The 72,089-nt window shown below is 42.0% G+C and overlaps 3 protein-coding genes and 1 long non-coding RNA gene across 6 annotated transcripts in view; 1 reads left to right on the top strand and 3 right to left on the bottom strand.

Moving 5' to 3' along the window:
• Window positions 1-7,515, bottom strand: part of LOC106579881 (transmembrane protein 50A) — a 9,063-nt gene extending 1,548 nt beyond the window's left edge. The window contains exons 1-4 of one of the 2 annotated variants that reach the window (XM_014160254.2): window positions 7,302-7,515; window positions 6,376-6,486; window positions 6,174-6,286; window positions 5,971-6,038 (exon numbers count right to left, since the gene is read on the bottom strand). In XM_014160254.2, coding sequence (XP_014015729.1) covers window positions 5,971-6,038; window positions 6,174-6,286; window positions 6,376-6,477 — 283 coding nt within the window. In that variant the 5' untranslated portion in view covers window positions 6,478-6,486; window positions 7,302-7,515. Of the gene's footprint in view, window positions 1-5,970; window positions 6,039-6,173; window positions 6,287-6,375; window positions 6,487-7,059 lie in introns of both variants that reach the window. The other variant, XM_014160345.2, reaches the window with a different exon arrangement.
• Window positions 7,516-9,665: 2,150 nt separating this feature from the next.
• Window positions 9,666-12,072, bottom strand: mgst3b (microsomal glutathione S-transferase 3b). The gene is made up of 4 exons (XM_014159960.2): window positions 11,773-12,072; window positions 11,091-11,213; window positions 10,467-10,539; window positions 9,666-10,090 (listed from the first exon to the last, which is right to left on the bottom strand). Exons 1-4 carry the CDS (start codon window positions 11,896-11,898, stop codon window positions 9,990-9,992), a joined length of 423 nt encoding a protein of 140 aa, XP_014015435.1. The 5' UTR covers window positions 11,899-12,072; the 3' UTR covers window positions 9,666-9,989.
• A 15,053-nt stretch (window positions 12,073-27,125) lies between these two features.
• LOC106579711 (uncharacterized) lies at window positions 27,126-27,722 on the top strand. The gene is made up of 2 exons (XR_001322716.2): window positions 27,126-27,410; window positions 27,539-27,722. It is a non-coding gene; the product is annotated as an uncharacterized lncRNA (long non-coding RNA).
• A 6,965-nt stretch (window positions 27,723-34,687) lies between these two features.
• On the bottom strand, window positions 34,688-44,970 carry syf2 (SYF2 homolog, RNA splicing factor (S. cerevisiae)). 2 transcript variants are annotated; one of them, XM_045714191.1, is made up of 7 exons: window positions 44,902-44,940; window positions 44,429-44,524; window positions 44,138-44,263; window positions 42,040-42,157; window positions 39,364-39,454; window positions 37,194-37,292; window positions 34,688-36,266 (listed from the first exon to the last, which is right to left on the bottom strand). In XM_045714191.1, the coding sequence occupies exons 1-7, from the start codon at window positions 44,923-44,925 to the stop codon at window positions 36,101-36,103; spliced, it is 720 nt and encodes a 239-aa protein (XP_045570147.1). In that variant the 5' UTR covers window positions 44,926-44,940; the 3' UTR covers window positions 34,688-36,100.
• Window positions 44,971-72,089: the final 27,119 nt, after the last annotated feature.

Below are 72,089 nucleotides of genomic sequence, written 5' to 3'. Positions count from 1 at the left end.
ATACAGTAGCGAGGCTATAAAAGTAGCGAGGCTACATACAGACACCGATTAGTCAGGCTGATTGAGGTAGTATGTACATGTAGATATGGTTAAAGTGACAATGCATATATGATGAACAGAGAGTAGCAGTAGCGTAAAAGAGGGGTTGGCGGGTTGTGGGTGGGACACAATGCAGATAGCCCGGTTAGCCACTGTGAGCGAGCACTGGTTGGTCGGCCCAATTAAGGTAGTATGTACATGAATGTATAGTTAAAGTGACTATGCACATATGATAAACAGAGATTAACAGCAGCGTAAAAAAAGGGGTTGGAGGGGGGGGCACACATTGCAAATAGTCCAGGTAGCCATTTGATTACCGGTTCAGGAGTCTTATGGCTTGAGGGTAAAAACCTTCAGTTTCCTGAGGGGGAATAGGCTTTGTCGTGCCCTCTTCACAACTGTCTTGGTGTGCTTGGACCATTCTAGTTTGTTGTTGATGTGGACACCAAGGAACTTGAAGCTCTCAACCTGCTCCACTACAGCCCTGTCGATGAGAATGGGGGCGTGCTCTGTCCTCCTTTTCCTGTAGTCCACAATAATCTCCTTAGTCTTGGTTACGTTGAGGGATAGGTTGTTATTCTGGCACCACCCAACCAGGTCTCTGACTTCCTCCCTATAGGCCGTCTCGTCGTTGATCAGGCCTACCACTGTTGTGTCGTCTGCAAACTTAATGATGGTGTTGGAGTCATGCCTGGCCATGCAGTCGTGGGTGAACAGGGACTACAGGAGGGGACTGAGCACGCACCCCTGGGGAGCTCCAGTGTTGAGGATCAGCGTGGCAGATGTGTTGCTACCTACCCTCACCACCTGGGGGCGGCCCGTCAGGAAATCCAGGATCCAGTTGCAGAGGGAGGTGTTTAGTCCCAGGATCCTTAACTTAGTGATGAGCTTTGAGGGTACTATGGTGTTGTCAATGAATAGCATTCTCACGTAAGTGTTCCTTTTGTCCAGGTGGGAAAGGGCAGTGTGGAGTGCAATAGCGATTGCATCATCTGCGGATCTGTTTGGGCGGTATGCAAATTGGAGTGGGTCTAGGGTTTCTGGGATAATGGTGTTGATGTGAGCCACTACAGTATTGGTATTACAGACTCAATCAGGGACATGTTGAAAATGTCAGTGAAGACACCTGCCAGTTGGTCAGCACATGCCCGGAGCACACGTTCTGGTAATCCGTCTGGCCCCGCAGCCTTGTGTATGTTGACCTGTTTAAAGGTCTTACTCACGTCGGCTACGGAGAGCGTGATCACACAGTCGCCTGGAACAGCTGATGCTCTCATGCATGCCTCAGTGTTGCTTGCCTCGAAGCGAGCATAGAAGTGATTTAGCTCATCTGGTAGGCTAGTGTCACTGGGCAGCTCGTGGCTGTGCTTCCCTTTGTAGTCTAGTTTGCAAGCCCTGCCACATAAGACGAGCGTCGGAGCCGGTGTAGTATGATTCAATCTTAGCCCTGTATTGACGCTTTGCCTGTTTGATGGTTCGTCACAAGGCATAGCAGGATTTCTTGTAAGCATCCGGGTTAGAGTCCCGCTCCTTGAAAGAGGCAGCTCTACCCTTTAGCTCAGTGCGAATACTGCCTGTAATCCATGGCTTCTGGTTGGGGTATGTATGTACAGTCACTGTGGGGACGACGTCCTCGATGCACTTAATGATAAAGCCAGTGACTGATGTGGTGTACTCCTCAATACCATCGGAAGAATCCCGGAACATGTTCCAGTCTGTGATAGCAAAACAGTCCTGTTGTTTAGCATCTGCTTCATCTGACCACTTTTTTAAATAGACCGAGTCACTGGTGCTTCCTGCTTTAAATTTTTGCTTGTAAGCAGGAGGATAGAGTTGTGGTCGGATTTACCATATGGAGGGCGAGGGAGAGCTTTGTACGCATCTCTGTGTGGAGTACAGGTGATCTAGAATTATTTTCCTTCTGGTTGCACATTTAACATGTTGATGGAAATTTCCCTGCATTAAAGTCTCCGGCCACTTGGAACGCCGCCTCTGGGTGAGTGGTTTCCTGTTTTCTTATTTCCTTAAACAGCTGACTGAGTGTGGTCTTAGTGCCAGCATCTGTCTGTGGTGGTAAAGAAACAGCCACGAAAAGTATAGCTGAAAACTCGTTAGGCAAGTAGTGTGGCCTGCAATTTATCACAATATACTCTACTTCAGGTGAGCAAAATCTAGAGACTTCCTTAGATTTCATGCACCAGCTGTTGTTTACAAATATGCATAGACCGCCAACCCTCGTCTTACTGGAGTGTGCTGTTCTATCTTGCAGGTGCAGCTTTTATCCCGCTAGCTGAATATCCATGTCGTCATTCAGCCACAATTCCGTGAAACATAGGATATTACAGTTTTGATGTCCTGTTGGTGGATATTCGTGATCGTACCTCGTCTAGTTTATTGTCCAATGATTGCACGTTGGCGAGTAGTATTGACGGAAATGGCAGCTTTCCCACTCGCCTTCTCCGGGTCTTGACCAGGCATCCGGCTCTTTGTCCTCCGTACCTGTGTCGCTTCCTCTTGCAAATAACGTGGATGTTGGCCCTGTGGGGTGTTTGGAGGATGTCTTGTGCGTGAAAAACCCCCACATAATAACACAATTGGTTGGGCGTCCATAAAGCTGATGCCATTTAAACTGTATGTGGGTATGTGTAGATTTTATTATTTATTTTACCTTTATTTAACTAGGCAAGTCAGTTAAGAACAAATTCTTATTTTCAATGACGGCCTAGGAACAGTGAGTTAACTGCCTTGTTCATGGGCAGAATGACAGAATTTTACCTTGTCTGCTCAGGGATTCGATCTTGCAACCTTTCGGTTACTAGTACAACGCTCTAACCACTAGGCTACCTGCCGCCCCAATCTCCCTCTGTGTGTGTGCGTATTGTAAGAGCAAAAAGTCACAGCTTCTGGGCCCCCAAAATCCAATTAAAGGAGAAGTTTACCCAAAATCCAGAAACTTCCAAGTGATTCAATACATTTAAACTAGTTCAGTGGAGTTTGCCCTCTTCCCCTAGTGCTGTAATGAAAAAGCTGCAAAAATGGGTCATGTGACTCGTGACGTTGCTGGAAAATTACATGATTCAGAAATCTGCGAAGTGTAGACAAATTATTTGTTTTATTGAAAGCGTACGGTCGAAGTAGCTTTTTGTCAAAAGTACTACCGGTTGTCAGGAAATGTGTACTTTTCCATCTAAAACATTTGCAAATATTTTATATTATTTTATGTGGCCGACTGCCACAGCAGCGGCGATGGGTAACAACTGTGCATGTGCGCTCTCTGGGAAATACCTGCTACGTAGAAACGTTATGCCCTTATTCACAGATGCACATTGTTACACATTAGTTATACAAAGGAATCAACAACCTACAAACATACTGTATGTCTGATGACGAAATACTCACGAGCGATGAAAACTACTGGAGGGGTGCCGATGGTGTTGTTGAACCGTATTTATTTGAGCCAGAGTATTCGGACAAAGAATTGAGGCAAATTGAGCTTCAGATGGCTGGCGTTGCTCTAGCCTCCAAAGCGTAGCAGTAGCTGGACTACAGCCCCAACCCATCCCCAGGATCAACACAGACTGGTGGTGCAGTTGTGGCAATTACGCTCCAATGCCACGAATGAGGAATGTTACCAGAAAATTTGACTACAATTCTTACAGAAATAGAGGCACATAATGATAAGGAGCAGTTCATTTACATTATGAATCAAATAACATTTTATTGGTCACATACACATATCTTGCTGCCCACAAATTCTGGTGCCCTGGGAACTATTTTCCGTATTCGAAAAAAGAATTGGAGACGCACCTCTGTTCCAGCTTGGCCAAATGGACAGTTATCTAACGAGTTAGTAGCTACTTTACTTTATTGAATGATTGCTTTTCATAAACCTCCATGACGGAGACCGTTAGTTAGTGGGTATACGTTTTCACATTAACCCAAAACACTATATAGTCTATATTCATTTATCCCAATGTTTTGCAATGCAAGGTGACATAATGTCTGTTGTCTCTCAACTCCCCATGTCAAAAATACACAGGGCACATATGCTAACGTGTAGAGCACATAAGCCTACACTACATGACCAAAAGTATGTGGACACCAGCTCGTCAAACATCTCATTCCAAAATCATGGGCATTAATATGGAGTTGGTCCCCCTTTGCTGCTATAACAGCCTCCACTCTTCTGGGAAGGCTTTCCACTAGAAGTTGGAACATTGCTGCGGGGACTTGCTTCCATTCAGGCACAAGAGCATTAGTGAGGTCGGGCACTGATGTTGGGCGATTAGGTCTGGCTAGCAGTCGCCATTCCAATTCATCCCAAAGGTGTTCGATTGGGTTGAGGTCAGGGCTCTGTGCAGACCAATCAAGTTCTTCCACACCGATCTTGACATCCATTTCTGTATGGACCTTGCTTTGTGCACGGGGGTATTGTCATGCTGAAACTGTTGCCACAAAGTTGGAAGCCCAGAATCGTCTACAATGGAACTAAGGGGCCTAGCCCGAATCATGAAAAACAGCCCCAGACCATTATTCCTCCTCCACCAAACTTTACAGTTGGCACTATGCTTTGGGGCAGGTAGCGTTCTCCTGGCATCCACCAAAACCAGATTCGTCCGTCGGACTGCCAGATGGTGAAGCGTGATTCATCAGTCCAGAGAACGCATTTCCACAGCTCCAGAGTCCAATGGCAGCGAGCTTTACACCACTCCAGCTGACAATTGGCATTGCTAATGGTGAACTCAGGCTTGTGTGCGGCTACTCGGTCATGGAAACCTATTTTGTGAAGCTCCTGACAAACAGTTGAAGTTGCTTCTAGAGGCAGTTTGGAACTCCGTAGTCCAAACTGCCTCTACACGCTACGCAGCCCCCGTTTTGTGAGCTTGTGTGGCCTACCACTTCGCGGCTGAGCCATTGTTGCTGCTAGACGTTTTCACTTCACAATAACAGCAATTAAAGTTGACCAGGCAGCTCTAGTAGGGCAGAATTTTTGAAGAACTGACTTGTTGGAAAGGTGGCATCCTATGACGGTGCCACACTGAAAGTCACTGAGCTCTTCAGTAAGGCCATTCTACTGCCAGTGTTTCCTATGGAGATTGAATGGCTGGGTGTCTGCATACACTATATATTCAAAAGTATGCCTACATGATGATGCAATGGTAATAACACAATAAGAACCCCTCAAATGTCAAATCAGGCTAGGCTACATACCTCTGCACGCTTGCTTTGTCGCTTTCTCTTCTCAAACGTTCCTTTGTATTTTGCCACTGCACCAGATCCAGCCCATGGAAATACAGCCACAGCTGTATCTTTCAGTGTCCTTCAGTTTATTGTCCCCATCATTTCAGATTGCATATCCCGTTCATATGCATCGTCGCTGAAGTGCTTGCTAAACACGCAGCGGTGCAATGTGGGCTGCAGGAGTATTTACATCTTATTTACAATTTAAAATTGCTGCTAACCATCCTCTGCATCTTTTATCAGAAAACGTGGCATTTGGTACCTTCTTCTCAGCTCCTTCTCACCCCCCAAAATGTTTTATCCGTGACATCAAGCTCCATATAACGGCATATCGTGAAGCTTCTACGCAGCTGGGTCTAACCCCATAGGGTGCTCATAGGCAGTTGTTACTGCTGAGGCAGTCGGCTACATACAAGAATCGCTAATATTTTAGGTGGAAAAGTACACATTTCCTGACTCAAAACTGATGCTATTTTAGTCAAAAAACAAATAAAACAATAAAACAAAGAATTGTCCACAGAGCGAGGCCAGCATTCAGCAACGTCAGCAACCGAACACATACGTTCAGCTCTGAGCTGCTTGATTTATCTACATCATTCTGCATTTAGGACTACATCTTAAATTCAAGGAATAGAATGCAGTTAGGAAAAGGAATGCATTTAGGATTATTCCATTCTCTCATACACATACCTGTCTGTCCAATGCAACCTTCACTGTAGCTGTCCCCTCTCACTTGGCCATTTGAGACAGCATTGATCCTAGAGAAGTACCAAAGGCAAAAGTTGAAAGAGCTCAATTTATTTTCAAGGAGAATTTCAACAGACTGAATTCCTGAATTAAAATGAGACTGACCACAACCCCGTTGGACACATTCACAATACAGCATGACTTACATGAGAAAGGCCACAGTAGCGATGACACCACAGGCGTGATAGGCGTGATGGAAAGTCGCCTCATCTGGATAGTTCACAGCTGCATCAATGATTATCCACCAACCAGTGAAAAACTGCAGGAATATGGATTAGGATTTAGGAATACGCCTTCTTTCTCCCTTCACAGTGATGTACAGTTGTCAAATGTGATAGTAAAACATACCAGGACTCCAGCAGCTATAGATGCAATGGTGTTTCGCCTCTCTCCCCAGTCCACATTGCACTCGCATTCTCCGCACCGGATGCTGTCCAAAAACCCTGACATGGTTCTGAGCTGTGAAGGGAAAAGGAGCTGGGTTAGAGTACGAGACCCAGGCAGGGATGGAGTTGACTATTACAGCTAGGTAGCTAACTACAGTTCATGTATAATGCCTGCCCAATGAATACATTTACTTATCAAACCCACTACTGGTAAAATGTTGCCCAGATACTAGGTCATGAGATGGCATAAGTGCCAGGTACCTACTCCATGCATACGGAATAGTATACCGCATAGCTTCATGACACATGTGGTGTATCAACACGTAAAATGGACGAGGTAGCTATTTAGCTATATTTATAACAAGAATCCAACAGTTTAGCACTGTGAAACGAATGTTTAGTTGGCAAGCATCTGCTATTTGCTATGCCGACTCGGTTTACCTGAGCTTTCAGTGCTAAGGAGTCACCTATTTAGTGCCCCATAAATGCTTTTTACACCTATATTGTGTAAAATTAGGTCAAGCTGCGTAAACACAAAGCTGTTACGATGCTCTAAAGCGCCTAAACTCTCAAACACAAATAATCTAATCAACAACCACCAGAACAAACGTAGTTTTCTTGAATCAAATTAATTATGATAACTTACACGTGTATCAATCGATAGCTAAATATTGTTTCAAATAAATTGATACTGCTCCATCTCCATGTGTGAGTTTGATCGCAGTCTATTGTTCAAAGCATTGGGTGCACCAGACCTTCCTTGAACGATCCTTCGTGTTGTTCGCAACGCAAGACCCAGTATCCCAAAATACAACAATATCTTAACAGCAATAACAAACAAACATTTGAAATTAAACTGTCACCTAATATTCATAGGTAATAAATTACCTTTTATTTGTTATGTTCGTTATGGACCCACCCAGACGCCGTTTATTACTTTGCTTCCGAGTGAGCTCAATCACACGCCTGCTCAGTTCACTTTCCACGCCTCTTTGATGTTAGAGATGCCAATGTCAGCATCAGTTGCGTATTTTTGTAGATCTGCTCTGCACTGTACCACAGTGTACTGTACTCACCGGTAGGGCAACTCGATCCGTTGAAATACTACAATACGAGCGCTTACTTCAAAAAGCGCACGCCCTAGTGGGCAGAGCTATTATGTTGCACTGGTACACGTTTTAATATTGTCCTTCTCCAAAAGCGTGGACTTGCACATTTATTCTCATCTCAGCGATTTAACAATGGTGTAAAGTAGTCAATGCTTACACATATCCAATGCTTGGATATCCATGAGGAGAGGGTTTGACAATTGGTATGCAGCCATTTATTTCAGGTGGCTTCATCAACAGATGGAATGAGTTCCATTGACTAAAATACAGTAGAATAAAATAACGTATATACATATGAGATTAGTAAAGAAGTATGTAAACATTATTAAAGTAACTAATGTTCCATTATTAAAGTGGCCAGTGATTCCAAGTCTATGTATATAAGGCAGGATTACTTTAAAGTACTACTTAAGTTGTTTTTTGGGGTATCTGTACTTTACTCTACTAGTTATATTTTTTATAACTTTTACTTCACTACATTCCTAAAGAAAATAATGTACTTTTTATTTTCCCTGACACCCAAAGTACTTGTTACATTTTGAATCCTTAGCAGTACAGGAAAATGGTCCAATTCACCCACTTATCAAGAGAATATCCCTGCTCATCCCTACTGCCTCTGATTTGGCGGACTCAATAAACACAAATGCTTCATTTGTAAATTATGTCAGCGTTGGAGTGTGCCCCTGACTATCCGTAAATTAAAAAAAAATATTAAATTGTGCCGTCTGGTTTGCCTAATATAAGGAATTTGAAATTATGTGTAGTTTACATTTTGATACTTAAATATATGTTTGGAATTACATTTACTTTTGATACTTATAAGTATATTTAAAATCAAATACTTTCAGATTTTTACTCAAGTAGTATTTTACTGGGTGACTTTCACTTCAGTCATTTTCTCTTAAGGTATCTTTCCTTTTACTCAAGTATGACAATTGGGTACTTTTTCCACCGCTGACATGCCTATATATGCCCACTGAGGAGTGGCTTATGGAGCGCTCTTTGAAATAAGCGCTCGTGTTGTCATATACCAACGGATCAAGTAATCTCGCCACACCGGCCCGCCAGTTAGGCAGGAAAAGCCAGTTTAAAGACAATGTATGCTTGATCCAAAAATGTGGTCAGAGGCTTCATATGGAGCGCCTTTCATGCTAATTTGTATCCACTAGCTAGCTACTACTAGTAGAGGGACTAATTGAATGGCACTGCATGGTCAATCTGACATCTGCATTGGCCGTGGAGTATTTAGGGTGATACGGCCTCTGCAAAGTCAGGTCATTCATACTTTTTGCGCTTCGCTGAGTTAGTTCTATTGGCACGCTAACTTCATGATAAGTTAAGCATTTTAGCTAACATTACTATTTTTATCTTCCTGTCACACAAATGTCGAATCCTTTCTCTGTGCTGCTGACAGTACTGCAGTTCAACCGGCTTTGTGCTGTGAATATATTTGGGGGAGTGTACTTCCAGGTATGAACAAAAGGAAAACATTTCAATAAAAAATGTGATATATTTTATTTGTTTTCTGTTACTCTATACCCAATTTGGAAACCATAAACAAGAACATTAGTTGAGATCCAATTTTCGTTTTTCAACTAGAAAAATTCTAAAATGATTAATTTCCTAATTTGACCTTGCCGAGATTAAAGGAAATACAAGTTATCCATAAGCACAGGGACTCACATGGATGGGCATTCATAAACTTCCATTGCAAACAGACACTGTAGGCTACAACCAGGACTGGGCCTGCTAACTGACATATACTGTTCAATATCAATTGAGGAGATACCTTACTTAAGTGTTTCAATTGCACTATTTTATAAAAACATTTTGAAAAGAGAATTCATAGAGCTGTGTGAAGTCAGTGATCACAGAGAATCACTATGGGCCAGTGGGTCACAACAGTTTAAGCTACTGTCTGCATCTCACTGGCATATTAAGGGGTGTGGGGGACCATTGGTTGGTAGATTGTTTCATGACCTAGTTTGATGTACAAGTCCACCAATTTACATGAAACAGTCAAGAGACCACAAGTGTCATATTATTTGCCTTCTATATTTCTCTACCCTTCGGAAAATTATATATCAAGTCTAGCACATAAGAATTAATAACATGGTTGAATATGAGATAAATAACTTCTGACAATGTTTCCATTCATCTTTATTAACATAGCGTTGTCAGTACATGGGCATGAAAGGTTACAAATGCCTGATAATCATATAAAAAAAACATCACAATCTTGGTCCTCACAGTATCAGCTAACAAAACTAAATTAAGTTGCAGTAACACATAGGCCTATAATTGTTTACACGCTGGTAAGACGACAGAAATGAAAGACTATCATAATTGAAAATATATTTTTCAGCTACATGATATCATAGTGGCTGTTTGAATAAAAAGGCACAAGCAACTGCAAGAGATATATTTCTTTAGTAAAAAGGGCAAATAGGGGACAGAACTAGCTGGCTCACAAGACTCCAAGCAACTGCAAAGCCACTGCGATGGAAAGAATGATGACTCCAAAATAACCAATGTACCCATAGGCACCCTTCATCCTCTTGGCTGGATCTGGGAGGGGGAATATAATTATTATAGTTTACAGCCATTTATAAAATGCTGAATAAGAGTGCGATTCTTCCAATCATTACCTGCTACCATTTTGCAGAATGTGGGGATATTTCAACACATTTCACAAAATACAGCTGTAGTACTAATTTTCATAATGGTATACAATAATGATGAAATGCAGTTATGGTTGAAATACTAAACAGTTGCTAAAAACATATCTAATCTACAAGGAGTGTATTGGGAGTTTAACCTTTTTCACTCATGCCCTGTGACCCTGTTTGTGAATTATTGAATGGAAACTGGCTCAAAAGTAATAAACAAAGATAAGAGATGTTGATGTCATGATGTGCAATGTCATTACAACAGATGGTCTTACCTCCGGTGTAGTAACCCCAGGCATAGGAGAACCTGCTGGTGACCCAGATGGCTCCCAGCACAGCTGCATAAGTCTTATAAGTGGAGGGATGAGTGATTGGATAACAATAAAAAGGGTAAAACACAGAGTGAGGAAGTAGGAGAGTGTAACAGCCAGTGAACTGTCAAATAGAGAAGACGCTGAATCATTGTCACAACACCAGTGAGGTGTGGCCTATACTAGTATGTGCTGTCGTTGGTTGTGTAAAGAGGACAGAAATGCAGCACATGCTGTCAATGATCATCCAGAGAACATGGTATGCCACTCCCACTTGGCTTACTTATTATCAGAAAATTACACTGGTGATAAACCTTTCTTTAGAAGCGTTTATCTATCAGTATTTACACAGGGATAAGGCCAATAGTGCACTGTGTGTGAGTTGACAAAAGAATGCTGTTCAACTAGGTAGTAGCATGCAGTAATTTGGAAGAGGATTTAGAGGATTTTAAAATGGGTGACTACTAGTTTCTGAATGTGGTTGTGAAAGAGCCACTCAAATGTAAACTGACATTAAATCCAACCCATGTGTGTGGCGGTGTAAGTGATGTAACCTGGTAATGCTGGTTTGTGTAAGCAGATACGTACTGGATAGACAAGAGCTGCAATGGTTTGAAACACAAGCCACTGTGGGTAGACCTCTAATGTGTTCTGGTGGGCCCTCTGGATGCAGTTGAACACCTGCTCCTTGTCACTGTACATGGTAGGGTACTGCCCAGTGGAGGAGAAAAACAATTCTGTGAGAAGTGGCATAGTAATACTCATTTTCTCTGAGCTCCTGTACCAGCAATAGGGATAGTAGTAGCCATCTACTACAACTGCATCATCATCGTTAGGATGGAGTAGGGGTGCATTAGGGCCAAGTTCTTGGAGACAAGATTCAAAATACTTGGCATAATGGAAGAGGGGAAAGACATTAACATATACAACGTCTGCATCATCAGGTGACCTGTATTTCTCATGTACATATTGTTGTTTGCATAACAGACTACTTACTATACATAGCGCAGGTCAAGTTCACTTCAATGTGTTTTGCTTTAGCCCCAAGTACATAACACCTCAAGTACGGTCAAGGCAAGAGGTGACCGACTGACACTGAATGAAGCTCCCAATTTGAGCAGGATTGGAATTCGTTTATATAAACTCGGGTCAGAACAGAAGAAGGCTATGTCCAGACGGATTACAGTGCTAAAATGTACTTATCTGGCATTGCAACACAGTTATTTAATTTCTGCATCATCATCATCATCCAGAAACATCATGTACTTACTTTCACATCGTATTTCTTTCTGGCAGCTCCAACCTTAACACCAAGATAAGTCAACATGATCCAGCTATAAAAGTATGTAAATATGACATATCCGAAGCTTGATGGCAAGAGCTCTAGAATTTCCATTGTAAAAGAACACAGCAAAATAACAACAAATTTTAAATTCGAGAATAACCTCCGACTGTATTCACGGCTTTGATAACAAGCAGGGGAGCGGTTATGTATGCTGTTCTCTCGCGATATTTATTTTCTCGCGCTGTGTTTAGTACGATCCATGTTTTTATATGATCTATTATGGTTCATACTGCTTGTACGGGTTGCTTGCCAGTAAACAGTAAACTCGTCCAAAACAATGTCTACGTTTTAATGCAATTCCGGTGTATTGGAAATAAACTTTGTTTGTAAACCACATAATGTGCACTCTATTTGGGAAAGATTTACTCATCACCCCACCGTCCTAACTGCTGTGGAAAGTGCATAGAATATGCGCAGTTCCTGTGGCAAACAGACCCTCAAGAACAAGCGGAATGTTTTCAAGCGGAAGGGGTTGCAGGGTGGAATTTTCAAGAGCGACACTCGATGACCTAGGCCGACTTCATCATTTTATGACTAGTTGTTTGGTCAAGCAGCAGACTAAACTCCACTCCATCATAGTTTATACACCATTTCAATAATAAAAAAAATAACCCAAGATAGATCACAGCCTGTCGTTTCCAATGGGAGCAAATTAATCAGTGGGCAGAACCAACTTCAATTGGCAAATACCTACTCAATGGTCACTGGCACGCTGGATAAGTGTGCAGTTCATAGATGAATCCCGATTTCAACTGTACCGGGCAGAAGGCGGTGTTAACAGCGTGTCCTATGGTGGCGGTGGGGTTATGGCATGGGCAGGCACAAGCTACAGACAACGAACACAATTGCATTTTATCGATGGCAATTTGAATGCACAGATACCGTGGCGACCCGTCATTCATTTGGGCGGCAGGTAGCCTAACGCTTAGAGCGTTGGGACAGTAACCGAAAGGTCGCTGGTTTGAATACCCGAGCCGAAAAGGTGAAAAACCTGTCAATGTGTCCTTGAGCGAGGCACGTAGCCCTAATTTGCTCCAGGGGCTGACCCTGTAGGTAGGCCGTCATTGTAACTAAGAATTTGTTCTTAACTCACTTGCCTAGTTAAATAGATTCAATAAAATACAATTCAGGGATTTAGCAAACAACTCAAATGTGTCGCCTGTTTTGAAATCAAATATCTACCGTAGCTTTGTCTGGAGTGATCATGTCAACATCATACTTTCAAAATCTTAGCTAGACAAGCAGTCAACATGAATCAAGTCGACAATCTACTGTCAAATCCCTTTCAATCCTTGTCAGATGAAGAACAATTCATGATAAAATGTGTCGGTGCTCATCGGCTAAGTTGGAAATCGCAAATTCAACAATGAGTGGCTTGGAATGAATAAGTATCTAATTAAAAGCATTGCAAAGCAATCACTAGCCTGCTATTCAGTGGAGAAGGTGTGTGGTCCAAGTCAGGGTTTAAGGGTCTCTTTTCCAAGCTTAAAAGGATAAACATTCACATGCAACCCCATGGGCCAGAAAATATTGAATACATTGGCCCTGCTGACAATCTAGCATGACTTCTGCCGCATTCAAAACAAATGGAAACTTGGAAATCTCAGACTTCAGTGAGTTCAAGACAACTTTTGAACGGTCATCCAACTCGGAATTCCAAATCTGGGACTCGGACTTCTTTCTAGAGCTCCGACCTGAAGATCACTGACTTCATGATTCAACCTTGTTTTTTCAGAGTTCCTAGTTGTCTTGAAGCACCATGAATCCAGAGAATGCCAGACTTGGATGACAAAGTTTGATGACACAATTTGCCCACAAGGACCACCGCGCCACCTTCCTGTTCAAGTGAGCCCAGTATAACAAGGTGAGTCCAAAAATGTATTGTATGCTGTTGCATAAATTATGTAATATGCCAGGAGATATGTATACTGTAGCTAAGAAAGTAATACTAAGTGTATGTTGTGTAGTAAGCTGTTAGTAGAGGTCAACCGATTATAATTTTTCAATACCGATACCAATTATTGGAGGACCAAAAAAAGCCGATACCGATTAATCGGACGATTTTTATATATATATTTGTAATAATGACAATTACAACAATACTGAATGAACACTTATTTTAACTTAATATAATACATTAAAATGATTTTGTCTCAAATAAATAATGAAACATGTTCAATTTGGTTTAAATAATACAAAAACACAGTGTTGGATAAGAAAGTAAAAGTGCAACGTGCCATGCAAAAAAAAGCTAACGTTTAAGTTCCTTGCTCAGAACATGAGAACATATGAAAGTTGGTGGTTCCTTTTAACATGAGTTTTCAATATTCCCAGTTAATAAGTTTTACGTTGTAGTTATAGGAATTATAGGACTATTTCTCTCTATACCATTTGTATCTCATATACCTTTGACTATTGGATGTTCTTATAGGCACTATAGTATTGCCAGCCTAATCTCGGGATATAAACTTGAAGTCATAAACAGCGCTGTGCTTCAAGCATTGCGAAGAGCTGCTGGCAAATGCAGGAAAGTGCTGTTTGAATGAATGCTTACGAGTCTGATGCTGCCTACAACTACTGAGTCAGACTGTTCTATCAAATCATAGACTTAATTATAATACGATAAACACACAGAAATACGAGCCTTAGATCATTAATATGGTCAAATATAAATAAATAAAACGTTTATTCTTTCAGTGAAATACGGAACCGTTCCGTATTTTATTGAATGGGTGGCAACCCTAAGTCTAAATATTGCTGTTACATTGCACAACCTTCAATGTTATGTCATAATTATGTAAAATTCTGGCAAATTAGTTCGCGACGAGCAAGGCGGCCCAAACTATTGCATATACCCTGACTCTGCGTGCAATAAACTCAAGAGAAATGACAATTTCCATAGTTAACATTGCCTGCTAACATGAATTTCTTTTAACTAAATATGCAGGTTTAAAAAAATATACTTCTGTGTATTGATTTTAAGAAAGGCATTGATGTTTATGGTTAGGTACATTTGTGCAACGATTGTGCTTTTGTTATATCATCACCCGTTTGGCGAAGTAGGCTGTGATTTGATGATAAATCAACAGGCACCGCATTGATTATATGCAACGCAGGACAAGCTAGTTAACCTAGTAATATCAACCATGTGTAGTTAACTAGTGATTATGTGAAGATTGTTTTTATATAAGATAAGTTTAATGCTAGCTCAAAACTTACCTTGGCTCCTTGCTGCACTCGCGTAACAGATAGTCAGCCTGCCACGCAGTTTCCTCGTGGAATGCAATGTAATCGGCCATAATTGGCATCCAAAAATGCAGATTACCGATTGTTGTGAAAACTTGAAATCGGCCCTAATTAATCATTCATGCCGATTAATCGGTCGACCTCTAGTTAGTAGCCCATGTTCCGCAACCTAATCATTTGGTCACTTTCCCCCCTCATAACTTAGCATACAGTTCTGACTTGGTGGTGCACATGTAGCCTATAGCCTGTTTTAGAGAAAAATGTAATCATCCAATATTGTAAAAGCTTTCATTGTTTGCTTATATGCCCCCTTTATTTATCCTACAGTTCTGACTTGGTGTACAGGGAGAATATTATAAGAACGCTGTACATTTCAAAAGTGATGAACCAATAAATCAAATGTATTTATAAAGCCCTTTTTACATCAGTCAATGCTATACAGAAACCCAGCCTAAAACCCCAAACAGCAAGCAATGCAGATGTAGAAGCACTAATGGTTAGGAAAAATGCCCTAGAAAGGCAAAACCTAGGAAGAAACCTAGAGAGGAACCAGGCTCTGACGGGTGGCCAGTCCTCTTCTGGCTGTGCCGGTTGGAGATTATAACAGCCAAGATGTTAAAATGTTCATAGATTACCAGCAGGGTCAAATACTAATCATCACAGTTGTTGTAGAGGGTGCAACAGGTCAGTACCTCGGGAGTAAATGTCAGTTGGCTTTTCATAGCCGAGCATTCAGAGTTCGAGACAGCAGGTACGGTAGAGAGAGAGCGAGAGAGAGTCGAAAACAGCGGGGCTGGGACAAGGTAGCACGTCCGGTGAACAGGTCAGGGTTCCATAGCTGCAGGCAGAACAGTTGAAACTGGAGCAGCAGCATGACCAGGTGGACTGGGGACAGCAAGGAGTCATCAGGACAGGTAGTCCTGAGGCATGGTCCTAGGGCTCAGGTCCTCCGGGAGGAGAGGAGAGAGAGAGAGAGAGAGAGAGAGAGAATTAGAGGGAGCATACTTAAATTCACACAGGACACGGGATAAGACAGGAGAATTACACCAGATAACAGACTGACCCCAGCCCCCCACACAAACTATTGCAGCATAGATACTGGAGGCTGAGACAGAAGGGGTCGGGAGAAACTGTGGCCCCGTCTGACGATACCCTCGGACAGGACCAACCAGGCAGGATATAACCCCACCCACTTTGCCAAAGCACAGCCCCCACACCACTAGAGGGATATCTGCAAACCACCAACTTACTACCCTGAGACAAAGCTGAGTATAGCCCACAAAAACTTCCCCCACTGCACAAACCAGAGGAGGCGCCAACCCGGACAGGAAGATCACGTCAGTGACTTAATCCACTCAAGTGACGCACCCCTCCTAGGGACAGCATGGAAGAGAACTAGTAAGCCAATTACTCAACCCCCGTAATAGGGTCAGAGGCAGACAATCCCAGTGGAGAAAGGGGAACCGGCCAGGCAGACAGCAAGGGCGGTTCATCGCTCCTGTGCCTTTCCGTTCACCTTCGTACCCCTGGGCCTGACTACACTTAATCATAGGACCTACTGAAGAGATGAGTTCAATAAAGACAAAGGTCGAGACCAGGTCCTTCGCTGTTTTATTTGAAACGACTGTACAACCATCAAGATTGTCAGATCCAACAGAAGATCTTTGTTTCTTGAGACCTAGAACAAGCATCTCTGTTTTGTCTGAATTTAAAATTTAAAAAATTGCTGCCATCCACCTCCTTATGTCTGAAACACAGGCTTCCAGGGAGGGCAATTTTGGGGCTTCACCATGTTGAATCGAAATGTACAGCTGTGTATCGCCCGCATAGCAGTGAAAGTTGTCATTCGGAAACAATGTTATCACCAAGAGGTAAAATTTATAGTAAAAATATATAGTGGTGGTCCTAAAATGGAACCTTGAGGAACACTGAAACTTACAATTGAGTTGTCAGAGGACAAACCATCAACAGACACGAACTGATATCGTTCCGAAATATCTAAATCATGCCAGAACTTTTCCATGTAGACCAATTAGGGATTCCAATCTCTCCAAATGAACGTGGTGATTGGTGATTGATAGTGTCAAAAGCAGCACTAAGGTCTAGGAGCACGAGGACCGATGCAGAGCCTTGGTCTGACGCCATTTAAAGGTCATTGAACAAATAGTTATTGACTACGTCCGTCCTAGCTCGCTCATTAATGTCTTAATCAAAATTACGGATTGTCTCTTATTCGCTCGTCGTCCCCTTATGCCATAGTTTGTACATCTCAATTGTCAGTAGAAACCACATTTGTTTAAGCAAGTCAGCCATATCAGCTATGTTTTTTTAAAAGGCAGTAAATTAGGCTGAATGAACTGTTTCGCTGCCAGACAAGACTCCACTGATAGCCAGGTGTAGCAGTGGTAAGGATTCACTCCATGGTGCTGAAAAGAAAGCTCTGCTGTTGGGGCAGCTTTATGTAGGCCCTAACAGTTTGTCACTGTTATAGTGCAATTAATGTATTGTTTTAGTGCTGTGTAGTGGCTTTGCTGGCATGCATAAAAAAGTTTGCCCCACCAAGATTTACATGCTAAAATCGCCACTGTGTGACGAGATCCTGAGGCCCATTGTTGTGCCATTCATTTGCCATTACCACCTCATGTTTCAACATGATAAAGCACGGCCACATGTCGCAAGGATCTGTACACAATTCCTGGAAGCTGAAAATGTCCCAGTTCATCCATGGCCTGCATACTCACCAGACATGTCACCCACTGAGCATGTTTGGGATGCTCTGGATCTGGGCCATCACCCAAGTTTCATAAAGTTTGGGGCTCAGTCCTGAAGACCAGGGGCAGAGGAGTTTGTGGGTCAGAGGAAAAAAGGGCCTTTTCTAAAATAATTTCCTGAAATTCTACGTCATTTTACCTAACTGGACACATTACAATAATATATTTTTATTCCAAGCAAATGACAAGAATGACAAGCTACTCCGACATTCACATACTGAGATCAACAAAATGAAGGACCCATGTCTTAAATGCAATCAATAGCGTAGGCAAATGAAAAGAGTGGGTACACAGATTTTAGGCCTACAATATGAGGAAATCCATGTCCACCAACTTGCCAGTGGCATTCACCTATTCAGACTTTTTCCCCAATTGTATTTTGAAATATTGCAAAATACCTTCTAGCTGCTGCCTGCTGTTCATTGACATCCACAACTCAACAATCAGCTGTTTTATATTTGTCGTGTGAAATGCCCAATTGCAGGATTCCCGACTGTAGACTAGGCCTATGTGCTCATTATGTGACAAAACACAATCTACAGCATTTAAAAAAGCTATTGATCCTATGTGGCTAAATTATGCTGGTGTAGTATTTTCAATGATTTAATTTATTTATAGAGACAGTAGTAATTATATCATTTGGTAAATGTATTTCAATTTACAGTGGAAGTCGGAAGTTTACATACACTTAGGTTGGAGTCATTAAAACTCGTTTTTCAACCACTCCACAAATTTCTTGTTAAATCAAATCAAATTTATTTATATAGCCCTTCTTACATCAGCTGATATCTCAAAGTGCTGTACAGAAGCCCAGCCTAAAACCCCAAACAGCAAGCAATGCAGGTGTAGAAGCACGGTGGCTAGGAAAAACTCCCTGTTAACAAACTATAGTTTTGGCAAGTCGGTTAGGACATCTACTTTGTGCATGACAAGTAATTTTTCCAATAATTGTTTACAGACAGATTATTTCGCTGTATCACAATTCCAGTGGGTCAGAGTTGACTGTGCCTTTAAAAAGTTTGGAAAATTCCAGAACATGTCATGGATTTAGAAGCTTTTGATAGGCTAATTGACATAATGTGAGTCAATTGGAGATGTACCTGTGGATGTATTTCAAGGCCTACCTTCAAACTCAGTGCCTCTTTGCTTGACATCATGGGAAAATCAAAAGAAATCAGCCAATAAATAAAATTGTAGACCTCCACAAGTCTGGTTCATCCTTGGGAGCAATTTCCAAATGCCTGAAGGTACCACGTTCATCTGTACAAACAATAGCACGCAAGTATAAACACCATGGGACCACGCAGCTGTCATACCGCTCTGGAAGGTGACACGTTCTGTCTCCTAGAGATGAACGTACTTTGGTGCGAAAAGTGCAAATCAATCCTAGAACAACACCAAAGGACCTTGTGAAGATGCTGGAGGAAACCGATACAAAAGTATCTTTACCCATAGTAAAACGAGTCCTATATCGACATAACCTGAAAGGCCGCTCAGCAAGGAAGAAGCCACTGCTCCAAAACTGCCATAAAAACTACGGTTTGCAACTGCACATGGGGACAAAGATCGTACTTTTTGGAGAAATGTCCTCTGGTCTGATGAAACAAAAATAGAACTGTTTGGCCATAATGACCATCGTTATGTTTGGAGGAAAAGGGGAACGCTTGCAAGCCGAAAAACACCATTCCAACCATGAAGCACAGGGTTGGCAGCATCATTTGTGGGGGTGCTTTGCTGCAGGAGGGACTGATGCACTTCACAAAATAGATGGCATCATGAGGCAGGAAAATTATGTGGATATATTGAAGCAACATCTCAAGACATCATTCAGGAAGTTAAAGCTTGGTCGCAAATGGGTCTTCCAAATGGACAATGACCCCAAGCATACTTCCAAAGTTCTGGCAAAATGGCTTAAGGACAACAATGTCATGGTATTGGAGTGGCCATCACAAAGCCCTGACCTCAATGCTATAGAAAATGTGGGCAGAACTGAAAAAGCGTGTGCGAGCAAGGAAGCCTACAAACCTGACTCAGTTACACCAGCTCTGTCAGGAGGAATGGGCCAAAATTTACCCAACTTATTGTGAGAAGCTTGTGGAAGGCTACCCGAAATGTTTGACCCAAGTTAAACAATTTAAAGGCAATGCTACCAAATACTAATTGAGTGCATGTAAACTTCTGACCCACTGGGGATGTGATGAAAGAAATAAAATGCTGAAATAAATCACTCTATTATTCTGACATTTCACATTCTTAAAATAAAAGTGGTGATCCTAACTGACCTAAGACAGGGAATTTTTACTATGATTAAATATCAGGAACTGTGAAAAACTGAGTTTAAATGTATTTGGCTAAGGTGTATGTAAACTTCTGACTTCAACTGTATCTGCAGCAATTCCAGCACCGCTTCCTGCAGCACTTTTTTCTTCCATGCGCTGTGCCTTTCCCAATGATAAATAAATTAAATCAACACTTATTAATTCATTAAATCGATTGTAGGCCTTATGACCTTTTTAAACAATATGTCAAATTACTTGAATCGCCTATGGGAAAGTGTACAAATGTTTATTCGCATCAGTAGGCTAAGTGACTGAAATGCATCAGAAAAGTATTGGAAAGTTCAGGAAAACATCGGGAAAGCTCATCGGGTAGGCTAGAGGCCTAATGTGTGTGTGTGTGTGTGTGTGTGTGTGTGTGTGTGTGTGTGTGTGTGTGTGTGTGTGTGTATAGAGAAGATCTGCATTGCTTTCAATTGATAAACTCATGAGCTCTTTCTCACCTCAACTTAGCTAACATTTCCCAGCCTTATTGTAACCAAATATCCAAACGGAGATTCAGTGAAAACAAAAATCTGACTTTGATTTATTTATCAAGCTGCTCGTCTCATAGCAGCGCAATGAAGGTGTCCCAGTGCTGGAATTATCAGTTGACCACACGTCATAATTGCTTTACATTTATAACAATTTCTGTAGTGCTATTTTTTTTTTTAGGTAGCCTACAGGAGCACCATTTTTATTATTATTAAGCCATCATTTCTGAATGAAAGTTGGTACTGACATGAAGCCTATTGTATAAAATAATTTTTGAATATACATACAATGCATCTTCCAAATTGCGGGATAGCCACTTACAGTATGTGTAGGCAAAAGGAAAATATTTTTTTGAATGCCCAGAGTCACGTCAGGTGGAAACCGGGCACCGCTCATCACCTGGCCAATACCATCCCTACGGTGAAGCATCGTGGTGTTAGCATCATGCTGTGGGGATGTTTTTCAGTTTCAGGGACTGGGAGACTAGTCAGGATCGAGGCAAAGATGAATGGAGCAAAGTACAGAGATCCTTCATGAAAATCTGCTCCAGAGCACTAAGGACCTCAAACTGGGGGGAAGGTTCACCTTCCAACAGGACAATGACCCTAAGCACACAGCCAAGACAACGCAGGAGTGGCCCAGCCAGAGCCCAGACTTGAACCTGATTGGACATTTCTGGAGACCTGAAAAAATATGTGCAGCGACGCTCCCCATCCAACCTGACAGAGCTTGAGAGGATCTGCAGGGAATGGGAGAAACGCCCCAAATACAGGTGTGCCAAGCGTGTAGACCGACCAGCTCGATTTGGTCTTATGTAGCAAAATGTGAAATTGTGTTTTTTTTACATTGGATAAAAGTAGAGACTCTGAGTTTCAAAATGGTATATCATATACTACAGTTGAGGAAAAATGAGAAAGTAATTCTGCTTTGAATGTTGATCACCTTATAACCCAAGTTTTGAGAAAATGTTTTATTAAACATACTGGAGAGCTCTTCTTTGTCTACACCCAGCATAGTTCACACCCTCTTAAGCCTTAGCCCCACCCATCTCTTTAAGGATTCACATGTCAAATCAAATCAAAGTTTATTTGTCATGTGCGCCAAATACAACAGGTGTAGACCTTACAGTGAAATGCTTACTTACAGGCTCTAACCAATAGTGCAAAAAAGGTATTAGGTGAACAATAGGTAAGTAAAGAAATAAAACAGTAAAATACAGTAGCGAGGCTATAAAAGTAGCGAGGCTACATACAGACACCGGTTAGTCAGGCTGATTGAGGTAGTATGTACATGTAGGTATGGTTAAAGTGACTATGCATATATGATGAACAGAGAGTAGCAGTAGCGTAAAAGAGGGGTTGGCGGGTCGTGGGACACAATGCAGATAGCCCGGTTAGCCAATGTGCGGGAGCACTGGTTGGTCAGCCCAATTGAGGTAGTATGTACATGAATGTATAGTTAAAGTGACTATGCATATATGATAAACAGAGAGTAGCAGCAGCGTAAAAAGAGGGGTTGGGGGCGAACACAATGCAAATAGTCCGGGTAGCCATTTGATTACCTGTTCAGGAGTCTTATGGCTTGAGGGTAAAAACTGTTGAGAAGCCTTTTTGTCCTAGACTTGGCCATGCGGTAGTAGAGGGAACAGTCTATGACTGGGGTGGCTGGGGTCTTTGACAATTTTTAGGGCCTTCCTCTTACACCGCCTGGTGTAGAGGTCCTGGATGGCAGGCAGCTTAGCCCCAGTGATGTACTGGGCCGTACGCACTACCCTCTGTAGTGCCTTGCGGTCAGAGGCCGAGCAATTGCCGTACCAGGTAGTGATGCAACCAGTCAGGATGCTCTCGATGTTGCAGCTGTAGAACCTTTTGAGGATCTCAGGACCCATGCCAAATCTTCTTAGTTTCCTGAGGGGGAATAGGCTTTGTCGTGCCCTCTGCACAACTGTCTTGGTGTGTTTGAACCATTCTAGTTTGTTGTTGATGTGGACACCAAGGAACTTGAAGCTCTCAACCTGCTCCACTACAGCCCCGTCGATGTGAGGCCATGTACTAAACAACCAAGGATTTCAGGACTAAAGGTTGGTTTATATTACGTCTATCAACAGTTGTCCCATTGACAAACATTCTATTGTCGTCCGATATCAAACTTGTCATTATGAAAAAGTATAAACACAAAAACTACAGGGTGAATGACATCAGCAGCCTGGTGGTCCAAAATAGCTTAACTGGTGTATTTTAACACCAATAAACCCATATGCTTAAAAAATATATTTAGTATAGGTCAATCTAGCAAACCAGGCAACTAAAAGTAACTTTCTAAACAATGTTTTGGTTCGTTTCCAGCTTGTTAGCTAGCTAGCTAATGTCAAGTTAGCTGGCTAGCCAGTTCAAATAAATGACCATATCATATAGCTGACAAAGTTTTCACTTTAGCACATTTGTATTCATTATTACAGGAAAATAAACTCACTTCAAGATCATTATTTACAAGTTAATGGCAAGCCAATTACAGAAAATAGCTTACAGTTGTGAGTGTGATGAAATAAAAGCAGGGCAATCTACTGGAGAATCTTAGAACTTGGCCTAACGTTTATATCCTAATTTGACTTTGGTGCAAGTCATGTTGTTCTTCACATTACTGTCTCTGGTAAACACATACTGTATCAAATAAAATCAACATTTATTTGTCACATGCACAGGATACAGAAGGTGTAAAGAGTACAGTGAAATTGTTGATTGCATAGTGGAGTCTTTTGTTTAGACATGTAGCTAGCTAGCTAGCCAAACAATGAACCATAATCCCAACTCATAACGTTACTACCCTGCATGAATCGGCAGGTAGCGAACCAACCAGGTTCAATGTTTGCAAGCTAGCTGACAGACTATAACTAGCAATGCAAATGGCTCTGAGATACAAATATTACTGCACAGATCATACAAGTAACGTTAGCTAGCGAGCCAGCCAGCTAACATTAGCTAGCTAGCTAACAGTATGCTTTAACTTGAAATGAAAACGACTTTCACTAAATTAGAAACTTATATCTGAAAATGTAGCTAGATAGACTTTTACCCGTACACATGGATGGACGCTTCTCCCTCTCTGTCACAGATGCAATGGTTGCCAATAGTTTGAAGATGTAATCCGGAGAAAGGTGTTTTATACAACAGCCTTCTGTGTGTTCTCTTTTCGACTCCCTCTGCATATTTGCAATCAAAACGCCAGAATTTTCTCCATGTCCATAGCTGTCATACTCAAATTCTACCGGGCATTCCACTGATTTCAAAACTCAGTCCTGCAGAAAGTGGAGAGCAACACTTTTGCAGTTCTACGTGATCTTTAAAAAAATAAAAATAAACGTGTTAGAAAGGATTACCTACACATACCGTAATTTCCGGATTATTAAGCGCACCTGAATATAAGCCGCACCCACTGAATTTAAAAATAATATTATTTTGAACATAAATAAGCCGCACATGTCTATAAGCCACAGGTGCCTACCGGTACATTGAAACAAATGAACTTTACACAGGCTTTAACGAAACACGGCTTGTAACAAAAATAAATAGGCTTTAACGAAACACAGCTTGTAACAAAAAATAGAAAATTAGCAGTAAGCTTTAGTTGTCTTTTTGCACTGAGTCAATTCCTCACGCTGCTGTTTCCAACGTCTTATCATCGACTCATTAACACAGGTGTGAGTGTTGACGAGGACAAGGCTGGAGATCACTCTGTCATGCTGATTGAGTTCGAGTAACAGACTGAAAGCTTCAACAGGAGGGTGGTGCATGGAATCATTGTTCTTCCTCTGTCAATCATGGTTACCTGCAAGGAAACACGTGCCGTCATCATTGCTTTGCACAAAAAGGGCTTCACAGGCAAGGATATTGCTGCCAGTAAGATTGCACCTAAATCAACCATTTATCGGATCATCAAGAACTTCAAGGAGAGCGGTGCAATTGTTGTGAAGAAGGCTTCATGGCACCCAAGAAAGTCCAGCAAGTGCCAGGACCGTCTCCTAAAGTTGATTCAGCTGTGGGATTGGGGCACCACCAGTACAGAGCTTGCTCAGGAATGGCAGCAAGCAGGTGTGAGTGCATCTGCACGCACAGTGAGGCGAAGACTTTTAGAGGATGGCCTGGTGTCAAGAAGGGCAGCAAAGAAGCCACTTCTCTCCAGGAAAAACATCAGGGACAGACTGATATTCTGCTAAAGGTACAGGGATTGAACTGCTGAGGACTGGGGTAAAGTCATTTTCTCTGAATCCCCTTTCCGATTGTTTGGGGCATGTGGGAAAAAAGCTTGTCCGGAGAAGACAAGGTGAGCGCTACCATCAGTCCTGTGTCATGCCAACAGTAAAGCATCCTGAGACCATTCATGTGTGGGGTTGCTTCTCAGCCGAGGGAGTGGGATCACTCACAATTTTGCCTAGGAACACAGCCATGAATAAAGAATGGTATCAACACATCCTTCGAGAGCAACTTCTCCCAACCATACATGAACAGTTTGGTGACGAACAATACCTTTTCCAGCATGATGGCACCTTGCCATAAGGCAAAAGTGATAACTAAGTGGCTCGGGGAACAAAACATCAATATTTTGGGTCCATGGCCAGGAAACTCCCCAGACCATAATCCCATTGAGAACTTGTGGTCAATCCTCAAGAGGCGGGTGGACAAACAAAACCCCACAAATTCTGATAAACTCCAAGCATTGATTATGCAATAATGGGCTGCCATCAGTCAGGATGTGGCCCAGAAGTTAATTGACAGCATTGCAATTGGTCTTGAAAAAGAAAGGTCAACACTGCAAATATTGACTCTGCATCAACTTCATGTAATTGTCAATAAAAGCCTTTGACACCTATGAAATGCTTGTTATTATAATTCAGTATTCCATAGTAACATCTGACAAAAATATCTAAAGACACTTAAGCAGCAAACTTTGTGGAAATTAATATTTGTCATTCTCAAACCATTTTGCCACGACTGTACATAGCTTCAACAAACAGCAGTTCCCATGCTTTATTGAAGTCAAAGCTAAGCATCTGGTCATTACAAGAATTCTACAAGGGTCGTTTTCAGAACAAACAAAATATTGTAGAAAGAGAAATCCCTTCTGTCTGAGTGGCATGATGATGATGATGCAGTTCTCCAAACCCCATCCAGAACACCAATTGTGTACCAAGTAATCTTTGGCATATGGACGGTGGGAGTTCGGTCTGTTTTAAGTTCTCTTGTCAGGAATACAGTCACCGTAACGCAGTCGAAATGCCTGGTGCTTCTTCAGTGGGAGGAAGACTGCTAAATAACAATGTTCCATTTCAACTGTAAGCAATGATGTTCCAAATTGAATAGACATTTAGTTTGGGGGAGTATACAGTGTATTTGGAAAGTATTCAGACCCCTTCACTTTTCCACATTTTGTTACATTACAGCCTTATTCTAAAATGGATTAAATAGTTTCCCCCCCCTCAATCTACACAAAATACCCCATAATGACAAAGCAAAAACAGGTTTTGAGACATTTTTGCAAATGTATAAAAATAACAACTGAAATATCACATTTGTGACTTGTTTCAGGAAACTAGGTGTATGTCACACGTCACTACTTCACAGGAGAGGCATTTGAACTTAAAAATGTTTTAAATCAAAATGTGTTTTTGTCAGATGCCTTCTGGAACATTAACTTTCATGTGCCTTAATAACAAACTTGTATGCCATCTGTAAATACAAATAAAATTGTTAAATTACAAGCCTAGTTGGTTTAGCCACAGAAAAAGGGAGCAACCTTCCCTCTAGCCATGATTGGCTGAGATAATGGATGGGCTGGACATGCCGAGAGAGAGGAGTTCGGATTGGTCTGCCATGTAGCACGCGTCTGTCTATAACATGAGCTGGTCAGTACCGTAAATTCTGGACTATAAGCCGCAACTTTTTTCCCAGGCTTTGAACCTCGCGGCTTAAACAATGACGCGGCTAATATATGGATTTTTCCCGCTTTCAATTTTAAAAAAAATAAACAGAAGCTTTCATTAGACCAATGAAATTGCCGAACGGGTTAAGGTCAAACAACTTTTTTGTCTACTGTTTAAATTAAAAATTGAGCACTCTCAAACTTCCCATCATTCTGATTACGGTAGTCAGTTGTCACCCTCATCATGGCAAAGACACGGCGAAATGCATATGATGCAGCTTTCAAGTTGAAGGCGATTGATCTGGCTGTTGGAAAAGGAAATAGAGCTGCTGCACGGGAGCTTGGTCTTAACGAGAGAATCACTGACATGAGGTCAGCTGGTCCTTTTGTGGCAGGGCTGAAATGCAGTGGAAATGTTTTGGGGGGATTCCGTTCATTTGCATGGCAAAGAGGGACTTTGTAATTAATTGTAATTAATCTGATCACTCTTCATAACATTCTGGAGTATATGCAAATTTCCATCATACAAACTGAGGCAGCAGACTTTGTGAAAATTAATATTTGTGTCATTCTCAAAACTTTTGGCCACGACTGTACTGTAGACAAGTGAGCTTTTGCTCATCTAGGACAATGTATTGATAGTTATGCTTTGTGTGTTGATAGTGAGACTAGAAAATAACTGCTAAAACAGCTGATATGATTTTTACTCAACTTAGTATTTTTGTTTTCTCTTTGCTGCAGAACAGTGACATAGAGCCTGAGGATTCCCCAATCCCTAAAATGTCTCCCAAGAGGAAAATAAATCTCATGCATTATTCATGTAAGTGCCACAAGTGTTTGAGTTAGCAGAAATGTTATATTTGAAAATTCTTAGACGTTTCCTTGAAGTATTGTGCGCCACACTTGAATTGTATTATTCTAATGTTTCTCTTTAATTTGTTCACACAGAACAATTTAGTGGCCAAGCCCACAGCAATTTCAGTTTCCACCACATCAACAGTAACACCAAGAGTGGAGTGCTTCACAGCGTGCAGGAACCTGTTTGGTCACTGGGTCCCGGAAGCGTATTGTGGTGTCTAGTGCTGATTAGCGAACCAATAATGACACTTAAAATAAATTCCTTGCTCCTTGACTTAACTGTGTTCTCTCATTCAATAATTACCAATACAGGAATGACTTTGTTGTGGCATTAGTCAACATATAAAGGCTGTGTGCATACAGCAGTATGAAATCATTTTTAAGTATAGCAGAATCAAATCAAGGTTTCCTCCAGTATATGCTGCTGCTGTTATATTAGTCAGCTGTAATCAGGGGCGCAACTTTGGCTTTAGAAGTGGGGGGGACATAACCTGGCGGGGTGTCTGGGGGTCCTCAGTCAGAATTTTTTGGGCATTCAAACCTAATTTCCTGCATTTCTAAAAAATCTAATTTGACTCTTCTGAACATTTTGGGGTCACTTTTATTGTTAATAAGAATTGAATATGTTCAGGGCCTAAATGTAATGCCCGCCACCTACCAAATGCAGGTAGATTTTGGCATTGGCGGATACAATGTCTATTTCAGTAGTCAACGGAGGTCAGGGCTCCACAGTGCAAGCATTTCACTCGCGTTTGTGAAATGTACTTTTTCGTCCACCAGCCACTGTGGCAGGTAGATTTAAAAATGTATCAGCCACTCAGATTTTTTTACCAGCCAAAACTAATTTTTTCCTCTAAAATTACACCAACTCTTTTCTTTTTGCTGAGCATGCTTTGTTTCTAAAGCAATAAATGTATTACTAGTAAGAAGTAATATAGTATATTGTTTAATTTATTGTGGCCTGAGTCTTTTAACCAAAATATCACAGATGAGACAAATGTTCACCTGCACTTTAACTTCATCGTCATTGTTTGATTTTAAGTATAGAGCCAAAGATAGGAGTAAAATGCTTCGATGTAATTCAAATCATAGACCTAATTGTACTGTAGAGCTCTTTTTACTTGCACACAATATAGCTGGATCACTCCGTCCTGCGTCTAGGGGTCCACTGCCCTGCAGCGCCCCAACACATTCCATTCAGCTTAAGGATCTTAATGAACCATTCATTATTGGTTTCAGATGTGTTAGGCCAAGGCTAGAGTGACAACCAACAGTACGGCAGACCCCTAGGGCCAGGACTGAGCAACCTAGCAGCTAAGGAACGCCTAAATAGGTATCACCCCTGATGTGGCCATGTTTTCAATACAGACTCTTTTTGTCGTACAGTATTCCATATAACGCATCCAGACTTTATGAAAGTTGCATAGTATACCCTTAATCTTGTAATAAATCAAATCTAGTGATCCCTAACTTAACATCCACTGTGGGAGGATAACCACCATCCAATTAATGGCAATGCATTTCTTAGCCGCTATAAATGCTAGGTTACACAGTTTCTTCTGATAACAGTCTCCAGTATCAACATTTCCAAGCAAACAAAAACAAGGGAGAATCTGTAGACATGCTGAGATAAAATAACATACTCTTTGCCAGAATTCAGCCATCCTTCACAATAGCATAACATATTGAAATGTCGCCATTTGGATTTTACACCTCCAGCATAGGAACTACTTCTAAATGCATGATGTTCAGTTTCACTGGCATATAGTACCTTCTATGGATGGTATTAAACTGCAGTAATATGTCTGAGATGATATCAACATGACTGGGCATTCTAACATCTGAATCCATTCATCATCATCATCATCATCAGTTGTGTCTCCCAGGTCTTCCTCACATTTTTGTTTTACATGTTTTGTGTCAACAGGGAAAAGACTGTCAATCCTTGACACCGTTTGGAAATCAACTTTGGAGGTTTGTCAGACTGCCTTAAAATAGTTTCCCTGGGGAATAGAATCAATGGTTCAATAATTGAAATGACCATTATTCCCAGATCCCAGGCTGTAACTTTAAACTGCTGTCCTGTAGGTACTGTAGGTCTACCCATCAATTCAAGATGGAACTTTGTATCATTCACTGATTGTTATAATATACTGCAAAATTCACCTGAGCTCCGTAGACTAGTCTTGCCTGGCTGTCTGACCTTGCAGAGACACCTGTCACCATTTGATCCTGCTAAGACATGATGAGCAGTGTTATGTACTGACTGTGCACCATGACAGTGAAGCCTGTAGAGCTGTTCATACCGTGTCAGTGTGAAAAGTAGGAAATTAGCTAGGGAAACTGATATTACGTTGCTATACTGACTGTGAATGGAGCAAAAACAATATCGAGCTACAATCATACATCAACTGGCAAAAACGAGCCAAGTTAATTTACTTCTTTTGAAACAGGACAAAACATTTCATTACACACAAGCTGTTAGACACTGCTACCTGACAGATAGCTAGAGGCTAGAACTGAACTGGCTGTGGTATCTACTAACTAGCTAGCTAGTTTATTCACTTCACACTGAACTTTGTGAGGGGATGAAACACTAGCTAACGTTATATGTCAGTTACACTACTAGCTCAGCATTGGGAATAAATACTTTTTTTAGTTAAGTCAAACAGCAGTTACCATGCCAGCTACATCAGTCAAATACAGAGTAGCTAGTAGCTCTGCTTGCTTTTACAACTCAGAGAAGAAGAAAAAAAACACAGTGCAAACAGAGGCAACTGTTGTCTATGTGGTGTCCGCGCGACCCTAATTCCAGGCGGCTGAAACCACCAAACAGCCTACCTGACCGCTCTGAGGAGTCTGCATGGTCCTAAAGCACACCGATGCCGCCTTTTGTCTTTCACAATGCAATGATAAAACGGGGGGGGGCAAAAATGAAATTTCTGAATGTGGGGATGTCATGCTCCCTCAGAGTGAAAGTTGCACCCCTGGCTGTGATGCACATGTTGACCACATAGTGTCAGAGTTGCACCACTGAAGTGAGGGCTGCAGTTCTGATTCCTAAACACTTCAAGAGATGAGTGACACTGACAACTAGTTTAGTGATGGAATGTTTTTGGGTGGTTAAAGCCAATCGAATTTAAGTAATTGATTGGGGGACAATGGCTATGTTAGTGATTTGAGGTCTGAATTGGACCCCCTGTAAAAAACAACTACATAGCACCTACCTTCTTGTCATAGCACCTACCTTCAACATGGCCACCTCATGTTTAGTGGTTTTAATGAATGATTTACTCAGGCTCAGATTTCAGTGTAATAAACTTGCCATACATCATCCAGAAGTCACAGCCACACTCATAGAGCAGTATTTGTGAAGGTGGGGTTTGGTTTTGGCGGGTGAGTTAAACTCTTTGTTCAGGGAGAGGAGAGAACTCAGACAGGTGCCAAATGTCTGCTAACACATGACTGAGCTTTTTTTGAACATGTTCTCTCCTGAGTTACCTGATCTAACCCAAAGTGTCATTATGTCTCGTAAAACTGTCTAGTAGTCAGATACATTTTACCTGAGACTCAGTAAGCCTATTATTATGACAAGATCTTGGCGTATGTGTAAATTTAACTGATTCATTTACCATAAACTGTGATTTCCTGTTTTATCACTGGGGGAGTAATAAATTAAACTGCAATCCCATGGCTTGAGGTTTGAATCTGATATTCCCATGTCATGCCACACAATCAAAGATGCCACACAAAGACCCTATATTGTTCAATACAGTACATGCTTAGCAACTGTCTTATCTCTATGAAAATGTAAGATTGATCACCACACCTTTGTCCCGGGATGGTATGTTGGTGGTTGGAGATATCCCTCCAGTGGTGTGGAGGCTGTGCTTTGGCAAAGTGGGTGGGGTTATTGCCTACCTGTTTGGCCCTGTCCGGGGGTTTCATCCGATGGGGCCACAGTGTCTCCTGACCCCTCCAGTCTCAGCCTCCAGTATTTATGCTGCAGTAGTTTATGTGTCGGGGGGCTAGGGTCAGTCTGTCACATCTGGAGTATTTCTCATGTCTTTTCCGGTGTCCTGTGTGAATTTAATTATGCTCTCTAATTCTCTCTTTCTCTTTCTTTCTTTCTCTCTCTCGGAGGACCTGAGCCCTAGGACCATGCCTCAGGACTACCTGGCTTGATGACTTCTTGCTGTCCCCAGTTCACCTGGCCGTGCTGCTGCTCCAGTTCCAACTGTTCTGCCTGCAGCTATGGAACCCTGACCTGTTCACCGGACGTGCTACCTGTCCCAGACCTGCTGTCCCAGACCTGCTGGAACCCTGACCTATTGCTACCTGTCCCAGACCTGCTGTTTTCAACTCTCTAGAGACAGCAGGAGCGGTAGAGATACTCTCAAAGATCGGCTATGAAAAAGCCAACTGACACTTACTCTTGTGTTACTGACTGTTGCACCCTCGACAACTACTATGATTATTATTATTTGACTATGCTGGTCATTTATGAACATTTGAACATCTAGGCCATGTGCTGTTATAATCTCCACCCGGCACAGCCAGAAGAGGACTGGCCACCCCTCATAGCCTGGTTCCTCTCTAGGTTTCTTCCTAGGTTTTGGCCTTTCTAGGGAGTTTTTCCTAGCCACCGTGCTTCTACACCTGCATTGCTTGCTGTTTGGGGTTTTAGGCTGGGTTTCTGTACAGCACTTTGAGATATCACCTGATGTAAGAAGGGCTATATAAATACATTTGATTTGATTTCAATATCAATGTCATTGTGCATAGTCTCAAACAAATCACAATAATTTGTCATTTCATCAGATGAGGAGGCGGAAAGGCAGGTCTAACTTGTCATTGTTGTGTGTCTAGAGGATTCCTCATGCACAAGGATTTTCTTATATCATTACTTTTATACACATAAATTACTGCATAACGAGCAAGCGTTCAGGCAGGAGTAATGCAATCAGCCACACCTCAGGACAGATATTCTCCCTTCTGTCTTTTTACATGACATGAGGGTATTTTCTCTCCTCTGATTGTATGATCTGGCCACAAAGGAGCTACAGTCTATAAGGGCTAGATTCAATCAGATCAAGGGTTTACCGGCGATAGCAGACACACGCATAGCAGATGTTTTGGCAGCTTTGGAGGTGAAACTGCGTTTGCGCTGTCAAAAATGGCTGAGCAGCTGCTCTTGTGATCATTGTCATGAAGCCACACCCGACCCACTGGCATTAGAAGTTCAGAACAAGAAAGTGTAGGCTATATAGAAATAATGACGCTCAAATTGAGAAATCATAAAAATGAGCATTTCTATCTTCCTAATGGAGGTGTAGATTACATCTCACATTCCAGTGTTCCAACTTGTAAACAAGGCTGTATTTCTGTTAATGCAACTCCATGCAGCCAATGGCAATGTCCACTTTAGGTATAATGCCCGGAGCCACTTGTGGATTTAACAGCTCTAACACAGTTCCACCTCCTCCACCATCAAAATAACCGCTATGCAGATGTCGGCTAAAGCGGATCTGATTGAATAGAGCCCTAAATCGGGAACATTCTGGCAATACCACAAAAAGTGTCGTTACACATCTTTAGGAGAGAAAAAAACTAGTGTTTACAGCAGGACATAAAGGATTACATTGTGTGTGGAACACAGAATGCCTTTTCAGTTTGTCGTGAGAAAAATGCTAAAAGTCTCCCCTTGCGGGCAAACTTTATTTGATATTTAATTTTCTATCCTACTAGGGATACCAAGCATCTATTTGGGTAAATCACATGAATTAGATTTTCATTCAAAACACCTAGCCCTGTACCATATACGGGTATTAACAATAGAGTTATCACTGTGTAACAGATTTCCAATTGATACACGCTCTTATCTAATCAATCTTCAAAGAGAATAACTTCCAACAACAGCCGTTTGGCTAACCCATCACATTCTCTTGTAATTGTACGAGGAAAAAGCTTGTTCATGTGATCTCTCTGATGGAAAAACATGACACGGTATCTGTAGGTCATTGCCTGCTCATCAGGCACATGATTGTGGATAGGCCCAATAGTGAAAAGGGAGAGGAAATACCTATAAAATGTATGGTGCTGCCCATTTAAGACCACTAAAGATAACTGCCAAAGGTGGCTCTCCATGAGGCTAAAATGCAAAGCACTATCATAGTTCTATAGCCTTAAATGTAACCTGGTTATTTCATGTTTTGTAGTATTTATTTCCTTTACATCACGTGTCAAACTCATTCCACAGAGGGACGAGTGTCTGCGGGTTCTCTCCTCCCTTGTACGTGATTGATGAATTAAGGTCACTTATTAGTAAGGAACTCCGTCACCTGGTTGTCTAGGTCTTAATTGAAAGGAAAAAACAAAAACCAGACATTAGGCCCTCCATGAAATGAGTTTGACACCCCTGCTTTACATCTTCAGCCAATATCCTCAGGCTGATCAGAGGATAATCCAAAAGAAACAACCCTCACCTGAGAACCAAACCAGGTCCCAACAACTCTGCACAGTAGAATCAAATGCCAAAGAAGTGATTGCCCTAGTCAAATAACACAAAAGGATTCCAATAAATATAAAAATCCAATAGGAAATCGTCTGATTTTGGAACCTATCCTAGACTTTATATCCTGTAGGATTTTATCCAATAGGAGCACAATATCACTGGTTCCAAAATTTGATAGGATTTTTGTATTGGATTCCTATACGATGCTATAAGATAAAATCCTATAGGATTGCAGTCCAATAGGACTGGTTCCAAAATGTTATGCTATAACAAATACTATAACAATACAGCGACTCAAAAACCGCATACAAATAGTTAAAAATCCAGCGAGCGAGTCATCTGACAGGCAAAATGTGCCTAACAGTAACTGTTACTATAATTTCTTAGCTAGCATAAAAACGAGTGGATAAAATGCTGCAGTTACGAAAATGTGACTAAAACATTTCAAACTTCGTCAGGAAACAAATACTGTACTCACAGTGAAGGATAAAATAGTTAGAATAATAATGTTAGAAAACCGGAGATTCCCTGCACAGCCACAGTTGGCGAGCTAAACTTGGGTGTTAGGATAATTAACGCTGCAAGCTCACGTTAGTTGTGACGTCAGTCACTCTTAAAAGGACAGGCTTTCTTACAGGTGAATAAATCAGAAATGACAGTCACCAGTCACTCTTAAAAGGACAGGCTTTCTTACAGGTGAATAAAACAGAAATGACAGTCACCAGTCACTCTTAAAAGGACAGGCTTTCTTACAGGTGAATAAAACAGAAATGACAGTCACCAGTCACTCTTAAAAGGACAGGCTTTCTTACAGGTGAATAAAACAGAAATGACAGTCACCAGTCACTCTTAAAAGGACAGGCTTTCTTACAGGTGAATAAAACAGAAATGACAGTCACCAGTCACTCTTAAAAGGACAGGCTTTCTTACAGGTGAATAAATCAGAAATGACAGTCACCAGTCACTCTTAAAAGGACAGGCTTTCTTACAGGTGAATAAAACAGAAATGACAGAACTGATCGATGGAAATGTAGTAATTAATGCTGTTGTATTGTACTGGAACCAATGACAAATTATTACTTAATGGGTTCATTTGAGAAAAAAAAGCTATAATAGCATTCTGATTGGGGTGACAAAATCCTAGAAGACTTATCAAAAATCTATAGGATTCAATCAAAATACTTTTGATTCCCAATAGGAAATAATTAGTCAAATACAATTCCAATAGGATTCTGATACAGGTGACACAAAATCCTACAGGATTTTTTGACCAGGGTATAAAGCCCCCACACTCCGTCCTCATCTACCAAGAAATCATAAACAACTTGTAAATATTTTCTGGCACGCTAGCCTTTGAAACACCTCTTCCCCATCTTATTACCAGAACACATTCATTAAGTCTGACGAAACATTACACAGATGTCTGATTCAAATGACAAAGGATGAGGATCAAATTCTATTCGTGTTTATAGGACCCCCACATCATATTTTTGAATAACCCATAGTGTGCATTAATACAGAAGAGAGAAACTGAATATAGCATGTGAATCTGTTGACAGTCTTTGATCTCATTTTAGGTCACAAGCCTCTCCTAGCTCATATTCTGCTTGGGGGCTTAACAGAGATGAGTGATAACGCTGAAATTGTTTAATTTGTTTATCCCCTCGTGCACCTACACTAGCACATTCTTCTGCTGGCATAACTAATAAACACAGTGTAGCCTTAAGGTGAATGATAGCGTTTCATTCTCACGGCAAGCCACCCCCCCCCCCAACCCATACTGCAAGCAGCAATCTGAGGGTAAGACTTACAAATCAGCTATATTACAAAAACGTCCGTTTTTTTAACACGTGTTCATACACACGATAAACATTGACAGAAAGGCAGAAATAGCATTAGAAGATTATTCAGGTTGTACTCTAGCCATTCCATGATTCACAGTGTTATAGTAACAATACAGTAAAATATGTTATAAAATGCCTCTAAAGAAATGTCAGCGTCAAAATACAAACTTAGATCTCAGATACGTATGCATTGTGACCAACTGAAATGGGTCCTGTAACCACAGTAACTAATTATGGCCTTCAGTTACAACAAAGCAGTGGAAATGGTAGCGCCCATTAGATTGACCAGTCCAGTTAGACTGCTGTGCCTCTCTCCAGATTCTGCTTGATCTCGGCTGTGTATTTGCCATAGAACCGCTCTGCCTTCTTGTTGAACTTGGCGTTCCTCTCATTGATGTAGTCAATGTCTGCGTCATCGTTATAGGCCCTGCGCCGGCTGTATTTGGCCCGCTTCTCAATCCTGTGAAGAACAGCAAAGGATCCGTGTCAAGAAAGCAAAAAGGACACAACTTACAAACCAAAAGAATGACAATCATAGTATAAAAAAACTCATTCAGTCACTGAAAATCTGACCTCTCCAGAACGACTCAATCACACACAGGCAACAATCCCTAAACGAAGACAGTCTACAAGTTCATAATTATGCCAAAGCACCAATGGAAAACCTTACTCTTCTACTCGAACACACAGGCTGGCACACACAGTCACTTTTCTAACTCACAGCCTTAACTTAGTGTCTTCAAAGCAGAGATGTGCGTCATGCTCTGGCAGCTCCTTCCCTGTCTAATCTCTCACAGGAGCATCACTAACACAAGGCCTCCCAAAAATAGTTTAGCACTGAGAGGAGAGAAAAGATAAAGGCAAATGTAACCAAGGGACGCTACGGAAGGGAATAAGCTGGTCAGGTGTGAGGGACTTCAGGACTTGACCTTAGCTGGTATGGAAGGTCTAACGTCCAGCTCGACTGCTCTATTCCATGGCCATTCTTTTGAACGGCACGCCATGCATTACTTTATTGGGGAAAATCTGTTCTGGCCAATTTAACACCAAATCATGCAGATGCAACAGAAACTAGGGTAATCTAAGGGGTGAGAATCAGAGATGAGGGCTCATTAACTAGGCCACATATTCTTTCTAAGTTTTCCAGCACCTCCCCAGCAGGAGATACCATAAAAGAGCCTTATCAGCCAGTCCCATCAGGCTCCCAACACTGGGGTTCATTCAGTAGGCATCAGATATGCCCTGGTTTCATGCACGCACATGTCTGCCTCTCCCATTCACAGAGGGTTCTCACTCTTTCCACAATTGGACCTTGTTTTGGACTCCAGTGCATTAAATGGGAGGTCAGAGGAGGATAGGATCTCGCTCTCGTCTCTGTTACACTTACTGTTTCTCCACATCCTCCACCATGCGGTCGATGCCCTCCTTGGATGGGACGTGGGTCCCATGGATCAGGCTGTTGGATGTGGGGTGGAAGTCCTCGCCACTGTGAGACAGAACAGGAGAGTCGGTTAACACAATATCAATTTTAATGATTCTCCTCAACACCAACCATCTCTTCAAGCTGAATATGTGACCCATCTCTATGACTGGAAACATTATGCTGTAGTGTAGTGCACCCTTCACAGCTCCACATGTGGCAGCAATTAAGGCGGAAAACCTGTGGGTTCTGAACTCATCTTCGGCTGATCAAGAAAACCCACCATAACTACAACCATACCGTTCCTCTCTGAGCGTATGCCTCACATTGACACTTAAGACATTCAATTATTTTGTGACAATGTCAAAACTAACCATGGGGCAGGAGTGGGGCACACTGCCTGACATTTAATTGAATCCTTTGTGCACATGATCAGTGAAAACTGTGTGATAGTATCGTCAATTATCCATTTTACGCAATTAACCTGTTAGGGCTAGGGGGCAGTATTGACACGGCTGGATAAAAAACGTACCCGATTTAATTCCGGTTACTACTCCTGCCCAGTAACTAGAATATGCATATAATTATTGGCTTTGGATAGAAAACACTCCAAAGTTTCTAAAACTGTTTGAATGGTGTCTGTGAGTATAACAGAACTCAAATGGCAGGTCAAAACCTGAGAAGATTCTGTACAGGAAGTACCCTGTCTGACCATTTCTTGGCCTTCTTTGCCATCTCTATCCATTACAAAGGATCTCTGCTGTTACGTGACACTTCCTACGGCTCACATGGGCTCTCAGAAGGCGGCAAAAAGCTGAATCGTGGCTTTGCAGGCTCTGGCTGAAAAAAAGTAGCGCATTTGGGTAGTGGCTGGTTACAGTACTGTGAGACTCAGGCGCGTGCCCGCGTCGACCGAATGCTTTGTTTTCTTTCCTCTGTTTACCTAAACGGAGATTCCCGGTCAGAATATTATCGCTTTTTTTATGAGAAAAATGGCATAAAAATGGATTTTAAACAGCGGTTGACATGCTTCGAAGTACGGTAATGGAATATTTAGATTTTTTTTGTCACGAATTGCGCCATGCTCGTGACCCTGATTTACCATTTCAGATAGTGTCTGGAACGCACGAACAAAACGCCGCTATTTGGATATAACGATGGATTATTTTGGACCAAACCAACATTTGTTATTGAAGTAGCAGTCCTGGGAGTGCATTCTGACGAAGACAACAAAGGTAATCAAACTTTTGTAATAGTAAATCTGACTTTGGTCAGGGCTAAACTTTGAGGGTGTCTAAATAGCTAGCCGTGATGGCTGGGCTATCTACTGAGAATATTGCAAAATGTGCTTTCACCGAAAAGCTATTTTAAAATCGGACACCTCGATTGCACAAAGGAGTTCTGTATCTATAATTCTTAAAATAATTGTTATGTTTTTTGTGAACGTTTATCGTGAGTAATTTAGTAAATTGTTAGTAAATTCCCCGGAAGTTTGCGGGGGGTATGCTAGTTCTGAACGTCACATGCTAATGTAAAAAGCTGTTTTTTGATATAAATATGAACTTGATTGAACAAAACATGCATGTATTGTATAACATAATGTCCTAGGTGTGTCATCTGATGAAGATCAAAAGTTAGTGCTGCATTTAGCTGTCTTCTGGGTTTTTGTGACATTATATGCTAGCTTGAAAAATGGGTGTCTGATTATTTCTGGCTGGGTACTCTGCTGACATAATCTAATGTTTTGCTTTCGTTGTAAAGCCTTTTTGAAATCGGACAGTGTGGTTAGATTAACGAGAGTCTTGTCTTTAAAATGCTGTAAAATAGTCATATGTTTGAGAAATTGAAGTAATAGCATTTCTAAGGTATGTGAAAATCGCGCCACGGGATTCAACTGGCTGTTGCGTAGGTGGGACAAATTCGTCCCGCCTAGCCCAGAGAGGTTAAAACATTTCATAGTACCCGTTTTATGGGGGAAACAGTCTTTGAAACATGTGCCTTTTCAAAACCAATATATAGGACTTGTGCTTGAGGACATTGGGAAGCAACCCTGCACGGTCGACTCATTGGAGACAATATCAAAGACACTCAGTAATGGAAAATGAGAGAGGAGTTTTATAAGGGGGCTCCGGCTCACCACTGCTCTCGCTGCCTCTCGTAGCCGTCCATGTCTGGTTTGATCTGTTTGGTGAGGCGCTGGTACTGTCGCAGCTGGGCCTCCGCGTAACCTGCGGGCCAATGGCAGCAAACAAGAGAGGTTATAATTACCGGAACAAACGACAAGCAGGCGCAAAGCTCTGTGACAAAACCTGCGTCTGGTTAGGGGAGATGAGGAGGCCGCTTTCAAGCCCCTCTGGTGATAATTTTCTCCCCAGAGGTTTAATTCAGAGACGTTTTGATGCAACAGATGGCAGCCATATTTGGGGAACGCAATGATCCCTTTTGGCAGATTAAATTGGAGGCAGTTAAAAATGATTTATCCCGAGGGGTCTTTACACGCACCCAGAATTCCGTTACAGAATACCTTGGTACAGGGCTGCCCTGTTGTGGAATGACAGTACCACCTACAGTAGTCGTCTTCCACAATGTAACTTCTGCTGTAGAAGTCGACCGATTAATCAGAATGGCCGATTTCAAGTTTTCATAACAATCGGTATTTTTGGACACCGATTTGCAGATTTTTTTTGTTTTACACCTTTATTTAACTGGGAAAGTCAGTTAAGAACACATTCTTATTTTCAATGACGCCTAGGAACGGTGGGTTAACTGCCTTGTTCAGGGGCTGAACGACAGATCTTTTACCTTGTCAGCTCGGGGATTCGTTTTTGCAACCTTCCGGTTACTAGTCCAACGCTCTAACCACCTGCCTTACATTGCACTCCATGAGGAGCCTGCGTGGCAGGCTGACCACCTGTTACGCGAGGGCAGCAAGAAGCCAAGGTAAGTTGCTAGCTAGCATTAAATTTATCTTATTAAAAACAATCAATCTTAACATAATCACTAGTTAACTACACATGGTTGATGATATTACTAGTTTATCTAGCGTGTCCTGCGTTGCATATAATCGATGCGATGCCTGTTCATTTCTCATTGAATCACAGCCTACTTCGACAAACGGGTGATGATTTAACAAGCGCATTTGCGAAAAAAAGCACTGTCGTTGCACCAATGTACCTAACCATAAACATCAATGCCTTTCTTTAAAATCAATACACAAGTATATATTTTTAAACCTGCATATTTAGTTAATATTGCCTGCTAACATGAAATTCTTGTAACTAGGGAAATTGTCACTTCTCTTGCGTTCCGTGCAAGCAGTCAGGGTATATGCAGAGGTTTGGGCCGCCTGGCTCATTGCGAACTGTGCGAAGTCCATTTCTTCCTAACAAAGGCCGTAATTAATTTGCCAGAATTGTACATAATTCTGACATAACATTGAAAGTTGTAAAATGTAACAGCAATATTTAGACTTAGGGATGCCATCCATTAGATAAAATACGGAGCGGTTCCGTATTTCACTGAAAGAATAAACGTTTTGTTTTCTAAATGATAGTTTCCGGATTCTACCATTTTAATGAACAAAGGCTCGTATTTCTGTGTGTTATTATGTTATAATTAAGTCTATGATTTGATAGAGCAGTCTGACTGAGCGATGGTAGGCACCAGCAGGCTCGTAAGCATTAATTCAAACAGCACTTTCGTGCGTTTGCCAGCAGCTCTTCGCAATGCTTCAAGCATTGCGCTGTTTATGACTTCAAGCCTATCAACTCCCGAGATTAGGCTGGTGTAACCGATATGAAATGGCTAGCTAGTTAGCGGGGTGCGCGCTAATAGCGTTTCAAACATCACTCGCTCTGAGACTTGGAGTAGTTGTTCCCCTTGCTCTGCATGGGTAACGCTGCTTCGAGGGTGGCTGTTGTCGATGTGTTCCTGGTTCGAACCCAGGTAGGAGCGAGGAGAGGGACGGAAGCTATACTGTTACACTGGCAATACTAAAGTGCCTATAAGAACATCCAATAGTCAAAGGTATATGGAATACAAATCGTAGAGAGAAATAGTCCTATAATTCCTATAATAACTACAACCTAAAACTTCTTACCTGGGAATATTGAAGACTCATGTTAAAAGGAACCACCAGCTTTCATATGTTCTCATGTTCTGAGCAAGAAACTTAAACGTTAGCTTTCTTACATGGCACATATTGTACTTTTGGAGAAGAAAGTAACACTTTGTTTTTGCATTATTTAAACCAAATTGAACATGTTTCATTATTTATTTGAGGCTAAATTGATTTTATTAATGTATTATATTAAGTTAAAATAAGTGTTCATTCAGTTTTGTTGTAATTGTCATTATTACAAATAGATAAATAAAAATAAAACAAATCGGTATCGGCTTTTTTGGTCCTCCAATAATCGGTGTTGAAAAATCATAATCGGTCGACCTCTATTCTGCTGCATTACTGACTGGCCCTTGTGGAGTTGGTGACTTCAAAAACAACCAGGCTCTACAGCACATTATTGAAGAGTCACACTTTCCACTTGTATCTCCAGGCATATCTTATTTTAGATGATAGCATAAAAACAAAAATGGATTGAGGATGTACAGCATGACATACTGGTAGATGCTCTCCAAGCACATGATTGAATGGCCCTCAGCTAAAGAGGCAGACCTTAGCTCTTCCTGACCATGTGGCCTTACCAGTTATAGCTTATAAATAGAAAGCATAGTTTTTCTTGTTCAGAAAAACTGACCAGCTGAGGCATAGCTGTCCAGTTCGCTCAACAACAAAAAAAAGAGTAATCTCTCTCACCTGAGAATCCTGGGTCAGGGTTCTTCTTCTTCTTCTTTCTCTCCCACCGCTCAGCATCCTCAGCACTGATCTCTAGCAGTTTCACCCGGTCATAGTCCTCCCCTTTGGCCGCACACTCCTGAAATCCCACAGACACACACCAAGTCACTAAACAGCAACAGTGTGCATACAATTACTAGATAACGTTACTTATTAGAGGTCGACCATTTAAATCGGCTTGGCCAATTAATCGGGGCCGATTTCAAGTTTTCATAACAATCGGTAATCAGCCTTTTTGGACGTAATTATGGCTGATTACATTGCAATCCACGAGGAGACTGCGTGGCAGGCTGACCACCTGTTACGCGAGTGCAGCATCAAAAGGACCTTGTGGCTGCAAGGAGCAAAGGTAAGTTGCTAGCTAGCATTAAACTTACCTTATATAAAAAAAAAAAAAAATCATTCTTCACATAATCACTAGTTAACTACACATGGTTGATGATATTACTAGGTTAACTAGCTTGTTCTGCGTTGCATATAATCAATGCGGTGCCTGTTATTTATCATTGAATCACAGCCTACTTAAATCATCACCCGTTTGGCGAAGTTGAACAAAAGTGCATTCACGAAAAAAAGCACAAGCGTTGCACAAATGTCCCTAACCATCAACGCCTTTCTTAAAATCAATACACAATTATATATTTTTATAAACCTACGTATTTAGTTAAAAGAAATGCATGTTAGCAGGCAATATTAACTATAGGAATTGTGTCACTTCTCTTGTGTTCAGTGCAAGCAGAGTCAGGGTATATGCAGCAGTTTGGGCTGCCTGGCTTGTTGCAAACTGTGTGAGGACCATTTCTTCCTAACAAAGACCGTAATTCATTTGTCAGATTTTGACATAGTTATGACATAACATTGAAGGTTGTGCAATGTAACAGCAATATTTAGACTTAGTGTTGCCATCCATTCGATAAAATACTTAACAGTTCCTTATTTCACTGAAAGAATAAATGTTTTGTTTTCGAAATTATAGTTTCCGGATTTGACCATATTAATGACCAAAGGCTCGTATTTCTGTGTGTTTATTATAATTAAGTATAGGATGATATTTGATAGAGCAGTCTGACTGAGCGGTGGTAGGCAGCAGCAGCCTCGTAAGCATTCATTCAAACAGCACTTTCCTGCGTTTGCCAGCAGCTTTGAGCAATGCTTGAAGCACAGCGCTGTTTATGACTTCAAGCCTATCAACTCCTGAGATTAGGCTGGCAATACTATAATGCCTATTAGAACATCCAATAGTCAAAGGTATATGAGATACAAATGGTATAGAGAGAAATAGTCCTATAATTCCTATAATAACTACAACCTAAAACTTCTTAACTGGGAATATTGAAGACTCATGTTAAAAGGAACCACCAGCTTTCATATGTTCTCATGTTCTTAGCAAGGAACTTAAACGTTAGCTTTTTTACATGGCACATATTGCACTTTTACTTTCTTCTCCAACACTGTGTTTTGCATTATTTAAACCAAATTGAACATGTTTCATTATTTATTTGAGACTAAATTGATTTTATTTATGCATTATATGAAGTAAAAAAAAAGTGTTTATTGTTCATTCAGTATTGTTGGAATTGTCATTATTACAAATATATAAAACAAAAAATATCTATATTTTTTTTATAAAAATAAAACAATTGGCCGATTAATCGGTATTGGCTTTTTTTGGTCCTCCAATAATCGGTATCAGCGTTGAAAAATCATAATTGGTCGACCTCTATTACTTATCTATTATCCTAAGGTACACAACTTGCAGTTGACTTCTGACATCCTGCTCTCTGTCATCAGCCAACAAAAAAACATTGTCCTACACATGTGACGGTTCATCCAGAAAGCAGTGCCTCTGTGATAATAATAATGTTCAACATAGCTGTGGACATCTGTAGCTCAGTTGGTAGAGCACTGCCTTAAAAATGCCAGGATAGTGGGTTTGATTGCCAGGACCACCCATACGTAAAATGTATTCAAGCATGACTAAGTTGCTTTGGATAAAAGCATCTGCTAAATGGCATATATAATTAATAGATTATAATTAAGTCAGTTGATGAACATGTACCTTTTTCTTTTCATCAGTCATTAGTTCCCACTCCAGACGGGCTTTCTTTGCCTCCCAATTAGTTGGTAGCTTCAGTCTTTTGTCCTCCTCCACAACCTCCTTGTGATTGAGCTTGCGCGCTTCATTCTGCAATGGTTACCACAAAATACATAAATTCCAGAACGTGAATACAAAGAATACAGATCCAAGATATACCATGTAAACTCAAGCTACTTCCAAACTCAAATGAGGAAATGCTTCATATGACGTTACTAAAATGTGTCTGAAATGGGATAACTTTTGAACACAGACCCTTCTGAAATGCAGTTCACGGAATTTTCGTAGTCTCTCCTCTCTTTTCTGAGATGAAGCACTCTCGGTCTGTTCATCACTGACCGACGCAGATACCTATGGAAAATATCATAAACATTAGCTAGCTTTTTAGCTAACGTTAATTAGCTAGCTTGCATAAAGTACTAACTCGAATGTCGGATCCGTGCTGTACCTTACAGTGGCAAGACAAAGCAAGGTAACGTTTTCTACGTATCATGCTAATCCACTACAAACATCAAAAACTAAAAGCAAATTGAAAACATATAAAGTTAACTAGCTAAGAGTTCGAAAGAGAATGGTCTGAAATGCTAGCAAATTTGCTAACGTTAGCTTGCTAATGCTATTAGCGCTGGCCATTAGACTGTAAACAAAGACAGGAGTACTCCATTGGGTACACTAACACATTTCAAATGCCATATTTATTTATCTTCATCACAAATAATGAAAAACACCTTTTCATTATTGAAGGATATCATTCGTCAAAACACCAACCTCAAAACAAGACGCCATCGTTGAGCTGGCAGGCAGGAAGTTTTCACTCTGAATGTCGGATGTTACGCAATGAACGGAACTGCACGTCGTCATATACATTTTCAATCAAATATTTAATATTATTTGTATATTATTTAGATAAAAAAAAATACATAAAACCTATCATAATTAGTCATAAGGGTAAATCCAATAATGGGCTACTGTCCTGTCATGGTGTCAATACGATATTCAGTAGCCTAATACATTGATAGGTGGATAAAAAAATCACCTTGTTTTCACTCCACACATGTGTATAACTCATTCATTATCTCCAGTAAGATACTACCACTGACCTGAGAACATATACAGTATCAGTCAAACGTTTGGAAACACCTACTCATTCAAGGCTTTTTCTTTATTTTTTCCTATTATCTACATTGTAGAATAATAGTGAGGACATCAAAACTATTAAATAACACATATTGAATCATGTAGTAACCAAAAAAATGTTAAACAAATCAAAATATATATTTATATTTTAGATTCTTCAAAATAGCCAACCTTTGCCATGATGACAGCTTTGCACACTCTTGGCGTTCTCTCAACCAGCTTCATGAGGTAGTCACCAGGAAAGCATTTCAATTAACAGGTGTGCCTTGTTAAAAGTTAATTTGTGGAATTTCTTTCCTTCTTAATGCGTTTAAGCAAATCATTTGTGTTGTGACAAGGTAGGGGTGGTATACAGAAGATAGCCCTATTTGGTGAAAGACCGAGTCCATATTATGGCAAGAACAGCTCAAATAAGCAAAGTGAAACAACAGTCCATCATTACTTTAAGACATGAAGGTCAGTTTCTTCAAGTGCAGTCGCTAAAACCATCAAGCGCTATGACGAAATTGGCTCTCATGAGGACCGCCACAGGAAAGGAAGACCCAGAGTTACCTCTGCTGCAGAGGATACGTTTATTAGAGTGACCAGCCTCAGAAAATGCAGCCCAAATAAATGCTTCAAAGTTCAAGTAACAGACATCAACTGTTCAACTGTTCAGAGGAGACTGTGTGAATCAGGCCTTCATGGTCAAATTGCTACAAAGAAGCCACTACTAAAGGACACCAATAAGAAGAAGAAACTTGCTTCAGCCAAGAAACATGAGCAGTGGACATTAGACTGGTGGAAATCTGTCCTTTGGTCTGATGAGTCCAAATTTGAGATTTTTGGTTCCAACCACCGTTTCTTTTTGAGTCGCAGAGTAGGTGAACAGATGATCTCCGCATGTGTGGTTCCCACCGTGAAGCATGGAAGAGATGTGATGGTGTGGGGGTGCTTTGCTGGAGAAAACTGTCAGTGATTTATTTGAATTCAAGGTACACTTAACCAGCATGGCTACCACAGCATTCTGCAGCGATACGCCATCCCATCTGGTTTGCACTTAGTGGGACTGTCATTTGTTTTTCAACAAGACAATGACCCAACATACCTCCAGAGAGTGTAAGGGCTATATGACCAAGAGGGAGAGGGATGGAGTGCTGCATCAGATGACCTGGCCTCCACAATCACCTGACTTCAACCCATTTGAGATGGTTTGGGATGAGTTGGACTGCAGAGTGAAGGAAAAGCAGCCAACAAGTGGGCCCCTGCATGACGCAGCGGTCTAAGACACTGCAACTCAATGCAAGAAGCATCACTGCAGTCCCTGGTTTGAATCCAAGCTGCATCACATCCAGCCGTGATTGGGAGTCGCATAGGGCGGCGCACAATTGGCCCAGTTTCGCCCGGGTTTGGCTGGGGTAGGCCATCATTGTAAATAAGAATTTGTTCTTAACTGACTTTCCTAGTTAAATAAAAAAATACACATTTTCATATGTGGGAACTCCTTCAAGACTTTTGGAAAAGCATTCCAATTGAAGCTGGTTGAGAGAATGCCAAGAGTGTGCCAAGCTATCATCAAGGCAAAGGGTGGCTACTTTAAAGAATCTAAAATATATTTTGATTTGTTTAACACTTTTTTGGTTACTACATAGTTATTTCATAGTTTTGATGTCTTCACTATTATTCTACAAAGTAAAAAATAGTAAAAAATAAAGAAAAACCTTTGAATGAGTAGGTGTGTCCAAACTTTTGACTGGTACTGTATATTTTTTCAAAGTTCTGTAAGAATTGAGGATCAAGTAACAATGTCACTTATTGGATATGTCAGGGCATCCAGGCATTAGTTACACAAACAATAAAAAAGGTTAAATTATGAACAGATAGAGAGAGCTATCTGAGTATTCACCGTAGCTATTGTGTCACTGTGTGAGAGCCAGGTCTATTATCGTGACGCCATGACAAAAGTCACTGCTTTGCATCTTGAATTTCATAATAATGTCTTTGTGTTGAAATTATAACCAGACTTTTACTTTTTTTCTCCTAATGTTTAATCAAACAATGGTGTGATAACAGATATGACTGGAAATAATAGAAAGCATGAAAGGTCAAGCGTAAAGTCAGACATCAGTTTTCCACACTGACAGAGACCAGAGACCATGACAGTGACTGTTGATTTGTTTGAAGTCTCAGTTATTATGCTCTTTCACTGCACAAAAAAGGACAGCTCATGCCAATCAACAATACATCCCTTTCTTGGCAAATTCAATACAGTATGCAGTAAGCCTTGGCCTGAATGTATTAAATATGATTTTAAGTTCTGTTCTTTAGACAATAGTGAACCCTGTTTAATGGCAACTTTAGCATGTTTGACTTGCCAGAATGGATGTATTCCCTATTTGATTGCATTATACTAATAGAGCTCTTTTTGAGGATGTAATTAAGTGGAGTTTATAGTCTTAGATTAAAGCATCCTCTAGATCACAGGCAATGTTAATGGAGTGATGCATTTTCACTGGGAACCAGATGGGAGCACATCACAGCGAAGCAAAACAGCACTAAAGGAATGGGCAGGGCCCTGCCATTGCTGTTATAAGAAATAAAAAAGAGGGCAAAGTGCATTAAAAACAACAGCAACTGAAAGACTTTCTATTTCAACACAAAATGGTGGCTTGCAGAACATTCATCTTGATATAGTGAAGGAGAAAGTAATCTAACACAGGCTTTTAGGAACAGTTCTTTTCACTCCATGTTATCCTTAAATTCTGGCAAATGATGATACACGTGTGAGTATCTGCACTTTTGAATATGAGCGTGTGGCTTGTTCTCTTTGTTGTTACTCAAGAGCAATACATCACTCTAGTGCCATTAATATCTTTCCAGATTTTGACACGTTGTACATCATAAATACACTCACACAGGCAAGCACACACACACACACACACACGCGTGCACACAAACACGCACGCACGCACGCACGCACGCACACACACACACACACACACACACACACACACACACACACACACACACACACACACACACACACACACACACACACACACACACACACACACACACACACACACACACACACACACAACACATTAACCAATAACTTCCTTCAGGAGTTCTCCATTACAAATAACTTGAATGGGTGAACACCCCAAATCAATGGAAGAATGTTCTCAGAGAGGGAGCGAGAGAGTCCATCCATGTTCCAATGTGAAGGACTATTTCTCCTCCAACACTTCTTGAATAAATCACCATCTCATCCAGAGCTGTAAAGGCTGATTAAAGCAGCTCACTCAGGACCATTACTCTAATGACACTGTTTGGAGATCAGCTTTAGAGACAACATATCAGACAATTACTCCAAGAGCCAGGAGGACACCCATATTGTGTTTACTGGAAGTGTCCATCTGGACAAAAGGCATGTTGACGCATACTGGGGATTGCAGTTACCAGGCACGCCACCTCCAATAGAGCTGGGTTAGGGTGGACAAAGATGGCTTATTCTAGAACCACCAGTGTCAGTCTTTTCTATGGGCATACAGGAGAGTAGGCCCCAGCAGGGTTCAAATTCTTGACTTTAAATTAGGAACCCTGGCTGGCCCTGTGTCCCTGGGTCCCACAGCCCTCCAATAGAGAGACTCAGCAGTTCTGTCACTGCCTGTTAAGGGATGTTAAGCCCCCATTACAGTAGGAGATGGGACGACCATGGCTTTGGGCCACCCAAAAAATGCTGAACCACCACTCTTCAATATTAACTTTTCCAGTCAGGCAAATCGGGCCTGTAATAGGGTAATTTGATATGTGCAAATACAAGGCACACTTGCAAAAATGCTACAGGGGACATTTATAAATATGGCATATAGGAGAGTACTTCATAATCTTTCCTGATTCATAAAACAGCACATTATATTGGTCTTATTGGCTACCCACCACTGCTATATGTTTTTTACATGGGGAAATGCATTTGGCTTGTGTTGTTATCTTCCTTTAATAACCCACCCCCTTTTCTCTAGCCCAGTGATATCGCTCCGGGGGCAGGGCCTCTCTGCATGAGCAGCTGCCTCACATCTGGAACTTAATATAAACATCATGGCCAATAAAATCATTCCATTTCCTTAATTACTATTCCTGTCATTTCCGCACTAAATGAAAAGTTATTAATTCTGGGCCAACACAAACACACTCCTCCAATATGAGGAGCTACTCCTGAAGCTGCATCACCCCGACTACAGAGCGCTGTCACTGGGCTGGAAACCCCACATGTAAGGGATCAAGCCCCCCCGTGTATGTGCGGGGATAGGAGGCCATGGTGCCGCATATATTAATGGAACACGAAATGGCGTCTTGTTTTCCATCCCCACCAAATCCACCACTGAAGCCAGTAAAACCATGACAGGCGCAACCACTCTTGTTTTGTCTCTCCCTCCCTCCCTCCCTCTTCTTCTCTCTCTCTCTCTCTCTCTTTCTTTTTCTCTCTCTCTCTCTCTCTCTCCCTTGTTCTTTCACTGCTTCTCAGTATGTTCAACACATGCCTTTAATGACCGACCTACCGTTTTTCTCTCTTCAGCTCAGTACTTCTCTTTTCTCCAAAACAATTTTTCACTCACTTCTTTCACACACTCTGACTGTCCCAGTGTTCCTCCCTGTCTGTGTGGTTGCTGGTGAAGGTGAGATTCTCTGTGGTGATGACAGCCATGGCCCTGGTGGTGGCCAGTCTAGTGACCAGTCTGGTGGCCAGCCTGTGCCCATAAGTCCAGAGGTGTTAAAGCAATTCTCCTTCTTGCCTGCCCCAGACACGTGTTGGAAGGAAATCACAATCTTTCACAGTGTCATATGTCCCACACAGAATTATCAACGGAAACCAGCTCTGCAATATGTCATTATCATCTCTTTCTAGCAGTTGTAATGTGTCCCATTGATTTCACGGCTCCCACTGCCTTCAGGCATAGCCAACGGGCACAGATGAATGGAGGCTGCACATGGATACATAGATGCATCTCCTTGTAAAAGGTGTCACACCAAATGTATCTTTGCATCTGCATACGTACATGGTGATGAATGCTTGACACACGTTAATTTCACCCAAAAGCTTCACTGTCCCTCACATTAGTATGTTTTGTATGATGGAAATGAATGTTCTGATTCTTCTTGAACCATTTTATTATCCACGAGTGGAAAAGGATTAAGTGTGCGATATAAGAGAATTTAGAGAGTGATTCATGCACAAAGATGAATGTATGCACTCAAATACCACTGGTTTTGTAGTCAATGCTCTTTCTGCACCACACACTTACATTCCCAATTAAAGCCCATTATGGTTGTTCCACTAGAAACGACCACGGAGAGCAGCACCACGGACTCAACATTGTGGGTAAACAGATGTCTCTTGTGCTGTCATGCAAAGGAACTCAGGCTAATCCACAAACTTTATGATCATAATTAGGGGAGAGTGGGTTGAGCCAAAGGGGTAAGTTGAGCCACCCTTGTTTCTAGGAAACCATAATTTGACCAAATATTTAGGAAGAGGTCAACATTTCATGGAGTCTATGAAGGAAGAAAAGTGGTAAGCAAGTTAGGTCCAAAAAACAGATTTTCACCATGTTAAATGAATTTATTGTGTTAGAGGTTTCAGAATTCTTGTATCTAAACCAAAGTAGATCATTAAGATTGTTCTATACATCAGTTGGGGTCTCCATAAGCTTCAATAAGAGGTCCTAAACCTACAAGAAAGTACATCCTTGTAGCTGTGTGGGCTAATATCGTCAAAATGTTAGCCAAAATGAGCCAATGGCTGTGGGGTAAGTTCAGCCAATGGTTGAGCCCATTGCAAGTTGAGCAAATTGAAGAGTTTTCTTCCCCGGCATACTGCAAAGCATTATCACTGGGATATGAGGTAACAACAGGGCCTAAAAGTGTTTTAAAAAAGTACAACGTGTTTGTTAGGTGTTAAGCTTGTACTAAAATATATTTAAAACGATTGAAAGACAAAAAAGCGATTGTGATTGTGTTGAATTGTGTTTGGGAAATAAAGATAGACATGATTTAAAAAGTTAGTGGTAATACAAAAATGTGTAGGTGGCTTAATTTACCCTGTCCCCATAAGTTGTGTATGAGCCAAGAGACCACTTTGTTTGGACAAGCTATGTTTTAAAAACTGTAATATTTACATTAATACTGATTATTTACGGGGATACACAACATCCTGAAATATACTGTATGCAGATATCTTTGTTAGAAGAATACTATATTTCCCTTGATGGAGTGATGCTGAATGTAAAAAATAAATAAACTTACTCAACTCTCCTCTACTGATCAAAATGAAAGTCAGAGAGCAGCCTTTATTGAGGACAGCAATACAACAGAAAATGGAATTTGAGAGTTAGAAGTGTGGGCATTTGCTTTTCTTGTTGAGCAGATGTCTTACTGGCCCTGGGGGGATGGGATGCCCGTGACCACAAGAGGGCGACATACAACACCCTTAATGAGCAACCATGTGTAATAGGGTAAAAACCAAAACCCTATAGTTGATATTACACAAGGTGAGATAAAATGTCCATTGTGATTCACTTTTAAAGGGCCATTCTCAATCAATAAAAAGATATCATAAACAGGACATGTAGTGTGGCTCCATAGAAATAAGCCCACCATTATTTTTTCGAACTCATCAAAGCTTAAACCATTAATAGATTTGGATGCGTTGCACTGATGAAAGCAATAAACGAATTCATAAACACACAAGTTCAATATAGGTGTCACCCGGTTGCGCGTTGACAAAAGTGTCATGTGTTTACGCATCTCAGTTCCCATCGTCTTTCCCCACAAGCTTAATTAGATATTACAGTTCTCACTTGGCTTCACAATACTCTGTTGTGGACAGCTGCGTAGGAACCTGGCCTTGCCAACAGCCTCTGGATATACAGCTGTGTGGGGAACAGTCCTTCCTATCTATCCTTTGGTCAACGCAGCAAATCAGGCCCAACATCAAACCAACCGACCGCGGAACACACACAGCAGTTTCCTCCCATCAGAACATTTGGAACAGTAACAAACCATTTTACATGTAAAAAAAAAAAGATTGGTATTTTTATCTCCAGTTCACACCACCACCAATGATATAATATTCAATCTGGTGATGTGCAAGCTACTGCCTGGTTGCTTCTTTGACATTCAAGTGGTAAATGAGATCTTCCTTTAAGAACAACGTTATCAATTATTAATTGAGTTTTCCACAAGTTGTGGAGGCTCATGACCACTTGTTTAATGTGCAACAAGCAGGCCTCCCTCTAAACTATTGTCTTTTACAAGAAATTTGGCTTGGCCCAGAAGACCTTTACAAACGCTCGACAGATGCACTATTGGGAGCATCCTGTCAGGCCACCGCCTGGTATGGTAATCGCACCACTCACAATCGCATGGCCCTCCAGAGGGTGGTACGGTCAGCCCAACGCATCACCGGTGGCACACTGCCTGCCCTCCAGGATATCTTCAGCACCTGGTGTCACAGGAAGACCAAGAAGGACATCAAGAACCTCAGCCACTTGAGCAATCTCCATAGACAAACATTGGCAGCAGAATAGCCTTACTGAAGTGCTCAGTGACTTTCAATGTGGGACCGTCATAGGATGCCACCATTCCACCAAGTCAGTCCGTCAAATTTCTGCCCTGCTACAGTTGCCCCGGTCAACTGTAATTGCTGTTATTGTGAAGTGTAAACATCTAGGAGCAGCAACAGCTCAGCCACGAAGTGGTAGGTCACACAAGCTCACAGAATGGGACTGAAGCGCGTATTGCGTAAAAATCGTCTCTCCTTAGTTGCAACAATCACTACTGAGTTCCAAACTGCCTCTGGAAGCAACGCCAGCACAATAACTGTTTGTCGGGAGCATCATGAAATGAGTTTCCATGGCTGAGCAGCCGCACACAAGCCTAAGATCACCATGCGTCGGCTGTAGTGGTGTAAAGCTCCTCCACCAAGTTTGGTGGAGGAGGAATAATGGTCAGGGGCTGTTTTTCATTGTTTTGGCTAGGCCCCTTAGTTCCAGTGAAGGGAAATCTTAAAGCTACAGCATACAAAGACATTATATACGATTCTGTACTTCGAACTTTGTGCAACAATTGGGGAAGGCCCTTTCCTGTTAAAGCATGGCAATGCCCCCATTCACAAAGCGAGGTCCATATAGAAATGGTTTGTCGAGATTGTTGTGGAAGAACTTGACTTGCCTGCACAGATCCCTGACCTCAACCCCATCAAACACCTTTGGGATGAATTGGAACACTGAATCGCCCAACATCAGTTCCCGACCTCAGTAATGCTCTTGTGGCTGAATGGAAGCAAATCCCTGCAGCACTGTTCCAACATCTAGTGGGAAGCCTTTCCAGAAGAGTGAGGCTGTTATAGCAAAAAAGGGGCGATCAACTCCATATTAATGCTTATGATTTTGGAATGAGATGATCGACAAGCAGGTGTCCACATACTTTTGCTCATGTAGTGAATCCCGGAGTAATTGACCTGGGCTGTTGGGCTGTTTCACATATTGCTCTCTAAACACTCCAATGATGTAGAGGTTGTGGGTTCAGTATGCAAACGTATGAGGTGTTTCCTCTACAGTGGGTTATAATCCAGCCCTTTAGGGAGAGCTCACAGAGTGCTATGTAAAGTATTCTGTGTGAATTTATTCTTAATCCTGATACATGAGGGGAAAGTTCCAGCAAAGAATGTGTTTGTGTGTGTGTGTGTGTGTGTGTGTGTGTGTGTGTGTGTGTGTGTGTGTGTGTGTCTCTGAGAGAGAGAGAGAAGCAGAGAGAGGGAGAAAGAGAGACAGAAAGAGAGAGAACTAGAGAGAAAACTGTGTAAACAGGGTGTAGAAACCAGATATCCCCCCAATAGGGAGAGAATGTGTTTAGCAGAGTCCATTAAAGCCTAATGCCTCGGAGGGAGAGGCTTGTGTTTGGCATGGGGGTAGTCTATACTATGGAGGTGCATGTTCCCTGTTGTAACTAGCGGGCCGGCTAGACTCTCCCCAGACCAGACTGGGAGTGAGTAATGGGTTGGGGTGTTTCCAGACTCACAGCCCCTCGTGAGCCCAGTCCAGCTCTTGTGATGAAGTTACAGGGAGAGTAAGTGAGCTAGAGACAGAGAGAAACAGAGAAACAGAGAGAGAGAGAGGCGCTTGTCTCCTCTAGCTGATGGAGGTCATTTCAGATCATATTGCAGAGGAAGCTGAACTGACAGAGGAAGAATCTATCGGATTCAGATTAAAATTCACAATATTATTGAGCCTTGTTTATAAACACACATTCAGGAGTATAATTTATTGTGTGTCTGTATAGATCTTTAGTATTTTGAAAATAGGGCCTAAAGCAGGCCTCTTTGTCCACCTTTCTTTTTTTATATTTTTTTACTTTGACCACAAGCAATACGTAAACTGGAACTTAATGTGAGGTTATAAGTAGGGTTACACATTTTGGGGAATATTCAGAGGTGGAAACTTCCCGTGGGAGTAACAGTAATATATGGGAATTAACGGGAATATATGGGAATTAATGGAAATATATGCAAATTATATTAATACCATTTAAATGTATATATTTTTTGCATATTTACCATATCATATGGAGACAGAAACATAAACTTTTACATCATCATAAGTAGACATAATTGCAAATTATTAAATCCTTCCAATAGAAATTTAAAAAACAATTTAGTTATGAATTTAACTTTAATTAAATGAGGACTCTTCACATGGGATCATTTCACTTGTAACAAGCCTCTACCAAGAGGGGTGTGTGTGTGGAATCAGGAGCAGGAGAGCAGATGGGTTCCAGGGAATCAAATGTTTTAATACAGGCGATCCCAAAGGCATGGCACAAACACAAAAGGTAACCGCACGAAAATGTAGCATCCACCCACAGGGATAGGAATACAGTTCACACAGAGGAGAAACCTCAACTCCGAATACTAGCAAACACAAATGTCCACGGTAAAACACATACCGCACAAAATGAAACAAAATCCCGTGGTGCAGGCACGCACCCCTTACCTTACTAATTAGTAACAATCCCGCACACAGCCTAACCTGCAGCGGTGAAGTATAAACCCACCGAATCAGATACAACAAGACACAGGTGTGACAAACCAACAGTGCTAAACGAAAAAGGAAAATGGGATCGGTGGCAGCTAGTAGGCCGGTGACGACGACCGCCGAGCACCGCCCGAACAGGGAGAGGAGCCACCTTCGGTGGAAGTCGTGGCATCACTGAACAACAAAATATAGGGAATATTGAATGATCCCCAATGATCCATCGCATTTCCCAAAAACGTTTTCAACATGATAGTCTAGACACTAAATCTTTGGTTGTCTTCCTCTTAGGCTTCAATGTCTTCTCCCTGGACCTCCTCAATGTCCACCTCTTGAACATCAGACTCTGAGGCCTCATCTTCATTGTCACTTTCCAACCTTGTTGAGGATGCCTCGTTTTCAGGCTCAAAAATCCTCAAATTTGCCCGGGTGGCCACCAGTTTTTCAACCCTTGTGTTGGTCAGTCTGTTGCGTGCTTTGGTGTGTGTGTTCCCAAACAAGGACCAGTTGCGCTCTGAGGCGGCTGATGTTGGTGGGATTTGGAGGATGATGGAGGCAACAGGGGAAAGGGCCTCAGATCCACAAAATCCCTTCCACCAGGTGGCTGACTGATGAGATATGTTGGCATGACTGCCATATTGCATCTCCATCCCAAAGCCCTTGCTTGGAAGTGTCCCGCCCTGATCTGTATCCCTGTCCTTGTGCTTGTCTCCACCCCCCTCCAGGTGTCGCCCATCTTCCCCACTCATCCCCTGCGTATTTATACCTGTGTTTTCTGTCTGTGTGTGCCAGTTCGTCTTGTTTGTTCAAGTCAACCAGCATTTTCTCAGCTCCTGTTTTTCCCCAGTCTCTGTTCTCGTCCTCCTGGTTTTGACCCTTATCTGTCCTGACGCTGAGCCTGCCTGCTTGACCACTCTGTCTGAGCCTGCCGTCCTGTACTTTTGCCGCTACTCTGGATTATCGACCCCTGCCTGCTTGACCTGTCATTTGCCTGCCTCTGTTTGCTTCATCCAGGCCAAGGTGGTGAGACATGGTAGTGATGACACCAGAGGCGTTGTTGATCTCTGCACCAGACAGGATGCTCTTGCCAGCATACTTGGGGTCTAACGTACGTTGTGGCGTGTATGGGCTTCAGGCAGAAGTCTTCACACTTTTTGATGTATTTCAGAACTGCAGTTTCCTTTGCTTGGAGCAAATGGTGAAGTGTGCAGGGCAGTACGGATTTCTTCTCTTACATTTACAAGCAGAGTCTGAACATCAGACATAATGGCATTGTCTCCCTCAATCTGTGCAATGGCTACTACTATAGGTTTCACTCTCTGCTTACCACTCTCTCCCAAAATACATCATCCAGGAGGATCCTCTTGATGGTGCTGTCCATATTGGCAGACAGTGATATGGCCATTTCTTGGAGACTCCTTCCCCTCCAGGAGACTGTCAAACATGATGACAACACCACCCCAACAGGTGTTGCTGGGCAGCTTCAATGTGGTGCTCTTATTCTTCTCACTTAGCTTGGTGAGGTAGATTGCTGCTATAACTTGATGACCCTTCACATACCTAACCATTTCCTTGGCTCTCTCGTAGATTGTATCCATTGTTTTCAGTGCCATGATGTCCTTGAGGAGCAGATTCTATACATGAGCACCACAGCCAATGGGTGTGATGTGAGGGTACGACTACTCCACTTTAGACCAAGCAGCCTTCATGTTCGCAGCATTGTCTGTCACCAGTGCAAATACCTTCAGTGGTCCAAGGTTATTGATGACTGCCTTCAGCTCATCTGCAATGTAGAGACCGGTGTGTCTGTTGTCCCTTGTGTCTGTGCTCTTGTAGAATACTAGTTGAGGGGTGGAGATTATGTAGTTACAGTGGCAAGAAAAGTATGTGAACCCTTTGGAATTACCCGGACTGCATAAATTGGTCATCAAATTTGATCTGATCTTCATCTAAGTCACAACAATAGACAAACAGTCAAACAATAACATGTTTTCATGTCTTTATTGAACACACCATGTAAACATTAACAGTGCAGGGTGGGAAAAGTATGTGAACCCTTGGATTTAATAACTGGTTGACCCTCCTTTGGCAGCAATAAACTCAACTAAACGTTTTCTGGAGTTGCGGATCAGACCTGCACAACGGTCAAGATGAATTTTGAATTTTGGATTCCTCTTTACAAAACTGTTTCAGTTCAGAAATATTCTTGATGTCTGGTGTGAACCACTCTCTTGAGGCTATGCCACAGCATCTCAATCGGGTTGAGGTCAGGACTCTGACTGGGCCACTCCAGAAGGCATATTTTCTTCTGTTGAAGCCTTTCTGTTGATTTTTACTTCTGTGTTTTGGGTTGTTGTCCTGTTGCATCACCCAACTTCTGTTGAGCTTCAATTGGCGGACAGATAGCCTTACATTCTCCTGCAAAATGTCTTGATAAACTTGGGAATTAATTTTTCCGGCGACTATAGCAAGCTGCCCTGAGGCAGTAAAGCAGCTTCAAACCATGATGCTCCCTTCACCATACTTTACAGTTTGTATGAGGTTTTGATGTTAGTGTGCTGTGCCTTTTTTTCCTCCACACATAGTGTTGTGTGTTCCTTCCTTCCAAACAACTCAACTTTAGTTTAATCTATCCTCCGAATATTTATGTCATATAAAATATATTCACCCCACCCAGTACTGTAATCAAAACTTACCAGAAAGCATGTAGTCCTTGGCTCAGACAGTGTAGTAGTGTGGGCTCAATAGCATCTCATTAGTGTGCAAGATCTTGAGAATCAGCTGTGCATGTGATGGAAGAGTGCACTGCACATGTGATGGAAGAATGCACTGTGCATGCAGAGGGTTGCAATTCCATTGAATTGGGGATAGTTTAACCAACAAATGACACAAGACCTAGAATTGCCTTGTTTCCCACAAAAAAGGTTCACTGTTATAAGCAAACTTTTTTGAGGAATTTAAGCAAAATTCCCCAAATTCCTGGCTTAAATTCCCGGGCTTAACTTCCCATGGAACATTTCCGGAAAAATTCCCTTCGCACCCCTATTTATAAGCCACAAATTTCAAAATCTTGCACCAGCGATGGTTGTATGGACTGAATCGGTCTGGTCTGTGGCCTTATCTGGAGAAACAAACCGTAGAATACTATACTATTTATCCTGTTGGGGGTGGAGGACTTGGGATGTGGAGAAAATGATACAAATTAGATTGCTCTTTACTGTCGAGGCATGTTCCAGAACAACAATCTTCCCTTCTGTCTCTTCATTTATTGCACCCCCATGGCTTCTTTTCCCTGGTGATTAACTGGTTATTGGCTCTCTCCTCCTCTGCTACACCATCCCCATTATAAGACCATCACTACTGCTTGCCAAGCCATTGCGCATGATGTCACATCCTCCCCTGGTCATGATGATTTGGGCTTGGCCAGCGATGGCTGTGACAACTTGTGCCCTACTGGGAAGACTGGGGTCTGCCAACCTGGCAGCCAGCCATCACCCCACCCCAACCCACCACCCTGCCCACAGCAGAAACTATTGCAGTCCACAAAGGAACCCCCGTCCCTATGATTTCCTTTTCAGAGGGCAGCTTTATACTGTCTGTCCGGAATGATGTATGCCCAGTGTCAGTTAATGCCGGTTCCTCCTCCTCTCTCTTCCTACCTTTCATCCTACGTTTCCTCCTCCTCCTCCCCTCTTATTTAGCCCAGGTCTTTGTTGTTGTTTTGCGAGGCAGAGCGGGGCAGAGCGGGGCAGGCGGGCCTGTGGCGGGTGATGGATGGCTTCTGGAGAGGAAACCCAGTGCTGCCGATGAGAGAATGTGGAAATGTACGGATGGCACAAGGCCCGTTTGGCCCGGCCCATGCTGGGTTCTGTTAAAACAGCCTTTCTTCCTTTGCCAGAGGGCAAACATAGCGGGGGCTGGAGGCAGGGGAGGCACAGGGAGGGTGGGTGGACACAGGGCTGGGATCAAACAGTGCAGAGGCAATGAGGGGTGATGCTGGTGGGGGGGTAAATTGAGTGGACAGTTTTAATTCAAATAACATTAATCATGCCAGAAACCCCCCCTCCATTCCTTTCTCTCTCTCTCTCTCTCTCTCTCTCTCTCTCTCTCTCTCTCTCTCTCTCTCTCTCTCTCTCTCCTGTCTGTCTGTGTCTCTGTTTCTCTCTCTGTCTGTCTGTTTCTCTCTCTGTCTGTCTGTTTATGGGGATTTTCACCACTGTGGGCTGCTCAGTGCTCAGCTCACTGCCTGGGCTGGGTTACTGAAGTCATTAGTGCTCAATGCCTAAAAACGTTAGCTGCTGTGTTTCATTTCCTACCTTGATATGAATCCCGTTAATAACATACATTTTGATCGTCATAAAACGCCACTCTACACAATGTGCTCCTGTGAGCCTGCAGATGATATAGCAAGTGGAGGACGGATCCAGAAATACTGCTTTCAATACCCTGTATTATCTAAAGTTGGGGATTTTGCTTGCGGCTGATGTTGGTACATGATGGTATGGAGAGAGGATGCAGCTGCCGTTGTTGTCTTCAGTAGTGTGTGATTATACAGGCCTCCCAACCATGGCTGTGGCTTCTGGGTTGGAAACCAAACCCCAGAAACGTGGTAAAACTGGGAGAAACCACCCGCCACTCAGTGGGTCAGATACCGGCGGGAGGAGAGTACAGTGATGATTTGGAGGTTAGAGCCCAGTCACTTCCTTATGTGACGATCCAACTCTGAACAGAGTCACTTCCACCAATGCTTGGTGAGATGGAGAGAGAGATGGAGAGAGGGAGGGAGTGATGGAAAGAGGGAGGAAGAGGATTAAGTCGAGATGATGAGATGGGAGAGAGAGTGCACATTTCACTTTTAAATAGTGCACTGACCCAAAATGATGGCATGAAATAGCATGAAATACATTATACAAAGTATGTGGACACCCCTTCAAATAAGTTGATTCGGCTATTTTAGTCACACCCTTTGCTGACAGGTGTATAAAATCGAGTACACAGCCATAAAATCTCCATAGACAAACATTGGCATTAGAATGGCCTTACTGAAGAGCTCATTGACTTTCAATGTGGCACCGTCATAGGATGCCACCTTTCCAACAAGTCAGTTTGTCAAATTTCTGCCCTGCTAGAACTGCCCTTGTCAACTGTAAGTGCTGTTATTGTGAAGTGGAAACATCTAGAAACAACAATGGCTCAGCCGTGAAGTGGTAGGCACAAGTTCACAGAATGGGACTGCCGAGTGCTGAAGCGCGTATCGCGTAACAATTGTCTGTCCTCGGTTGCAACACTCAATTCGGAGTTCCAAACTGCCTCTGGAAGCAACATCAGCACAAGGACTGTCTGTCGGGAGCTTCATGAAATGGGTTTCAATGGCCTGAGCAACCGCACACAAGCCTAAGATCACCATGTGCAATGCCAAGCGTCGGCTGGAGTGGTGTAAAGCTTGCCACCATTGAACAGTGGAGCAGTGGAAACGCGTTCTCTGGAGTGACCGACCTATGGACAAATATGGGTTTGGCTTATGCCAGGAGAACGCTACCTGCCCCAATGCATAGTGCCAACTGTAAAGTTTGGTGAAGGAGGAATAATGGTCGGGCTGTTTTTCATGGTTCTGGCTTGGCCCCTTAGTTCCAGTGAAAGGACATCTTAACACTACAGCATACAATGACATTCTAGACAATTCTGTGCTTCCAAATTTGTGGCAACAGTTTGGCGAAGGCACTTTCCTGTTTCAGCATGAAAATTACCCAGTGCACAAAGCGAGGTCCATACAGAAATTGTTTGTTGAGATCGATGTAGAAGAACTTGACTTGCCTGCACAGATCCCTGACCTCAACCCCAACAAACTCCTTTGGGATGAATTGGAACGCCGACAGCGAGCCAGGCATAATTGCCCAACATCAGTGGCCAACCTTACTAATGCTCTTGTGGCATTAGTCCCAGCAGTCCCAGCAGCAATGTTCCAACATCTAGTGGAAAGCCTTCCCAGAAGAGTGGAGGCTGTTATTGCAGCAAAGAGGGGACCAACTCCATATTAATGCCCATGATTTTGGAATGAGATGTTCGACGAGAAGGTGTCCACATACTTTTGGTCATTTAGTGTATATATTTATATTCCGGAATCTAATGGCCTCAATGGTCCGGAAGCTAATTTCCTGCAATTCTAGCCATTTTGCCATGGGGTTTTGTACTGTGTATTTAAATACTTCATTCTCGACATAGATCATTCTAATATTTCTACAACTCTACATTGCATTTTAGTTACCCTGTTTACCCACCACATATTTATTAACAGTATATACACTGGATTGTTGACATACAGTGCTGTGAAAAAGTATTTCCCCCTTTCTAATTTTCACTACTTTTGCATATTTTGGATACTAAATGTTATCAGATCTTCAACCAAAACCTAATATTAGATAAAAGAAACTTGAGTGAACAAATAACATAACAATTACATACTTATTTAATTTATTTCATAACTTTATGTAACACCCAAAGCCCCGGTGTAAAAAAGTAATTACCCCCTTACACTAAATAACTGGTTGTGCCACCATTAGCTGCAATGACTCCAACCAAACGCTTCCTATAGTTTTTGGTCAGTCTCTCACTTCACTGTGGAGGAATTTTGGCCCATTCTTCCATGCAGAACTGCTTTAACTCAGCGACATTTCAGGGTTTTGAAGCATGAACTGTTCGTTTAAAGTCCTGCCACAACATCTCAATTGGGATCAGGTCTTGACTTTGACTAAGCCATTCCAAAATGTCATATTTGTTGCTTTTTAGCCATTTTCATATAGACTTGTATTTTGGGTTTTGGATCATTTTCTTGCTGCATCTTGCTGTTTTTCAGCTTCAACTCAGACGATGGCCTGACATTTTCCTGTAGAATTCTCTGATACAGAGCAGAATTCATGGTTCATTCTATTAAGGCAAACCCACCACCACCATTCTTGACAGTTGGTATGAGGTTCTTACTGTGGAATGTAGTGTTTGATTTCCTCCAGGCATAATGGGACCCATGTCTTCCAAAAAGTTATACTTTCGACTCATCTGTCAAAAGAACATTCTTCCAAGAGTCTTGATGATCATCCAGGTGCTTCCAGGTGCTTTTGGCAAACTTTAGTAAAGTTTTTGGATGAGATGGGTCCCATTATGTCTGGATTGTTGCATTGTTAGGAGCTAGTAACATAAGCATTTTGTTGCACCCGCTATAACATCTGCTAAACTGTGTACGCGACCAATAAATTAATATTTATGAAATGGCATGAACATAATTTGAGTCACTTGAGAATGGGTATCTCTATTTTTTTATAAGTATGAGAAACGGTTGGATGTGTGTCACGTCCTGACCATAGTAAGATGTTATTTTCTATGGTAGAGTAGGTCAGGGCGTGACAGGGGGTGTTTTGTATTTTTCTATGTTTTGTATATCTATGTTTAGGTTCGAGTTTTTCTATTTCTATGTTGTTGTTTTTTGGGATGATCTCCAATTAGAGGCAGCTGGTCCTCATTGTCTCTAATTGGAGATCATACTTAAGTAGGGTTTTTTTCCACCTGTGTTTGTGGGTTGTTGTCTTCTGTTTAGTTTATGTACATGACAGAACTGTGCGCTTTTGTTTTTGCGTTGTTATTTTTTCTTTAGTGTTCTGAGTTTAAATAAATATTCATCATGAGCAATCAACACGCTGCGCTTTGGTCCCCTCTCTACGACAGCAGTTACAATGTGTGAGGAACTAGAAATTAATAATGCATGGATTATGTATCCCCTCCTTAGATGTTCCCTGAGTATAATCAAGGATGTTGAAAGTACATATTTGTACACAGTGCACTATTTCACATTTGTAATTGTATTGCATTGAGCTGTAACATTTTCAGAACATTTCTTTTTCATCCACAGTTGTATTCCCTCCCTCATTAAACATTCTAGGTTCTACATTTCTAAACATTTGGACAGAAATAAGAGACGCCAAAGTACAGTTCTGCAGTGAATAACATTCTTGCATGACAGAAATGTCAGTGTCTGTCAATGATCTAAACCAGACATTGTTTTGGAGGATTTTTTACTTTACCTCTGAAATTCAACCATGTTTGAAAGCCTATCATATTTCCAAGAGAAGTACATGGATGGATTGGGATATATAATCAATGTCATTTTTGTCTTATTCTGCTATGTTGCTCTCACCCTCCTCTTTTTTCATTCTTCTTCACAGTTGAATGGAGTTGGTTTATTGGCCCAGCCTTCCTGTTCTGTGGCAGTGGGACCTTGCCAGTCGTCGTGGTTACTATAAAAACTAATCATTTCAATTTCCTTGTATCTTATTTCATTCATTTACTTTAATCACAGTCTATGGGAGGCGCCAATGTTTCCCCATAAGTGGCGTCTGTTAAAGAGAGCAGAAATGCAGAGAGGGCCTTTTGAGCTGGCACCAGGGCAAGACATCCATACTACCTCATTTAATGACTGCACTGGAGCTCAAGCGATTAGGGCTCATCTCAAAAGATCTCGATGCCCTTTTGATGTTCGGATCCTACAAATGAAATAAGGAGTGGAAAAAATGAATGACATCTGGTTTTGGAAATCATTTAGAGCGAACTGGCTTTCAAAACTGATAGGGGGTGAAAATGGCTTGATCTGAGTTGGGCCTTCCCTGTGAACTGAGTAAGAGAGAGAGAGAGATACAATAAGAGAGGGCATTAAGGAGTGGTGGAGTGGCAAACCAAGGCTAAGACTAGTAGTCCTGTAGGATGCCTGAGTGAAGGCAGCAGCAGGCCAGTGAATGATTATGGTCCGTCTGGGAAATTAATTAACAACGATTCAGACAGGAAACTAGAACCAGAGCTCAGGACTGCTTTCATGTCTCATTTCATTTTCCAAGAGAAACCTCATTTTTCTTTATTTATTATTTTCATACAAGCTCATTCGAACTTCATCAATATTGTATCCATCAAAGAATGCGAAAAGCCCATCCATTGTCAAATATTTTGGAAAGGTCTTAGAAGATGTGATAAGATTTTGTTGAAATATTGTTTATAGTATGTGTTGTTGGTGATGGAGGTGAGCGAAAACAATCTTTGCCCTGTCACAGCATGACACAGAAAGCAGGTCCTGTTGGTCACACTTGGAGGCGTAACAGTAATGACCTGAGGGACTAGGAGAAAGGGGGAGAAGTGGACACAAGTGTTTTATGATCTGGCATCACAGTGAACAAAGCAAGTAATCGCCAGACACAGAGGAGCAGGTAGTTTCACTTAACCCCTTTTCAGGACCAACTGCTGCCTTAACTGGAAGCACATGGCACAGTGTACATTAGAGAGGCTGCTTTGCCTTCTGCCGCCGGCTCCACCTTCAGCAGATCCATCTCTCTCAGAGCCGACAGGGGGCCTCCGGCCACACCTCCAGACAGAGAGAAATATTCACATAGCCTAACAGAAGATGACAGGTTGGTCAACCCCAAAACTCACTCTACTGCCCCACTGCATCATGGTAGAAGGGTGTTGCAGAGAAGCCAAGGTAATGACACTGTTATCCCACAGTAGCTGATGCTCTCCTATATGCTCTGTAGACACTTAAGTTACAGCAGCCAGCTGACCACACAGCAAATAATACACAAAGACTTGAGAAAGTCACAACCCTGGTTTGTGCGAGGGGTACCTGTACCTTCAAATGGAGCAGGAAGCATACATCTCTTAGACTGTGGTCTGGTCTGCTGTTTACTGGATATCTGTGGGCTGTGGCTTTCCCTCTCTCCCATTAGTGTGTTTGGTGTTGTTAGCATGCCAATTGGCCTACGGTAAATGCTCCTCGTTGGTCGGCCACTCTGGAAGGCAATATGGCCGCAGAAACCCCTGAGATGGTGTAGGATGGATAAGGTGTGTGTGTAGTTGTGTGTATATGTGTGTGTCCATACGTGCATGTATACTGTAGAAGTGTGTGTGTGTATGTGTTTGTCTGTATGGGGAGGGTCAGGATCAATGGCTGTGATCACCATCCATCTTGGAGGTCTATAGCTGCCTGGCCAGGTTAACTCCTTCTCTAGTCCAGTATCCCCAGTATCAGGTTCCTCCATGTGGTTCCACTTAAACCACCATGGCTCTGCCACAGACAGTAAGGCAGGCAGGCAGGCAACAGAGCTGGGGTGAGGAGGACCCAGTCCCAGACACTGGCTAACTGACTGGGGTGCAGTACTCCTGTCCTGATAACATGAGACACTTCATTGTAAAAAGCTACGTAGTCTAGCTTGCTCTAAGGGAAAATGTTATCTATTCATATGAGACCATAGATCATCACAGTTACTCTTCAATGGACAGGTTTGCCTATTGAAGCTGATTAAAGTCCCAGCTAGAGCATTCATTGTGAAGAAAGATTACACTAACTGACCATTGGGTTATCAGCGGCAAGGCAAAAGGCAAATTACAATTCAAATGGGCTCAGGAGAAGCACCTCGGAATTAGAGCAAGTCAACTAAGCAACAGAAAATTCTAAAAAGATCTAGCTCTCTTTTAGAAATCTGAACAGAAAATGGCATGCACAGCACAGCACATTACTTTTGTCCGTTTGAAACAGATGGCCCACTCGCTCCTGCCCATGTCCCTGTTGCACCACTTACTGTGGGCCCTGTATCACTGTATTCTTAGTGATGCATCCGGACAGCCATTCTCCAATGCAGCAGGAGAAATCTGATATCTACACATTCACCCTTCATAAAAATGAAAATAAAAGACCTATTGCTAGGTTTCACTCTGTCTTCATTTCCTCCTTCCAGTATGGTCATTGTCTTAAATATCAATTCTTCAACCGAGACACATAATCATTATGGAGGAAAGGAGAAGCTACCTGTGTAATGTGTTTAACAGAAATTAACCTGGTTAGCTGCTGGCACTGTTTGAAAATGAGAAAGTGCTGATGGTCCAATTCAATTTCCCTACCTCCAAATTACTCCTTCTCTGTCTTAGGATTTCACCTAAATGGCCAAACCTTAAAACACTGATGCTAATTTCATCATATTAGAGCCCCAATCAAATAGTTTAAGTTATTGTTAATGCTATTTGCTTTATTTATTTAAGTACTGGGAATGCGCTATGGTTGGGCACGATAGAGTTCTGTTACTGGCCCTGACGTATGTGTGTGTGTGTGTAGTGTAGTGTACATATATGTTGTGTATACTGTAAGAAACAAGGACTCAAACAATGGAAGAAGACAATATGCAGTGTGTGCATTACCCCATAATAACACAATAATATATTATATTAGTGTCATTAGATATGGATTATTAGCTATGTGGCATCACCAAACTAATAAAACTTCCCAGTTTACATTCATGCAGGATGAGAGCAGAGCTAGCTGCTGTCCTCAATATGTAAAGACAGGCACAGTGTGTGTGTGTGTGTGTGTGTGTGTGTGTGTGTGTGTGTGTGTGTGTGTGTGTGTGTGTGTGTGTGTGTGTGTGTGTGTGTGTGTGTGTGTGTGTGTGTGTGTGTGTGTGTATATATATATGTCAGGCTATAGATCTGTGGATTATGGGCTTTGGTTGGCTTGTGGTCGTGGGTGGACCACCTGGGCCAGCCACATCATAAACAACAGCTTTGTCTCAGCCTGCCTGTGTCGACATTACCATGCAGCAGGCCACTCAGGCTCCACCTTCACTTAGGCTTCATCTCTCCTGAGTCCTGACCTGTTGTTGCAGGAGAGACCTACAAACAATTGGCTTGTCCAACATGTAGGATTGCACTCTATGGAACACCACGTTAAAGGGGGAGGATACAGTGTAGGAAAACTGATGGAAAGAATGGACCAACAAGAGGAAAATGCTGGAATGTTTATTTTAAAGTGATTTTGTTTTATAGTTTATTAGTGATAAATTCATACCAAGATGCTGCTCCCTAACTTCCTGCCACATCTGAAAACCCACCATCCTATTCCCTGGGCTTGGGGCTCAACATTACATAGCTGGTGCAGATCTGATTTATCCGTTTGGCCCCTTCTACTGCAGCGTGGGTCAGCCTAATAACCTTTGTCAGCTCTTTAGGTGTGAAGAAGGTGTATTATAACCATTTGGGCAGAAACGGGCAAGCTTTCCCGATATTGACTCAAACACAATGAGGGGAGAAGGAGGGGCAGCGCGGAATAAGTGACACTAATGGAGCATTGATGACAAAACAAGCCGCGCACGGGGACCACTTTCCAGCGTTTTTCATTCTTAATGCCGTAGCCTCGGGTTTCAACATGTCTTGAGTTGGTGCAGCAGCCCGCTCCTGGCGGATCTGCCCGGGGATTAGGATTTCCTCGCAAGGAAATGGTCACGTGATTTACTGTTGCTGGAGAGGCGCTACAGGTGCTAGCCCGCAAGGAGGGAGGTATAAGATGACAATAAATACGGCTCTTTGGAACCACACTGTGTTCCGCGTCTTGGTCCGGAATTGGCTCTATCGTGACTGGGCTGGGAGGCTGGAACGTCACCCTATACTTTGAAAACACACTTTGATGGCAATTAAATATTAATGGAGGAATTATACCCTGAAAGCTGTATCCCCGTTACACGGAACACGCAAATCACTCCAATCAGTGAGCCAACTGAAATAGAAATGGGAAGGTTGGACAAATTTCACTATTATCATCATCATTGATATACTGACTATTAATAAAACAAATAGAGAGGAGTAAGAGGAAAATAATATAGCAACTATATGATTACTGCAAGTTATCTGTATAACTATACAAGAAAGGAAAAGGTCATATGCATGTGGTTATTGTTTCGTTTATGCCATCATGCATGAGTGACCTTGAGTGGGACCTATCTTGAAGAATGCTCATACGTAGGGGTCAAGGGGTCAGACTTAGGGTGGCATTAAAGAGGCACAGACCCAACTGTGAAAGCTTTATATTCAACCTCCTATATCAAAACCCTGGTCCAGGGTGAGAAAGACGGCAAATTGAATTAAAGAATTACAAATCACTCACAGTACAATTACTGGGCGAAAGAGTGAGAAACAGCACAACTTAAAGAACATCCCTTTCTTTCTCCATCTAACTCTCAGTCTCTCTCTCTCTTTCTCTCTCTCTCTCGCTCTCTCTCCACTAGCGGTTCTGGGGGGGGGGGGCAGTGCCCCTGTGACAACAATTTTGGACCCCCTTGTGGCCCCCCTAAATGTGGAGTATGAAATTGTTTTTACATAACACATTTTTGCTATTGTTTTTTTTTTTACATCCGTTATTAGACAGTGGCAACGATGATAATTATGAACATGGTCTTTTGCCTGCTAATGCCTGCAATGCAGTGAAGAAAACGATATGACAACAATAACGTCTAATGTAACTGGCCCCTCTAACAGTACAACTGGCCCCAGCTTGGCCCCCCCAGTTGAAATGGTCTAGAACCGCCTCTTTCTCGCGTTCTCTCTCTCTCTCTCTCTCACGGGTGTCGTAGGGATTGGACCAAAATGCAGCGGGAACGTGTAAACTCATCTTCTTATTTTATTAAAGAAGGAAAACAAAAGAAACACGTATACAAAAACAACAAACGACACTAAACAGTCCTGTCAGGTGCACGAACACAAAACAGGAAACAACTACCCACAAATCTCATAGAAAAAAACACCCCTCTTAAATAGGACCTTCAATTAGAAGTAACGAGGAGCAGCTGCTTCTAATTGAAGGTCAACCCAATAAACACCACATAGAAATAGACATACTAGAACTAACATAGAAATAGACTAATAAGAACATAGCCCAACAAACCCCGAAACACTCTAAACAAACACCCCCTGCCACGCCCTGACCAAACTACAATAACAAACAACCTCTTTTACTGGTCAGGACGTGACGCTCTCTCTCTCTCTCTCTCTCTCTCTCTCTCTCTCTCTCTCTCTCTCTCTTTCCCCTCCATATACAGGAATGGCTTCCTCCCATAGGAAAACATCCCCCTCTCTCTCGCCCGTGTCTGTCAGCGATTCTGTGTGGGCCTGACTCAGCTCAGCCTGCAGCCCAAAATATCCCCCCATGGTTCCTGTGAATGAGACAGACCACACAGACCACAGGCACACAGACCTTAAAATACAGTCCAACTCAGCCACTGCTTCATTCATTCATTAAGAAAAAGAACAGAGACCAAGCAGAGCCCCTGGACTGCAAATAGAGTGGCTGACACTCAACGCTCTGTTCAATCAAAACCTTTATCTGGAAGTTTCTGGGGGAAGGAAGACAACGTGTCTGAATTGCAGTTATATCTAGTTGAGTCCCGTGTCTTCCACAAAACTAACACGGTTCCCAAAACCCATTTTTTCAGCGCAAGAAGAATGTTGTTTTGTCTGATCCCTGAAACATCTGGATATCGGTTTTGCTTGTATACTCTCTGTCAGTCTTGGTGATGGCGCTCTGCGTAGGAGAAATGCATTACCTGAGAGAGAGCTGTTTCATCCCTATGATTCATTATCCTATAAAGGAGTGTGATGAGCATTGTCTCGTCAGATTGTGCCACTGATCGTGCCGCCTTTAACTCCCAGATCAGCTACAGTTCGGACGAGGAGGAGGAGTGTTGGAGGGAGATGTATAAAGAGCAGTCTGAGGCAGAGAGACTATTAATTGCAGCAGTATTGTTTAATGAAGACAGCTATTTGTCTGCATTCCTTTCCTGCTGTTCACTGGGTACACTTCCCGGCTGAGAGGAATGCCAGCCTGGGCGACAGCGTTACGTGTGGGCACCATGCTAACACATTCCGTTCCTCTCATCTGCCAACACACAGACAGTCCTGTTCCAAATCATATGCTATGTGTGTGTTTATATTCTTCGACGTGAGTGAAGAATTACTGTATACAGATTTGTGTGTGTGTGTGTGCATGTGTGTGTATTCTATGTGCATGTGTCTGTATTTGTGTGTGTGTGACTGTGTGTGTGTGTGTGTGTGTGTGTGTGTGTGTGTGTGTGTGTGTGTGTGTGTGTGTGTGTGTGTGTGTGTGTGTGTGTGTGTGTGTGTGTGTGTGTGTGTGTAAACAGCTGGCAGGCCTGACTGTGGTCCTCCTGTGTACACAGAAGTGAAGGTATTCTGGCTGAGGTTGCTAGGATGGTTGGGGGATACTGACCTGAATGGGGCATTTATAGGAGACAGTAAAAATAACCCAGAGCTGGGCTAGTGGGGCTGTTTCAGCTAATGCCCTCTGACTGGAGCCAACCAAACCAGCTCGCCGCACACATTTCACTTCAGCCACTTATTTCAGGCCTGATCTGGGCCGTGGCCTGCAACAACAAACCTGATGTAAGATAATGGTTAACCAGAAGAAATCCTCCCACACAACACGACCTCTGGGTTCACCATGGTTGCAGACGAAACCGTTTGATATTCAAAACTAACCAACGCTGCGCATGATGCAGAGAACCACCCTCACACCTCGTTTACCATTTAAGGTATTCACTGATTGGTCAGAGACTCCACTCAGCTGGTGTCCCAGGTAAAACAGTGTCTGATTAAAGGGTGAGAATGAAATTAAAATCATTACCTCAAGGACCAGATTTGAATAGATATGATGTATAACTTTTAAACTACTTCTGTCTGATGCAAGTAGAAAGCTGTTAGTATGTTGTTTATCAAACAAAGATGTTCTAAGCCACTCATATAATAATAACATTACTGTAATCTAAAAGTTAATGGCAGGTGTGGGGGTAATTTGCTGTTATTAAACCATTCTCTCTTGGATGTAATGAAGGATATTGTTTGTGATAAGTGCTTTCTGTTTGTTATGTTCAGTCTCGAGTGTGAATAGAAGCCCATTAACTTGAGACAAACCTTTTTAACAGTGGTCTTTGAAAGCATTCTCTGAAATGGAAAGGGATAACAGGGCTGGAATGATGCATGTGTACTAGACAGGAGCTGCCCATCATGCATCATTCTAGCTCGTCATTCATATTCAATCCATAAAAAGTTTAGTTGCCGAGAGGCTAAATGCTGAAGTTCCCAGTTTTCACACTGTGTTGTAATTGATGCAGATGGATTTTTGTCATTCATTAATAGTGGCAGCTGGGCCAGAGAATCATTTTGATTGTTTTATTCACCTTCAGGAAACTGAAAACATCAACAAACCCGTTGCAGACATATGGCTATAGCAACAAAAAGGAAACATTAATAATTTTTCTCAATTTACTTCTTTCAGATTATTTTAATTTGGGAATAAATGGAAATAATTGACAAAACATTACCAACAGCGTCTGCTTCCTAAGACAGCTGAATAAATTCGGCATGCTACCCTGGGTCCTCGCCAAATACTACCGCTACACCATCGACAGTGTCCTGACCGGTTGCATCACGGCCTGGTACAGGAATTTCTCTGTCCACAACTGCAAGGCATCATCATCAAGGAGCCCACACACCCCAGCCACAACCTGTTCTCTCCTTTACCGTCGGGCAGACGGGATTGGAGTATGAGGTCTGATACCAACACTTGAACTGGACTGACCACCTGCTCTGATTCTCCGCACTTTAGCACCACACACACACACACACACACACACACACACACACACACACACACACACACACACACACACACACACACACACACACACACACACACACACACACACAGAGCGCGTCAAAACGACACAATATTTGGCACTGTTATCTTAGATTCAATTTCAGGTTTATAAATGGGCCTACATTAAAAACCATCAACTTCCCCTCTACATGGCCAGCTACAGAGAGCTATGTGACCATGCATG

Source organism: Salmo salar, chromosome ssa01 (genome assembly GCF_905237065.1).
Source record: "Salmo salar chromosome ssa01, Ssal_v3.1, whole genome shotgun sequence".
Taxonomy (NCBI): Eukaryota; Metazoa; Chordata; class Actinopteri; order Salmoniformes; family Salmonidae; genus Salmo; species Salmo salar.
The sequence above is the reverse complement of the archived record's forward strand: the minus strand, read 5'-3'. Positions and strand labels throughout refer to the sequence as shown.

Coding starts and splice junctions, on each gene's coding strand:
- mgst3b (XM_014159960.2), bottom strand. CDS start 11,898: ATGGAAATTCTAGAGCTCTTGCCATCAAGCTTCGGATATGTCATATTT. Junction 11,214..11,772: donor GAAAGAAATACGATGTGAAA/GTAAGTACATGA, acceptor TCCACTGGGCAG/TACCCTACCATGTACAGTGA. Junction 10,540..11,090: donor TTGCAGCTCTTGTCTATCCA/GTACGTATCTGC, acceptor TCCACTTATAAG/ACTTATGCAGCTGTGCTGGG.
- syf2 (XM_045714191.1), bottom strand. CDS start 44,925: ATGATATCCTTCAATAATGAAAAG. Junction 44,264..44,428: donor GTGAACTGCATTTCAGAAGG/GTCTGTGTTCAA, acceptor TAACCATTGCAG/AATGAAGCGCGCAAGCTCAA. Junction 42,158..44,137: donor TGACTGATGAAAAGAAAAAG/GTACATGTTCAT, acceptor GTGGGATTTCAG/GAGTGTGCGGCCAAAGGGGA.